Below are 66,603 nucleotides of genomic sequence, written 5' to 3' on the forward strand. Positions count from 1 at the left end.
TGGTATATGTAAACTCCCTCTACCCCATGCCAACACCAATCCAATGCTGTACAATTAATTCCATAGCTTAATAACATACATCACTCACACACACACTCACACAGACACACCTATTCACTTGGGCCTTCTCCCTCATGCCCTGCTGACATCCATGCAGGCCCACATTGACCTTGTGACCTCTGGAGCTCCATGCATCTTGTTCTACACTCCCTGCCTAGTAAAACCCTTTCTCCCATGGGCCTGAGAGTACAGCTCATTTGAGACCATTTTGGAAAAGATTTTCTGTCATTTTTAAATGCCCATAAAAAAATTTCACATTATACTGCTGTTTTGAATGTATAGCAAAACCAGGTAGTTTTGAGGTTGAATAGCTACTTGAGTTGCTTGGTTCTACTGAAATTACCAACAGGCATTGGTCCAGGGTGATCAGGCCTATAATTTGAGACCATTTGGGTAAAGATTAGAGCTTTCTTTCCTTTTTAAATCACTCCAGGCAATATGTAATACAAATCTGATTTGGTTGCAATGCTGGGAAGAACTACACCACAGTAGATCCACGTTGCCTTTCAACTTTTTTCAAATAGGAAAACCAGGTTTTTATCCGTTTGTTTTTTTATAAAGCTAGAAAAAAATATATATAAAAAAAAATAAAAAATATGAAGAAAATATGCATCACTAACTGTAAGTCGCTCTGGATAAGAGTGTCTGCTAAATGACTACCAAAAAAATAAAAAATATTTTTTTTCATGAATATGAAAATGAAAAAAAAGACGACTACCAGGTGAACGCATAACTTACCACGTGCCCGTAGCCAAACACGTCTTTAAATGACCAGTGGGGTCGAATCCGGGTGGGGGGGTGCGATAACTGCCTGAATGGAGGTGAAGCTTCACTTAATCTACTTTGAAGCAGAGACAAAACCGTAATGTTGGAGAAGCTGACTTAATCTACTTTGAAGCAGAAAAAAAAATATGAAAAATTATTTTTTCAAAAATATGAAAATGAAAAAAAAGAAGACATGGGGGCGTGCGGGACGCACTCGCTAAGCGGACCGGCACTTTGAACGCGGGTCGGCGACTCCCCGCTTGCCAGCAGCCCTCCGAAAACGTGGACGGATCCTGCCGAGTAAGAAATGATACTCGGGAGGAGACAGAGAGAGGGAGAGGGGACTCTCTCCAATCCCACTGACCTCACTGTTGGGTACATGCTGTCTGGACATTAAAACAGACCCAGTTGCTAGGTCAACCAAGCATAGACAGATAAGATAGAGAGACAATTCATACCCAGGTGAGTTACTGACTCTGGCCCAAATGAAACCCTGTTCCCTACGTAGTGCACTAGGCTACTTCTGATCAGATCTAAAGTAGTGCACTACATAGGGAATAGGGTGGAGATTTGTTCACTGTCATTAGAATGAAGATTTCCATACAGGAGTTACTGTCTCTGTCCCAAATCTCTCCCTGTTCCCTACGTAGTGCACTAGGCTTCTTCTGACCAGATCTAAAGTAGTCTTCTAGATTTTACATGTTTTCTCCCTGTCGTTAGAAAATGACAATATGGTAATGACTTTAGTGGTTTCCTCCCCCTTTGTTTTTATTGGTTGTGTGTTATGTGTGTTGTTGTGTTAGGTTTTCCCCCTGTGTTCCTAATGGAAAATCCATTAACAATGAATCACAAACAAATTATATTCCAGTTGTGTTTAGACAACTTCATGGCTGACATCCCCCAGTTCTGTTAAGACCCATTGAACTGGGTCACATTCTAAATGGTCACTTGTATTGATAGTCCATACTGGGCCTAACTGGGGTTAACCATACTGGAGGGTTTCATTCTGCACACATATTCCCTCATCTCCAGAACTTTACCTGATGTCCTCTCTCTCTCTCTCTCTCTCTCTGTCATTCTCTCTTTCTCTTTCTAACACACTACGCCGTGAAGGATTGAAATCCTGCAGCGCCTGCAAGGTCCCCCTGCTCAAGAAAGCACATATACATGCCCGTCTGAAGTTTGCCAATGAACATCTGAATGATTCAGAGGAGAACTGGGTGAAAGTGTTGTGGTCAGATGAGACCAAAATCGAGCTCTTTGGCATCAACTCAACTCGCTGTGTTTGGAGGAGGAGGAATGCTGCCTATGACCCTAAGAACACCATCCCCACCGTCAAACATGGTGGTGGAAACATTATGCTTTGGGGGTGTTTTTCTGCTAAGGGGACAGGACAACTTCACTGCATCAAAGGGACGATGGACGGGGTCATGTACCGTCAAATCTTGGGTGAGAACCTCCTTCCCTCAGCCAGGGCATTGAAAATGGGTCGTGGATGGGTATTCCAGCATGACAATGACCCAAAACACACGGCCAAGGCAACAAAGGAGTGGCTCAAGAAGAAGCACATTAAGGTCCTGGAGTGGCCTAGCCAGTCTCCAGATCTTAATCCCATAGAAAATCTGTGGAGGTAGCCGAAGGTTCGAGTTGCCAAACATCAGCCTCGAAACCTTAATGACTTGGAGAAGATCTGCAAAGAGGAGTGTGACAAAATCCCTCCTGAGATGTGTGAAAACCTGGTGGCCAACTACAAGAAACGTCTGACCTCTGTGATTGCCAACAAGGGTTTTGCCACCAAGTACTAAGTCATGTTTTGCAGAGGGGTCAAATATGTATTTCCCTCATTAAAATGCAAATCAATATATATTATTTTTGACATGCGTTTTTCTGGATTTTTCTGTTGTTATTCTGTCTCTCACTTTTCAAATAAACCTACCATTAAAATTATAGACTGATCATTTCTTTGTCAGTGGGCAAACGTACAAAATCAGCAGGGGATCAAATACTTTTTTCCCTCACTGTAGGTATTTTATTTTGCCTTTTCAATGCCTTTTCAAAGTGATTTGTGAAACATTTATTTTTAATAAAACTCCAGGACTTTTTCCTGTTTAAACCGGTCCTTTGCCTCCAGTGTCCTGGTCCTGAAAACACCCAGCAGACAGAGTATTCTACTACCAGGGAAGGGATAAAACTACAAAATACAGATACAAAATACCATCAAGATCAATGTATCAAAATAAACTACTAAATACTTGTATTTTGTAATGTATTTCATTCAATGTAATGTATTCATTTTAAATACAAAAATACATTTGCAAGTAACCAAACACCAACAACATTCTCAGAAACAGTGACAAAACCTTTTTTCTTGCTATGACAGTGATACTGTATTTTGCTATCTACCTTAGTTGAGCAAGTCACTCTGGATAAGCTAAATGACTCAAATGTAAATGTATATGTGAAAATGAACATAATAAATTAACTGTAAAGCACACTGGGTATTATTATTGGCCTTGTTTAGGGGTGGAGCTCTTTAGAATAATTCTCAGCATGCTTTGCAATTATTCATTTTTACACCGACATTTACATTTTAGTCATTTAGCAGACGCACTTATCCAGGGTGACTTTTAATTAGTGCCTTCATCTTAAGACAGCTAGGTGAGACAACAAAATATTACAATCATATCAAGTACATTTTCCCTCAACAAAGTATTTATCAACATTTTTACATATACATTTATATTTAGTTAATTTAACAGACGTTCTTATCACACCTTAGTGCTATCAGACTTCTGATACCAATGCAGGGTGAAAGGGGGGGCCACAAGATGTGAACCGCTATAAAAAAAATGCATAGAAAACGATTTAGTATTCTGAAAGTACAAAATACAAAATGCATTGGAGTGTAGTTAAGCCCAGTGTAATTCAAATGACAAAATATTCAGAAGTAATTAAAATATGTATTTCAAACATAAATACTAACCATCTCTGCCTACTACCCAACACTCTGTCACACTTCCTTATCAAAGAAACCACATCCCCTCTACATACAGAGTACACAGTCAAGTAGGAAGCCACTTCCTGTCCTCTGGTGTAGAGTTCCATGAAACAGAAAGTCATCTTTGACACTGAACAGAAAGTTATCTTTGACACTGCCATTGCTTAACCTACGGGAGAGAGCACCAAAATGGCAGAGAATCAGGAACTGTTCTGTTGCTCCATCTGTCTGGATCCACTGAAGGATCCGGTGACTACTGCCTGTGGACACAGCTACTGTATGGGCTGTATTAAAGAAAGCTGGGATCAGGATGATCTGAAAGGTGTCTATAGCTGTCCCCAGTGCAGAGAGACCTTCACTCCAAGGCCTAATCTGAGGAAAAATAACATGTTGGCTGAGATGGTGGAGAAACTGAAGAAGACAGGACTCCAGGCTGCTCCCCCTCCTGCTCTGTGCTATGCTGGACCTGGAGATGTGGCGTGTGATTTCTGCACTGGGACCAGAAAGCAGAAAGCCCTCATGTCCTGTCTGGCGTGTCTGGCCTCTTACTGTGAGACTCACCTCCAACCTCACTATGAATATCCTGCTTTCAAGAAGCACAAGCTGGTCAAAGCCACCGCACAACTACAGGAGAAGATCTGCTCTCATCATGACAAACTGCTGGAGGCTTTCTGTCGTACCGATCAGCAGTGTATCTGTATGCTGTGTACAATGGATGAACATAAAGGCCATGATACAGTGTCAGCTGCAGCAGAGAGGACTGAGAAACAGGTAAGACCAGAACTACTTGTTGGTGACTGTCTGATAAACAAAGAATTAAAGATACAGTAGGAACTAAGGCTGTTTGAATATGAGAGATATCAAATGAAATCGATCCTCAGCAGAACAAATATGAACACAGACCTTGAGTATATTGAGTTTGCTCCCAATGTATCACCATTTTCTGAAGTCAAACACTATTATCATTCCGAATGCCCTTTTAGGAGTTCAAAGTTCAGTCTCAACCCCTTGATACATGTACGTCTACCATAAAAACTATAATCATTAACATAGCAACATAGATAATGTCATATGATAAAGGGACTTCCTCAAGATTTTAGACCTTCCTCTCTATGGGCCCTATGTCACATTACTATACTATTGATCTACTGGACAAATAAAGCTTGATAGCTCATTGAAGAGTGATTCTCCACAGATGCAGCTGGGGATGAGTCAGCAGAAGGTCCAGCAGAGATTCCAGGAGAGAGAGAAGGACCTGAAGGAGCTCCAACAGGCTGTGGAGTCTCTCAAGGTGAGTATTGTTGACCAGAGGAGACACACCATTTCACTTCTCTCCTCCAGTCAGAGAGAGAGAGGGGCCCCTATCCAATCCCACTGTTGGGAACAGGCTGTCTGGACCCCTTTCAGAGAATAGACTGCTTAATGTAACTGACGGGTTATGAACCCGGGTCTACTGTGGGAGAAACCATCATCTTGACCAAAAGGACATTCCCTATTGTTCTGACTGATTTAAAGTCGCAAGCGGCTCTACCTCTTCACATAACCATGAGTAACCATGAGCGACTCATGTCTGCTATACATTAACAGGGAGCTCTCTCTCTCGATTCAATTAAATTGGCTTTATTGGCATTGGAAACATATGTTACATTACCAAAGCAAGTGAAATAAATAATAAACAAATCAGAAATTAACAGTAAACGTTACACTCACAAAAGTTTAAAAGGAATAGAGACATAAAAATAAATCAAAATCAAAATCAAATGTTTTAACTCAAGTGCAAACAGAGTGAGCCATTCGCCAGACTGAGTTCTGGAGGTGAAATGGAAATGAATGAGGGAGAGTTAAGTGAGGTAGAAGGTGTGGTGAAGAGCTCAGAACCAGAGCCTGGCATCAATGGACATGATAAAGAAGAATCTGGTGCAGTAGGAGATACATTGTAGGAGAAAGTGGATCCATACCTTTTGGTAGATCCATTTGTAGTTTCAGGGTGGGTGGGAAAGGAGTTGGGTGCAGTTGAATCAGTGAAGGTAACCTGTAGTGGACTTGTGATATTTGTTTGTGTTTCTTCTGACCAGAGGGAGTGGGCGCTCCGTGTCACGCAACTTGGGTCAAGATCTGTTTCTTGCTTTGCTCTTAGGAACAGGGCACCATTGAAAGGAGTGATTTCTGGGGTAGCGTTAAGTGTGGAGGTGGAGCAATTCAAGTTTAAGCTTCCTGGTGTTTGTGATGCCCGCCGTTTGGTGCAACACAGACCTGGTGGTGAGCGTGGTGAAACAGAGGAGTCACTGTCAGTCCTTTTGAGTTTTGAGTCTTTACCCGACAAAGTCATGTTAGGATATATCAGTTATCCTGTTAGAGCTTTTGTGGCGAATCCACTGCACTGATTCAGGTGCAACGTTTATGGTCATGTTGCAGCAGTTTGTAGGAGGGAGATTCCAAGATGTGGGAAGTGTGCAGGAGGGCATGGGATAGAGGTTTGTGTAGTTTCGGTGGATAAAGTTGTGTGTGTCAACTGTTGGGATGCCCATGTGGCTGGGGATCTGAAGTGTCCGGTGCGAGAGACGCAGGTTGAGGTGGCTAGAGTCAAAGTAGTGCAGAAGGTGTCGTATGCTGAGGCAGTGAAGAAAGTAGAGGAGGATGGGTCAAGGGTGAGAGATCCTGAGAGGATCCCTGTGAGTAGTAGATCTGTGCCAGCACAGAGGGATAGGCCAACGAGTGATATATGCTTTAGTAAAGATAGCTTCTTAGCGTTCATAGCAATGGTTATCAACTGTACCGCACAAATGGAACGTAAATCACAGAATATAGATGTTGTGGTGGCAGCTGCAGAGAAGTATTTGGGCATACAAGATTAGACTTCAGAAGATTTGTTGTTTTGTTGTTTTAATTTTTTAATTTTTCCATGCCAACCGCCGTTAAACTCCAAAGAAGAAGAAGAAATGCTAAATTATGGCTATGTACAGTGTTGTAACGATGTCTCTGTGTAACACCCTGGCTCTGGGACTCTATATGTTGAGCCAGGGTGTGTTCTTTCTATGTGGTGTATTTCTATGTTGGGAGTTCTAGTTTGTTTATTTCTATGTTGGCCTGAGTGACTCCCAATCAGAGGCAACGAGTGTCAGCTGGGGCTGGTTGTCTCTGATTGGGAGCCATATTTAAACTGTCTGTTTTTCCCTTTGTGTTTGTGGGATCTTGTTCCGTGTTGGTCTATGTTACCTAGGACGTTACGAGTCGTTTGTTGTTTTGTTTCATTGTCAGTATTTATCACTATAGATAAATAAACATGTTCGTTCATCACGCTGCGCCTTGGTCCTCCTCTCTAAACGACGATCGTGACACTCTGGCTCTCTCATTCAATCACTTTTACGGTAGTTGTTTGTGTGGGTCTCTGATTATGAATGGGGTGCTGATATACAGTTGTTGATGGATATTTATAGAGCTCTGATCAGGACGACAATTGATTATGAGTGTATAGTTTATCGAACAAGGCAAAACTTGGCTTCAGAAGCTGGACAGAATCCAATATATAGCTTTAAGGATATGTATTGGTGCATTTAAATCAACATCTGTATGTGCCTTACTGGTGGAGGCAGGAGAGATGCCTTTGGATATACAGCGTAAAAAATGGTCATTATCTTATTGGGTTGAAAGGCTGTGAGGTTGAGCATCCCACTGCTACTGTTCTAGATGACTGTTGGGAATATACTAGTAGACAAGGCAGTGGTTTTGGTTGGACAGTTGGAAAGCTTGCTGATGAGAGTGGTTTGAGGGAGTTGGAGGTTGGCCCTTCTGTGGTGATAGGGGATGTTCCTCCATGGTTACTCCCAGACCCTGTTGTTGATCTAACCTTGGTAGAGAAAAGGAAAGATTGGTCAGAAGTCAGTGATATAGTGAAACTGGTTGAAAATTACATTGGTAGAAGTTTTTATGCTTTTTTTAATGCTTTTCACAGACGGATCCAAGAACCCAGATAGTGGGCGCACAGGAGCAGGCGTTTACGTTCCTGAATTTGATGTGCAGATATGTAGAAGACTAACAGATGAACTGTCAGTATACTCAGTTGAACTGTTGGCGATAATAGTTGCCCTCCAGTGGGTGGAGGACGTACAACCTGGTAGAATTATAGTATGCTGAGATTCTCTGTCTGTATTGAATAGTTTATCATCTGGTAAATCTAATAGGAGTGACCTGCTATTGGAGGTATTAATGTTATTATGGAGAATTGAGAGAATGGGTTTAGTAGTGAGATTCTGCTGGGTCCCAGCACATTCGGGTGTGGAAGGGAATGAAATTGTAGACCAGTTAGCTAAAAGAGCTTTGAAACGAGATATAATTTATATTAATGTTCCACTGGGTAGAGGTGAGGCCAAATGTAAGATCAGAGCCATTTTAATAGATGTGTGGCAGAAGAGATGGTACTCTGAGCACAAGGGCCGGCATTTATATGAATAGTTTACAGTTTTACAGAAAGGTCGATGGACCATGATTCAAAAGTCAGATTAGGAAGGAAGATGTGGTGTTTACTAGATTGCGCTTAGGACATTGTACATTGATCTCGTCATTACATCTGGTTGGCAAGCATGTGAATGGTTTGTGTCTGGAGGGTACGGTCGATGAAACGGTGGAGCATGTGTTGTTATATTGTTGTAAGTATGTTGAAGAGAGGGAAAGATTGAAGTGTAGGGTCATTGAGGTTGGACGGGGTTGGGGGGGTTTGGAAGGGATTTTGGGGATGGGGGAGGGTCTATTAGAAGTTAGTAGGGCTCTTCTTTATTTTCTCAGAAGTACTGAGTTAGGTAGGAGGATTTAGAAATGTTGGAAACTGTGATTGACCACACACTCCAGCACAGTAGGTGGTGGCATGCACCTTTAACGTTGGTTTGTGGACCTCTATTATATCATAGAAGAAGAAGTTGGTTGTGTCAGAGATTTGTGGTTCGTGAGGAGGGCTACTATTCTTTTTTCTTTTGGTTCTTGCGTATTTTCTGAATTTATTTTCTCATGGTGGAGGGTTTGTTTATTGGTTTCCACTGTTTATCGTTTAGAGTTGAGGGGGGAGTAGGGGTAGTTTGTTAGGGCGGCGTGCAGGGGCGGTGTGTTCATTAGGGCGATATGGGCGACGCACTGCCAAACGGGAAAATGAATGGATTTTTTTTCTAATCAATTATATCACGGCAACAGTATTTATCAGTGTTCTAATCTAGACGTCTGATCTGCCACTAAATGTCCAATCAGGCTAAAGTCGTGCTTCAAATGTCCCCGCCCGTTTTGGGGCGATTTCAGTCAGGTTGAAAATCGCCCAGAAGTCTCTCATAGCCTCTAATGTAAAATCAAATTTTTTCAAATATCAGAGCTTTCAATACAATCTCTATGGGTTTCTGAGGGCTTGCACTTACGCGCTTTCGTCATACGTAACATAACCATGAACGTAACTAAGAAAAGAGCGGGTAGCAGCGTCAATCAATTCACTACTACTGTCAAAATGGCTAGCCTTCAGTGCAACTCGATTGTCTCTTTGAAAGAAGTTCCTTTTTGTCAGCGAACAAATCAAGATAAATTGGCAACGAAACAATTAGGACCTCCCAGACCAAATTTAATAATTCAACAGGTTTCTACTAAGCAGAGTCGTGAAAACTGTCTACGAGAATCGAGACGACCTCATAGAATGTTTTGAAGCCATTCGGACGGGTTCATTGGGTTCATTTGACCAGCCCACCGTGAGAGAGGCATCTGGCTACGTGAGGATGCTACATGATGAAGATCTTATTTTTTTCCTGCGGCTTTTTCACAAAATCATGCCCAACGGCGACATTCTGTACCAGAAGCTACAGAAGAAGGACATCGATGCTGTCTTTATCAAACGTGCCCTCGACAGCTTCACAAGCAGTGTGCAGGCCATAAGGTAAGATTAAACAATATCATTCGATCCTTCTCAAAGCAGAGCTTTATTTGAAAATGTATGCATGAAAGGGGACTGCATTTGTGTTTGAAATTACATTATTCTCATTATATATGGCCAGTGGTGTAATCTAGCTTATTTTATATACTATGTGTACTGTACAGTGGTGCTCATAAGTGTATGAACACATTCTAAAGTTGACTAAAAAGAGGAATACAAAAATAAAAAAATAATCTTTTGGAAATTGATCTTAATGACTTAATTAAAAAAGTTGGAAAATCCAACCTTTAAGGACACCAATTTTCTTTTCTTTTTTATTCCTCTTTTTAGTCAACTTTAGCATGGGATCATAAGCTTATGAGCACCACTGTATACTGTGCTGAACATCCAGGCTATGTGAGACACAAAGGCTAACTTAAACACTAAAGACTTTATGCATCCCTGCCCATTTTAAGTGGAACTGAAGTATTTGTACTATACATGGATACATTGCATATCCTGTGCATCACATAGACAACAATACTGTACAAAGCCAACAAACACATTGGTCTGTTTTCCTTCAGGGACTCCTCTCAACAGCAGCTGCAAGAAGCAACAGGAGCCAAAAGACCCAGAACAGCTTTGAGAGAAGAGGAGAAGCAGAGGCTGTCTGAAGAGGTCTGCAACACCATCCTGGATCACACCAAAGAAAGGTTCTCTTTCTCTGGCCACCTTGTGAGTGTTACCTTACTGCAAGCAGACATGTTTGAAAGGTACTGCCATTCATTTCCTGATGAGGCTCTGAATGCCACTGTGAATGCATACCCCATGCTGAGCAAGGCAAAGCTCAAGACAGAACTATCTCTGATCTATGAGAATCCTGAATTCAAGGGATGCTGTGGTGCACTGGCACTGTACCAGGTTCTCATGAGCTACAACCTCCAGGAGACGTTCTCTGAGACTGTGACTCTGTTGAACATCCTCATAACTACTCCCATGACAACAGCTGAAGCTGAGAGATGTTTCTCAACTTTGACACGAGTTAAGACATTCCTGCGAAATTCAATGGGCCAGGAACGTCTGAATGCACTGGCCATGCTTTCCATGGAGAGGGAACTAGTCCTCAGCATGCCTGATTTCAATGAGAAAGTCATTGAACGCTTTGCTGTATTGAAAAAGAGAAGAGAACAGTTTCAGTACAAGTAATGTAGCCTCTCTCTCTCTTTGTCCCTCCCTGTCTGTCTCTTTAACACACACACGCCCAAATCAGTTCACAGTTGATGTTGTTTAAAATAGATATTTTTCATTTAAAAAAAAGGTTTTTTTAAAATAATCTGTTCATTTTTACAAATCTATACAATTGGCCAGAATATGGTTGTTCATATTTACAAATCTATACAATTGGCCAGAATATGGTTGTTCATTTTTACAAAGCCATACAGATAGCTGTGTTTGGCTTTTCTAGAAATTACTTTCAAATTCTGTTTTCAGGCAAAATGTCTATCACTGTTCATTTTCACAAATCTATACAAGAGGGCAGAATATGGAAGTCTATAAAAATGTCTTATTACCAATAACTTGCATCAATGTTTTCAGTAGCCTCTATCAAAAGCTCCTGCTTGCTTGTTGTGAATTATGCTCAGGTGCACATATTTCCAATTCAACCATGTGGCAAAAAATGTGGTAAAAGCTCTTGTTGATCCTGCAATCTGAACAAATACCAAGATGCTGTATTTTCAGCTGATATTTCATTTGTTTATGGAAATGCATATTGTTTATGCAGTGTTGAGGAATGTGAAAGAACACCCTTGATTATTTTTACTGTGATAACTTATTTTGATTTTGTAAGCCAACACTTTTGAGATCAGTCAATAAATGCTTCTGGTATTGACTTATATGCTGCCCCTGTCTTCATGTTGTTGCTGGACATATCTTTTTTAAAATGTGTGTAGGTCACCTAAATCATCAGAAAAATTGCCCCCCCTGAGATTTTTTTCAGGAGCCGCCACTGGCGGCGTGATGGCCTCAACCGAATGGAGAAGAAACGCTGTCGCTTCGGGTGCGTTCCGGAGAGAGGTGTGGAGGAAGTTTTGCTCATGGTCGGCGAACAGGTTGGAGCGGAACATCTGCACTCTGCATCCAGAATGAACAAGGCGGTGGTTGTGTTAATGAAAAAGGTTTGTCTTGTTGTGAGTGGGGGTTTTGTGAGGGGTGTGTTGGTGCAGATGTCGCCTCTTTCGACAAGAGTTGTGGTGGCTAATCTGCCTCCGTTTATTGCTTACGAACAGACCGCAAGTAGTTGGTTAGTTTTGGTAAATTTGCAAGTGGTTTTCATGTGCTCTCGGCTGGGTGCCAAGCGGAATCCGTTAAACATGTCTGTTTTCATAGACAAGTGTTTGTTTCTTAACAAACTTCAAGGTTACACATGGGATGGGTGGAACACAGGGTTTGCTAGCACATATAGTTTTCGGTGTTTCTAGTGACTGAATTAATGTTCAGGCGTATTGATAATCATTATAGTAATGAAGTATAATTTCAAAACATGACCATAAAAACAGGTAATAATAAACATGAATCATCATTATATTACTTAACAGTAATGTGTTAAATGCTTTTTTCAGTCCTTCCTCTTGCGTTAGCAGTGTGGAAAGGGACAGTAAAAAGCTCAGGCAGGAGTTTTCCTGTGAGGGGGAGTGGTGGTGTATCCAGGGAGAGAACTAAACTAATCTTCTGAAATGTCATTCATGGTCTTATGCTGCCATCTATTGGAATTATTAAGCAACTGCAGTAGTACTGAATAAAGTGTTTTTCCTTACTAATCCGTACTAAAATAGTGATTACTCAGAATTGCAAAAAATGGCAGGGGTACCAGGAGGGAGGAGAGTACATTTTTTACATTTTAGTCATTTAGCAGATGCTCTTATCCAGAGCGACTTACAGTTAGTGAGTGCATACATTTTCATACTGTCCCCCCATGGGAAACGAACCCACAACCCTGGTGTTGCAAGCGCCATGCTCTACCAACTGAGCTACACGGTAGTAGTGCATGGCCAAGTGGTGGTGCGCAGGCCGTGGAGAAAGCGGTGGTGGGGAGGGTTGCAGCTGGGCTACATGAGCTGAGGCAGGTTTCTGTAGTAACAGAGACTCCGGTGGGCAAAGGCTTGGTGGGCTCATCCCAGGAAATATTGCCTGTCATTGGGGAAGAGGCTCTGATCAGGGGGGAAGTGCAGGGGGGCAGAGACTGGGGAGGAGGAGGACGGTACCGTGCCAATGGAGGAGGAGGAAGAGGGGGGAGGTGAGTCTGCGGGAGCGGAGGACAAGGCGTCTCGTTTTCAGACGGCTCATTGGATCCAGAGCTGACAGCCAGTCAGGCTGAGGGCCCAGTATATACGGTGAGAGAACTTTCTAGGTTCCTGATGGAGACTAAAGGGGAAAAATAAGGTTCTGCTGGAGTCTTATTTGATTGATCCTGGAAGGTTTGTAAGGTCAGTACAACACGTGATGAAGAATGAGGGGTTTAGTGTCCTCTCACCCAGGAAGCGGTATAGGCTGAGAAAATGGGTCATGGGTTCTTAAGGGCATGTCTTCAGAATCTGCTGAAATGGATGGTTTTTTCTGGCATGGCGGCTTTATGGGCTTCTCTACTGGTTTCTGATTGTGGTGATTTCCCTCCCACCTCTTATGGAGATTTCACGGTTAGACTTCCTTAACATGAACGGCGGCAAAGACTGGGGGAATATGTAAACCAAAAACATTTAAATGCCATGGCAGAAATCTTAGTGCAGGGGTAGCAAAAGAGGTGTGTAAGGGTAGGTTGTTAGTGTTTAGAGCAAATAATGACCTTGTCTTTGCTTTCACAAATGTGTCTGCACCTGGTCCTCTGTAGCTCAGCTGGTAGAGCATGGCGCTTGTAACGCCAGGGTAGTGGGTTCGATCCCCGGGACCACCCATACACAAAAAAATAATATTTATATATATATATGCACACATGACTGTAAGTCGCTTTGGATAAAAGCGTCTGCAAAATTGCACATTATATTATATTATAGTACAGGGCTCAGTACTCTGTTTCACCAGAGGGGTTGGAAAAACAGAGTGGGGAAACCAAGAAAATCCCTTGTTTTACGTTTGTCTGATGGGCGGGTAACTTCTGTTCTGGGGAGATGAGGGAGCCTGATGGGCGGGTAACTTCTGTTGTGGGGAGATGAGGGAGCCTGATGGGTGGGTAACTTCTGTTGTGGGGGAGATGAGGGAGCCTGATGGGTGGGTAATTTCTGTTGTGGGGGAGAGGAGGGAGCCTGATGGGTGGGTAACTTCTGTTGTGGGGGAGATGAGGGAGCCTGATGGGTCCGTAACTTCTGTTGTGGGGGAGATGAGGGAGCCTGATGCGTGGGTAACTTCTGTTGTGGGGAGATGAGGGAGCCTGATGGGTGGGTAACTTCTGTTGTGGGGGAGAGGAGGGAGCCTGATGGGTGGGTAACTTCTGTTGTGGGGGAGAGGAGGGAGCCTGATCGGTGGGTAACTTCTGTTGTGGGGAGATGAGGGAACCTGATGGGTGGGTAACTTCTGTTGTGGGGAGATGAGGGAGCCTGATGGGTGGGTAACTTCTGTTGTGGGGGAGAGGAGGGAGCCTGATGGGTGGGTAACTTCTGTTGTGGGGGAGATGAGGGAGCCTGATCGGTGGGTAACTTCTGTTGTGGGGAGATGAGGGAACCTGATGGGTGGGTAACTTCTGTTGTGGGGAGATGAGGGAGCCTGATGGATGGGTAACTTCTGTTGTGGGGGAGATGAGGGAGCCTGATGGGTGGGTAACTTCTTTTGTGGGGGAGATGAGGGAGCCTGATGGGTGGGTAACTTCTGTTGTGAGGAGATGAGGCTGTGGCTGTGGAGTTGTACTCTGATTTAAAGAGGGCAGAACTCTGTGGTCCTCTGTAGAGCATGGCCCTTGTAATGCCAGGGTAGTGGGTTCGATCCCCGGGACCACGCATATGTAAAAATGTATGCACATGACTGTAAGTCGCTTTGGATAAAAGCGTCTGCTAAATGGCATATTATTATTATTATTATTATTATTATTATTATTATCCTGGGTGTTCTCAGGTTCTGCTCACAGACCTTTCCAAACTCTCTCTGTCACAGAGAAATCAAATTGACATTTCCCTGGCCTTACACAAACTCTCAGCTGCTGTCTCTCAGACGGTCTGCCTGTGGATTTTTATAAAAAGTTCTGGGGAATTATTGGACAGAACGTGTGTTGCGTGAGTGCGTCGGGGTGGGGGAGCTGTCGCTAAGCTGTAGACGGGAGGCTTTGACTCTCCTGCCCAAAATAGGGATTTGAGCGACATAAAGAACTGGAGGCCTGTGGCATTGCTCTGTGTGGAATATAAGGTCTTTGCCAAGGTCCTCGTTAACAGACTCAAACGTACTGTGTACCAGGACGCTCAATCACAAACAATCTGTTCATAATCAGGAGAAAGCCTTTGATAGAGTGGACCATGAATATCTGTTCAATGTGTTGTTTTGGTTGTGGGGAGAATTTTGTGGCCTGTGTTCAAATGCTGTACGCTGGGGCTTCATGTATGGTCAAGGTGTGGGGAGGGCTCAGTAGGCCAGTCTGGGTAGGGAGGGGCATTCACCAGGGATGCCCTCTGTCAGGGCAGCTATACACTCTTGTTATTGAGCCCTTTCTGGGCCTGCTACGCAGGAGGCTACAGGGAGTGTGGGAGCCAGGCATAGGGTTGGGGACAGGCATAGCAGTGTCAGCATACGCTGATGACGTCTGTGTTGGTTAGGGATGAGCAGAACCTACAGGCCCTGGAGAATAGTTTGAGGGTGTACGAGGGGGCGTCTTCTGCTTAGGGAAACTGGGGCAAGAGTGAGGCTCTGTTATGTGGGGCATGGAGGGACAGGGCACCTCCGCAGCTTCCAGGGGGGTTGCAGTGGGGCTGTGAGTGGCTCAAGATGCTTGGGGTATATCTGGGCTCGGAGGGTTGGGATAGGAAGAACTGGGAAGGAGTTTCACAAGCGGTGGTGTCGAGGCTGACGAAGTGGAGGTGGCTCATCTCCCAAGTGGCATACAGAGGGGCGGTGCTGATCATCAACAACTTGGTGGCATCCTCTCTATGGCTTAAATTGGCCATTCTCAACGCCCCCGGTGGTTTGCTTGTGGACCTGCAGTGCAAGTTAGTGAATTTTTTCTGGTCAGGGTGGCAGCGTTCTGACTCAGCAGCACAAAGGCTACTGTACCGTACGGAGGTGGGCTGGAGGGAACCAGCATGTGCTCTGTTGAGGAGGGCTGGTGGTTTGGGGCTGGATCAGCAGATCTTCATCATGCGGCAGGAGAGACTCAATACAGCAGGGGTCTCTGATTTCTATGCTGCAGTACTGAGGGCTGGAGCAGCCTGAGGAGGGGCCACCACCGTTTCCACCACTGCAAGGGACAGCAGAGACTGGGGACTGGCAGGAGAGTCTGGAGGACTTACTGACTTTTGACACTCTGAGCTTAGTGGGAGTGAAGGGGCATCAGTGGCAGGGGGTTGTGGGGGCTGAGAGCATGGCAGGGTATAGGTGGAGGGTGCTCTATAAGCTCCCAGTGCTGGAAAGGTCAGGGGTCGTCCAGTGGAGGGTATTACATGGAGCCCTGGACACCAATAGCTGGTTGGCTCGGGTTGACCTGGGAGTTGGGGAGGGGAGTCCGTTTTCTGCAATGACAGACTGTTCACCATGTTTTTTCTGTGTTGCCAGGGTAATGCCATTACTGTGTGGAGATGTTTCAGGAGGTATGGGGGCTCAGGGGGGCTGTTTGTACGGCTGGAGAGGAGGGGTTGGATGGACGGTTGGAATGCGGTGCTGGTTGGTGTATTGTACTGTGGTGTTGGGTACTGGATAATGTGATTGTGCGGAGGTTGTGGTGGCACGCAATGTGCTTTTAGGAGTGGGGGTGGGGGTGTTTGTGTAATGAGGATGGCTCATTAAAGTAAGACAAGTCTCTCTCTCTCTCTCTCTTAACAGCGCTCTGCACAGGCAGCAGTGGTGGACAGTGACAAGATCTTTACTGAGCTGATCTGCTCCATTGAGAGAAGGCGCTCTGAGGTGAAGGAGCTGATCAGAGCCCAAGAGAAGGCTCAAGTGAGTCAAGCTGAAAGACTCCTGGAGCAACTGGAGCAGGAGATAGCTGAGCTGAGGAAGAGAAGCACTGAGCTGGAGCAGCTCTCACACACAGAGGATCACATCCATTTCCTCCAGGTAACTCAACTGCCTTGATACATGTGATATGAAATTAAAACTCAATGTGAAACTCTCAATCATTTGGTTCTGTTCTCTCTCTCTCTCCCTCTCTCTCTCTCTCCAGAGTTATCAGTCTCTCTCCGGTACCAGTGTATCTTCAGACTTACCCAGCATCGTTGTCCGTCCTCTTCAGTACTTCGGAGATGTGAGTAAGACTGTGTCTGAACTGAGAGAGAAACTAGAAGACGTCCTTAAAGGAGAATGGACAAAGATCTCCACTACAGGTGTGTTGAAAATAATAAGAACATCAACTTTAGACCATTGAAAGTTCCCTACTAGTCATATACATGTGGAATATGGTATGATTATAACATTCCCTCTCTCTGTGAATGTGTTTGTGTGTCTGTAGTGAATATAGTGGATGTTGTACTGCCTCCAGAGCCCAAGACCAGAGAACAGTTCTTACAATGTGAGTCTCTTTATTCTCAAGTAACTAACAGTCTCTTTTTACTGACACTCCTAACAATCCCTCTAGAAATATATAGCAATAGTAGATCTAATCAAAGACTGGGTATCTATCTGACTCCTCATATTTCTCTGATTTGATCTCTGCTGTGCTCTAATCAAAGACAGGGTAGATACAGTATCTGACTTCACTTATTGTTCTAACTCCCCTCATTGGTCTCTGCTCTGCTCTTCTCCCAGATTCCTGTCAGCTCACACTGGACCCAAACACAGCACACACACGCCTCTCTCTGTCTAAAGGGAACAGAAAGTTGACACGTACAGTCCAAGTCCAACCATATCCTGATCATCCAGACAGATTCACAAACTACTTGATGGTTCTGTGTAGAGAGGGTCTGTCTGGACGCTGTTACTGGGAGGTGGAGTGGAGTGGGGAGTGTGTTACAGCAGTCTCATATAAAGACATCAGCAGAACAGGGACAGATGGTGCATTTGGATTCAATAACAAGTCCTGGAGTTTAGAGTACTATAGTTGTGGTTATTGGTTCAGACACAATAATGTTATGACTAAAGTATCAGGCCCTCAGTCCTCCAGAGTAGGAGTGGACCTGGATCACAAGGCAGGTACTCTGTCCTTCTACAGTGTCTCTGACACAATGACCCTCCTCCACAGAGTCCAGACCACATTCACTCAGCCCCTCTATCCTGGGTTTAATCTCTATTATGGTACTGCTGAGCTGGTTAAACTGTAGTAGGGTCCACATAGATACTAGTCATGCTGGTGTAGTCTATAGCTGAGCTGGTTAAACTGTAGTAGGGTCCACATAAATACTAGTCATGCTGGTGTAGTCTAGCTGAGCTGGTTAAACGGTAGTAGGGTCCACATAGATACTAGTCATGCTGATGGTCATGGTCCCCAGATGTGATGATTCATTCTGCTCTGTTTTTTTGTACAATGATTTGATTGATTTGATCTTCAGAAGATGTTATGAATTACAATTCAATGCATTCATATTATTTGTAAGTGTAACGTTTTAATCTTATACATTTACATTAATCATGATGTATGCTGTTAATGTATGTTGGTTGTCATTCAGAACCATTGAAATGTTTTCTCAATTGGTTCTCTGTCTCAATGTCATTTTCCTCAGTATCATGGAACAGGTATTGTTACTTACTTGCTAATTGAACTATATGGGCCGGTTTCCCGGACACAGATGAAGCCTAGTCCTAGACTAAAAAGCATGTTCAATGGAGATGTCCGGGAAACCGGCCCTAAATTTGGCATCTTTTATTCTCCCATACTGCTCAGTCAAGCAACATTAAACCTGTCCAGCAGGTGGTGCTATTAACCAAACAATAAAAACAGCAGATATCTTGACTTGTCACTCAGTATATCAGTAATGTTCAGAATTGTACTTTAATATCATTGGAGATTGATGGTCTTTTTAATCCACTATCTAGAGTCAGGAACAGATGAAGTTAGGTCTGCTACTGTTCAGTTATTAAATATGATTCATGGTGATGGGAAATAAAAAATCCATCTAGTAGTAGTTTTCCTTTGCTATTTATTCCAAGGTGTGTCTTTATCTTGTAAATGGATTGTGTTGAAGCTGGCATGTGGTGTGGATGATATAGTAGAGTGAATAGAGGAGAGAAGAGAGGAGGAGAGGAGAACATAATATAGAAGACAGATAAGATAGAGAGAGAATTCATACCCAGGGGAGTTACTGACTCTGGCCCAAATGACACCCTGTTCCCTACGTAGTGCACTAGGCTTCTTCTGACCAGATCTAAAGTAGTCTTCTAGATTTTACATGTTTTCTCCCTGTCGTTAGAAAATGACAATATGGTAATGACTTTAGTGTTTTCCTCCCCCTTTGTTTTTATTGGTTGTGTGTTATGTGTGTTGTTGTGTTAGGTTTTCCCCCTGTGTTCCTAATGGAAAATCCATTAACAATGAATCACAAACACATTATATTCCAGTTGTGTTTAGACAACTTCATGGCTGACATCCCCCAGTTCTGTTAAGACCCATTGAACTGGGTCACATTCTAAATGGTCACTTGTATTGATAGTCCATACTGGGCCTAACTGGGGTTAACGATACTGGAGGGTTTCTTTCTGCACACATATTCCCTCATCTCCAGAACTTTACCTGATGTCCTCTCTCTCTGTCTCTCTGTCTCTCTGTCTCTCTGTCTCTCTGTCTCTCTGTCTCTCTGTCTCTCTGTCTCTCTGTCTCTCTGTCTCTCTGTCTCTCTGTCTCTCTGTCTCTCTGTCTCTCTGTCTCTCTGTCTCTCTGTCTCTCTGTCTCTCTGTCTCTCTGTCTCTCTCTCTCTCTCTCTGTGTCTCTGTCTCTCTCTCTCTCCCATCAAACCGTATAGAAAGCAGCCAACCTCAATATGGTTCCATTCCTGTAGTTATCAGGACACATGAGGTGTGGAACTATTATCTCCTTTCTAAGTGTGAACTTGTCCACTTCCCTTCATGGATTTAAAAGGAAATGACTGGTATATGTAAACTCCCTCTACCCCATGCCAAAACCAATCCAATGCTGTACAATTAATTCCATAGCTTAACAACATACATCACTCACACACACACTCACACAGACACACCTATTCACTTGGGCCTTCTCCCTCATGCCCTGCTGACATCCATGCAGGCCCACATTGACCTTGTGTCCTCTGGAGCTCCATGCATCTTGTTCTACACTCCCTGCCTAGTAAAACCCTTTCTCCCATGGGCCTGAGAGTACAGCTCATTTGAGACCATTTTGGAAAAGATTTTCTGTCATTTTTAAATGCCCACAAAAAATTTCACATTATACTGCTGTTTTGAATGTATAGCAAAACCAGGTAGTTTTGAGGTTGAATAGCTACTTGAGTTGCTTGGTTCTACTGAAATTACCAACAGGCATTGGTCCAGGGTGATCAGGCCTATAATTTGAGACCATTTGGGTAAAGATTAGAGCTTTCTTTCCTTTTTAAATCACTCCAGGCAATATGTAATACAAATCTGATTTGGTTGCAATGCTGGGAAGAACTACACCACAGTAGATCCACGTTGCCTTTCAACTTTTTTCAAATAGGTTAAATCCTTCCAAAATGTCATATGAGGTGCAGCAGGCTAGGAGAAAGGGGGGAGAGAGTGGCCAGCCTCCACAGGGGATATATAAATACATTGCCTGCTGCCCTAACTTCAACTTGATGCCTATGTGGGTTTATATTGCCATATCAAACTGTCTTCTTTGTCAACCCATCAGGCTACTATAAGGATTACCTGTGTTGAGTTTAAGCTTCCTGGAGCAACCGGAAGTGGGAAGATTGACCCTAAACATGGTTTAGATGTATCCACCAGCAGATAGTGAAAACGCTACATTCAACCCTCTTTAAAAAGTATAGTTTTTCACGGATTGACCTGAAACTCAGGATTCTGTAATAGCTTGTCCCAATGAGGATATGTGTTTAATTACAGCTTCCTGTGACAACCGGAAGTGCCTTACATTGTGGTCATAGGTGCTGTTTCGAAGGGTTAAAAAGGTCACATCCTTCCAAAATGTCACATGTGTGATTAGGCAACCCTCATGAACCCGTACATATTAGAAAACCAGGTTTTTATCCGTTTGTTTTTTTTATAAAGCTAGAAAAAAATATATAAAATAAAATAAAAAATATGAAGAAAATATGCATCACTAACTGTAAGTCGCTCTGGATAAGAGTGTCTGCTAAATGACTACCAAAAAAATATATATATATTTTTTCATAAATATGAAAATGAAAAAAAAGACGACTACCAGGTGAACGCATAACTTACCACGTGCCCGTAGCCAAACACGTCTTTAAATGACCCGTGGGGTCGAATCCGGGTGGGGGGGGTGTGATAACTGCCTGAATGGAGGTGAAGCTTCACTTAATCTACTTTGAAGCAGAAAAAAAAAATATGAAAAATTATTTTTTCAAAAATATGAAAATGAAAAAAAAGAAGACATGGGGGCGTGCGGGACGCAATCGCTAAGCGGACCGGCACATTGAACGCGGGTCGGCGACTCCCCGCTTGCCAGGAGCCCTCCGAAAACGTGGACGGATCCTGCCGAGTAAGAAATGATACTCGGGAGGTGTTTACCCAGCTGCCGAGTATACCATGTACACCTACCATAAACACTATAATCATTAACATAGCAACATAGAAAATGTCATATGGTAAAGGGACTTCCTCAAGATTTTAGACTTTCCTCTCTATGTGCCCTATGTCACATTACTATACTATTGATCTACTGGACAAATAAAAGCTTGATAGCTCATTGAAGAGTGATTCTCCACAGATGCAGCTGGGATGAGTCAGCAGAAAGTCCAGCAGAGATTCCAGGAGAGAGAGAAGGAGCTGAAGAAGCTCCACAGGCTGTGGAGTGTCTCAAGGTGAGTATTGTTGACCAAAGGAGACACACCATTTCACTTCTCTACTCCAGTTAGAGAGAGAGAGACAGAGAGAGAGACAGAGAGAGGGAGAGGGACTCTCTCCAATCCCACTGACCTCACTGTTGGGTACATGCTGTCTGGACTATTTTCAGAGAATAGACTGCTTAATGTAACCGACGGGATATGAACCAGGTCTACCGCGGGAGAAAGCAACAGCTTAAACCGTTACACCAAGAGGACATTCCCTACATTGGAGCTGAATGTCAACTGTAAAGATGAAGGAAGAGGAGGAGAAGATTGGGGAATCTGTTCTCATGGTAAGAGCAGGTTCTATCACATTAATCATGATGTTGTTTCTGATGTGTAATGGTTGGCATTCAGAACCATTGAATGTTTTCTCATTGGTTCTCTGTCTCTATGTAATTTCCTCAGTATCATGAACAGCTTGTAGGCTCGACCCAATGATGTGTTCTCTGTCACCTGGAGCTGCATGGAAAATGGTTCCAGGAACAAAAGGACAATTCCCAAGGACTAGTCAGCCCACTACAAGCTGGAATAACTTACTTCTACTTAAACTATATGGGCCGGTTTCCCGACACAGATTAAGCCTAGTCCTAGACTAAAAAGCATGTTCAATGGAGATATCCGGGAAACCGGCCCTAAATTTGCAAATTTTATTCTCCCATACTGCTCAGTCAAGCACATTAAACCTGTCCAGCAGGTGGTGATATTAACCAAACAATAAAAACCCAGCACATATCTTGACTTACCACTCAGTATATCAGTAATGTTCAGAATTGTACTTTAATATCATTGGAGATTGATGGTCTTTTTAATCCACTATCCAGAGTCAGGAACAGATTAAGTTAGGTCTGCTACTGTTCAGATATTAAATATGATTCATGGTGATGGGAAATAAAAATACATCTAGTAGTAGTTTTCTTTGCTATTTATTCAAGGTGTGTCTTTAACTTGTAAATGGATTGTGTTGAAGGCTGGCATGTGGTGTGGATGATAGAATAGAGTGAATAGAGGAGAGAAGAGAGGAGGAGAGGAGAACATCATATAGAAGACAGATAAGATAGAGAGACAATTCATACCCAGGGAGTTACTGACTCTGGCCAAATGACACCCTGTTCCCTACGTAGTGCACTAGGCTACTTCTGACCAGATCTAAAGTAGTGCACTACATAGGGAATAGGGTGTAGATTGGAGATTTGCTCACTGTCATTAGAATGAAGATTTCCATACAGGAGTTACTGTCTCTGTCCCAAATCTCTCCCTGTTCCCTACGTAAGTGCACTAGGCTCTTTTGACCAGATCTAAAGTAGTCTTCTAGATTTTACATGTTTTCTCCCTGTCGTTAGAAAATGACAATATGGAAATGACTTTAGTGGTTTCCTCCCCTTTGTGTTTATTGGTTGTGTGTTATGTGTGTTGTTGTGTTAGGTTTTCCCCTGTGTTCCTAATGGAAAATCCATTAACAATGAACTCAGAAACAAATTATATTCAGTGTGTTAGACAACTTCATGGCTGACATCCCCCAGTTCTGTTAAGACCCATTGAACTGGGTCACATTCTAAATGGTCACTTGTATTGATAGTCCATACTGGGCTAACTGGGGTTAACCATACTGGAGGGTTTCTTTCTGCACACATATTCCCTCATCTCCAGAAGTTTACCTGATGTCCTCTCTCTCTCTCTCTCTTCTCTCTCTCTCTCTCTCTCTCTCTCTCCTCTCTCTCTCTCTCTCTCTCTCTCTCTCTGTGTCTCTGTCTCTGTCTCTGTCTCTCTCCTCGTCTCTGTTTCTGTCTTGCTGTCTCTGTCTCTGTCTCTGTTCTCTCTCGTCTCTCTCCTCTCTCTCTCTCTCTCTCTCTCTCTCTCTCTCTCTCTCTCTCTCTCTCTCTCTGTCTCTCTCTCTCTCTCTCTCCTCTCTCTCTCTCTCTCTCTCTCTCTCTCTCTCTCTCTCTCTCTCTCTCTCTGTCTCTCTCTGTCTCTCTCTCTCGCTCTCCTCTCTCTCTCTCCCATCAAACCGTATAGAAAGCAGACAACCTCAATATGGTTCCATTCCTCTAGTTATCAGGACACATGGGGTGTGGAACTATTATCTCCTTTCTAAGTGTGAACTTGTCCACTTCCCTTCATGGATTTAAAGGAAATGGGATCGGTACGTCAAAAATCTCTTCCCAACTATTTTTGCAATCTAAATGGGACGGCTGTCAATCCTTTGGTCCTTAAGTGAAACTGATATACTTTTTTATTTATCACAGTTTTCCTTAACCAATTATGTTCTTTAATGCAAGGCCGACAGACAAGTCTTTACTTTCTCCTCTTCCACTTTCCTCTTCCACTTTTGCGGTAAGGCTGCAATTATTTGTTGTATTTTGGGTAGAGCAGACATTTCCATATGTTTTTGTTAGCTGCATGTGCGACATAACTCCACCAGTCCTACCGATGATATCATTTACGAAGATTATACCTTTTTAAACATTCTGTCAAAAAATACAGGTTTTTTGTCAATTAGTATATTTGAATTTAACCACAATATTTGTTGCATTATTTGTTCTGTCGTTTTTGGAGGATTAAATTGAAATTGCAACCAACTTTCTATGGCTTGTTTTAGAAATAGTGATATTTGGGAGATGATTTCCTTTTCAAATAACTGCAAATGAGTTGTTGTAATCTGAATAAAGGGAAAAGGGCCTTTCTTGAACATTGGGTGAGACAATCTTACTATTTGCTTGAGAACCAATTAGGATTTAAGTATAACTTTTGTATGACTGAATCCAGCCATCCGTTTTGTCTCCAAAGCCCCATACACTACCACCACTGTGACCTGTACGCTCTTGTTGGCTGGTCCTCACTACATGTTCGTCGTCAAACCCACTGGCTCCAGGCCATCTATAAATCACTGCTAGGCAAATCCCCGCCTTATCTTAGCTCATTGGTCACCCATAGCAGCACCCACCCGTAGTCTGCGCTCCAGCAGGTATATCTCACTGGTCATTCCCAAAGCCAACACCTCCTTTGGCCGCCATTCCTTTCAGTTCTCTGCTGCCAATGACTGGAACGAATTGCAAAAATCTCTGAAGCTGGAGACTCTTATCTCCCTCAATAACTTTAAGCATCAGTTGTCAGAGCACCTTACCGATCACTGCACCTGTACACAGCCCATCTGAAATTAGCCCACCCAACTACCTCATCCCTATATTGTTATTTATTTTGCACCCCAGTATCTCTATTTGCACATAATCTCTTGCACATCTTGCATTCCAGTGTTAATACTATTGTAATCATTTTGCACCATAGCCTATTTATTGCCTTACCTCCATAACTTGCTACATTTGCACACACTGTATATATATTTTCTGTTGTATTTTTGACTTTATGTTTTTTACCCCATGTGTAACTCTGTGTTGTTTTTATTGCGCTGCTTTGCTTTATCTTGGCCAGGTCGCAGTTGTAAATGAGGACCTGTTCTCAACTGGCTTACCTGGTTAAATAAAGGTGAAAAAATAAAAATAAAAATAAAAACACGTCACTATGGCTTCCATCCCTATATACCTCAGTGCATCCATCCAGGACTAACGTCTCCAAACAGATCTAAAAGGCCTCCCACACCACTCAGACTTTCAAAGAAATTAAAGTTATCTCTGATACTCTGCTGTGCAGTTTGTTGTATGGACATTGCAGAGGCCCTTTTAAAATACTCTGCTGTCTGGATCTACCAAAGGATCCAGTTACTATTCCCTGTGGACACAGCTGTATGCAACGTCATCTTCTTAGCTTGACTTCCATCCCCCAAAAACCTGTAGATACAGAGTACACAGTCAAGAGGAAGCCACTCCCTGTCCTCTGGTGTAGAGTTCCATGAAACAGATTTTGACACCATGTTGCTCAACCTTCAGGTGAAAGCACTAAAATGGCTGATAATCTAGAACTGTTCTGTTGCTCCGTCTGTCTGGATCCACTGAAGGATCCGGTGACTACTGCCTGTGGACACAGCTACTGTATGGGCTGTATTAAAGAAAGCTGGGATCAGGATGATCTGAAAAGGGGTCTACACCTGTCCCCACACTTTAAAAAATACTGGGTTGTTTGGTTGACCCAAATGTTGGGTTGCTGGCGTTGGGTCACTTAGTTGGGTTGTTTTCTTTAAAAACTGCTGGGTTATGGATGCTGGGTGTTGGGTTATTGTTGCTTGGTTATTGAGATATGACCCATCAGGTCAGATCAGAAGACTGTAGGCATAGTTTAGTAGGGGTGTGGCTTTCAGATAGTTATTTTTAGCCACCCATGAGAGTAAATATAATTCCTGTTCATCTGGTCTGTTGCGTAGTTAGCACATGTTAAGGTTGAACATTGACATTTAAGGTTGAACATTGACATTTAAGGTTGAACATTGACACACACCAAGCATGACATTAAAACAGACCCAGTTGCTAGGTCAACCAAGCATGACATTAAAACAGACCCAGTTGATAGGTCAACCAAGCATGACATTAAAACAGACCCAGTTGCTAGGTCAACCAAGCATGACATTAAAACAGACCCAGTTGCTAGGTCAACCAAGCATGACATGAAAAAAGACCCAGTTGCTAGGTCAACCAAGCATGACATTAAAACAGACCCAGTTGCCATGTCAACCAAGCATGACATTAAAACAGACCCAGTTGCTAGGTCAACCAAGCATGACATTAAAACAGACCCAGTTGCTAGGTCAACCAAGCATGACATTAAAACAGACCCAGTTGCTAGGTCAACCAAGCATGACATTAAAACAGACCCAGTTGCTAGGTCAACCAAGCATGACATTAAAACAGACCCAGTTGCTAGGTAAACCAAGCATGACATTAAAACAGACCCAGTTGCTAGGTCAACCAAGCATGACATTAAAACAGACCTAGTTGCTAGGTCAACCAAGCATGACATTAAAACAGACCCAGTTGCTAGGTCAACCAAGCATGACATTAAAACAGACCCAGTTGCTAGGTCAACCAAGCATGACATTAAAACAGACCCAGTTGCTAGGTCAACCAAGCATGACATTAAAACAGACCCAGTTGCTAGGTCAACCAAGCATGACATTAAAACAGACCCAGTTGCTAGGTCAACCAAGCATGACATTAAAACAGACCCAGTTGCTAGGTCAACCAAGCATGACATTAAAACAGACCCAGTTGCTAGGTCAACCAAGCATGACATTAAAACAGACCCAGTTGCTAGGTCAACCGAGCATGACATTAAAACAGACCCAGTTACTAGGTCAACCAAGCATGACATTAAAACAGACCCAGTTGCTAGGTCAACCAAGCATGACATTAAAACAGACCCAGTTGCTAGGTCAACCAAGCATGACATTAAAACAGACCCAGTTGCTAGGTCAACCAAGCGTGACATTAAAACAGACCCAGTTGCTAGGTCAACCAAGCATGACAATAAAACAGACCCAGTTGCTAGGTCAACCGAGCATGACATTAAAACAGACCCAGTTGCTAAGGCAACCAAGCATGACATTAAAACAGACCCAGTTGCTAGGTCAACCAAGCATGACATTAAAACAGACCCAGTTGCTAGGTCAACCAAGCATGACATTAAAACAGACCCAGTTGCTAGGTCAACCGAGCATGACATTAAAACAGACCCAGTTACTAGGTCAACCAAGCATGACATTAAAACAGACCCAGTTGCTAGGTCAACCAAGCATGACATTAAAACAGACCCAGTTGCTAGGTCAACCAAGCATGACATTAAAACAGACCCAGTTGCTAGGTCAACCAAGCATGAGAGTAAAAAATACCCAACTGATGGTTAAATTAACCCGTGTTCTGTTAATACTAACAACCCAACATATTGGGTTATTCACGCAACCAAACTGTCTGGGTCAAAATAACCCAACATGTTCTTTCCACTACTTAACCTGCGCTGGGGTACTAAATAAACCAGATTGAGTGCAGTGCAGACATACCTTCACCCCAAGACCTATTCTGAACAGGAGTGCTGTGCTCGCCTAAGTGGTGGAGAAACTGAAGAAGACAGGACTCCAGGCTGCTCCCCCTCCTTCTCTGTGCTATGCTGGACCTGGAGATGTGGCGTGTGATTTCTGCACTGGGACCAGAAAGCAGAAAGCCCTCATGTCCTGTCTGGTGTGTCTGGCCTCTTACTGTGAGACTCACCTCCAATCTCACTATGAATCTCCTGCTTTGAAGAAGCACCAGCTGGTCAAAGCCACAGCTATAGGACCAGCTTTAACATTGCAGATATATTGGGGCTTCTATCTGTGGAATTGTCTGCATCATTTCCAATCCCCCATATATATGTTTTGTAAATATTATTTTAAATATATTTTCCTTCTTTATTATTTTCCCCTAACCCTACCACCCCTCCTAAACTAATGGACAACAATACTTAGGCTTCCACTTCCAGCTTATAAATGTACATACTACATACATTTCCCAGACACTACATTTTACATTAGTTATCTTTTGTTTGTTTTTAGTCCCCGCCTTCAGCTACCCGAAGCCCCTCCCATCTATCTCTGAAGACCATCCAGTTTGGATTTCTAGCTGCCATACAGTGCATTCGGAAAGTATTCAGACCCTTTTACTTTTTCAACATTTTATTACGTTACAGCCTTATTCTAAAATTAATAAAACATTTTCCTCATCACTCTACCCACAATACCACATAATGACAGTGTGTCTCTATACCTCAGTCTCTGAAGACACCCAGCAATGGTTAGGATTATTAGAGAAGCTTTTCCTGCTGAAAGGCAGTTTCATTTCATCTGGTTGCAGAAAACAATTCATTGTATATGTTCATAACCCCGTCCACCTATATGATGTGGGGGGTTTCTGTCTGACTAAGAAGAGATACAAAGAACTCTGATTATAAAACGTCTTCTCTTTTTAGTCCTAGATATGGCTAGGGTTAGGGTTACTGCTGAATGTAGTAACTCTAACCCTGACCCTAGGCCTAACAGTAATACCCACACTGTAATGTAAAGTATTACCTCATTCTCAATGATCAGTCAATACATACAGTATTCATTTAAACTACAGTATATTGTATCAATATCAAGCCCCCCCATTACAACCACTTATGAATTATTATAGACACTTATAATCAGTGTTATAACACATAAGTGTATTATAAGGCATTATGAAGCTTATTAAAATAATTATAATATGTACTTCATAGGAACTGTTACCCTTTATATATTCTAACAACTTATATTTGTTAGATTTATTCCAAATGAAGGGCCCTAACCTAGAAACTAAAACATTTGTCTCCCTCTCCACATTGAATGCAGTTCTCTCTCTGTCCCTCCCTCCCTCCCTCCCTCCCTCCCTCCCTCCCTCCCTCCCTCCCTCCCTCCCTCCCTCCCTCCCTCCCTCTAACCTCACCTATCTGGCAGATCCAGAAAGTCCACGCCCTCCCAAAAACGAACTTATGTGGAAACGAAACTGATCTGAGTCTCTGTGTCGTCTGTCTGTGTGAGAGTAAACAACCATCCAAATGGCTCAGCAGGGAGTTCTGCTGGACCAGGACCAGTTCTGTTGTTCTGTCTGTCTGGATCTACTGAAGGAGCCGGTCACTATCCCCTGTGGACACAGTTACTGTAGAAGCTGTATTGAGGGCTGCTGGGATCAGGATGTTCTGAAAGGGGTCTATAGCTGTCCTCAGTGCATAGAGACCTTCACTCCAAGGCCTAATCTGAGGAAAAATAACATGTTGGCTGAGATGGTGGAGAAACTGAAGAAGACAGGACTCCAGGCTGCTCCCCCTCCTGCTCTGTGCTATGCTGGACCTGGAGATGTGGCGTGTGATTTCTGCACTGGGACCAGAAAGCAGAAAGCCCTCATGTCCTGTCTGGCGTGTCTGGCCTCTTACTGTGAGACTCACCTCCAACCTCACTATGAATCTCCTGCTTTCAAGAAGCACAAGCTGGTCAAAGCCACCGCACAACTACAGGAGAAGATCTGCTCTCATCATGACAAACTGCTGGAGGTTTTCTGTCGTACCGATCAGCAGTGTATCTGTTATCAGTGTGTGATGGATGAACATAAAGGCCATGAAACAGTGTCAGCTGCAGCAGAGAGGACTGAGAAACAGGTAAGACCAAAACTACTTGTTGGTGACTGTCTGATAAACAAATAATTAAAGATACAGTAGGATCTGAGGCTATTTGAATATGAGAGAATTCAAATGAAATATATCCACGGCAGAAGAAATATGAACACAAACTTTGGTGTATATTGAGTTTGCTCCAAATGTATCACCATTTTCTAAAGTCAAACACTATTATCATTCCGAATGCCCTTTTAGGAGTTCAAAGTTCAGTCTCAACCCCTTGATACATGTACACCTACCATAAACACTATAATCATTCACATAGCAACATAGAAAATATCATATGGTAAAGGGACTTCCTCAAGATTTTAGACCTTCCTCTCTATGGGCCCTATGTCCCATTACTATACTATTGATCTAATGGACAAATAAAGCTTGATAGCTCATTGAAGAGTGATTCTCCACAGAGGCAGCTGGGGATGAGTCAGCAGAAGGTCCAGCAGAGATTCCAGGAGAGAGAGAAGAAGCTGAAGAAGCTCCAAAGAGCTGTGAAGTCTCTCAAGGTGAGTATTGTTGACCAGAGGATTTTACCTGTCTCCTCCAGTCAGAGAGAGAGATAGGACCCCTCTCCAATCCCACTGACCCCACTATGTCTGGACCCCTTTCAGAGAATAGACTGCTTAATGTAACTGATGGGATATGAACCTGGGTCTTGATCATTACACCAAGAGGACATTCCCTATTGGGCCGTGGGCCGACACTGATTTTGAAGTTGCAGGCAGGGCTACCTCATCACATAACTTTAAGTAACCATGACTGACTCATGTCCCCTATACATACAGCGGCTTGCAAAAGTATTCTCCCACTTGGCATTTTTCCTATTTTCTTGCCTTACAACCTGGAATTAAAATGGATTTTTTGGGGGGTTTATATCATTTGATTTACACAACATGCCTACCACTTTGAAGATGCAAAATATTTTTTATTGTGAAACAAACAAGAAATAAGACAAAATAACACAACACTTGAGCGTGCATAACTATTCACCCCCCCCCCCCCCCCCCCCCAAAGTCAATACTTACAGGTTTCCCTCCAGAATGTCCCTGTATTTAGAGCCATCAATCATTCCTTCAATTCTGACCAGTTTCCCAGTCCCTGCCGATGAAAAACATCCCCACAGCATGATGCTGCCACCACCATGCTTCACTGTGGGGATGGTGTTCTCGGGGTGATGAGAGGTGTTTGGTTTGCGCCAGACAGATCGTTTTCCTTGATGGCCAAAAAGCTCAATTTTAGTCTCATCTGACCAGCGTACCTTCTTCCAAATGTTTGGGGAGTCTCCAACATGCCTTTTGGCAAACACCAAACGTGTTTGCTTATATTTCTTTAAGCAAAGGCTTTTTTTCTGGCCACTCTTCCATGAAGCCCAGCTCTGTGGAGTGTATGGCTTAAAGTGGTCCTATGGACAGATACTCCAATCTCCGCTGTGGAGCGTTGCAGCTCCTTCAGGGTTATCTTTGGTCTCTTTGTTGCCTCTCTGATTAATGCCCTCCTTGCCTGGTCCATGAGTTTTGGTGGGCGGCCTCTCTTGGCAGGTTTGTTGTGGTGCCATATTCTTTCAATTTTTTAATAATGGATTTAATGGTGCTCCGTGGGATGTTGAAAGTTTCTGATATTTTTTTTATAACCCAACCCTGATCTGTACTTCTCCACAACATTGTCCCTGACCTGTTTGGAGAGCTCCTTGGTCTTCATGGTGCCGCTTGCTTGATGGTGCCCCTTGCTTAGTGGTGTTGCAGACTCTTGGGCCTTTCAGAACAGGTGTACAGTGGGGAAAAAAGTATTTAGTCAGCCACCAATTGTGCAAGTTCTCCCACTTAAAAAGATGAGAGAGGCCTGTAATTTTCATCATAGGTACACGTCAACTATGACAGACAAAATGAGAGAAAAATTCCAGAAAATCACATTGTAGGATTTTTAATGAATTTATTTGCAAATTATGGTGGAAAATAAGTATTTGGTCAATAACAAACGTTTCTCAATACTTTGTTATATACCCTTTGTTGGCAATGACACAGGTCAAACGTTTTCTGTAAGTCTTCACAAGGTTTTCACACACTGTTGCTGGTATTTTGGCCCATTCCTCCATGCAGATCTCCTCTAGAGCAGTGATGTTTTGGGGCTGTCGCTGGGCAACACGGACTTTCAACTCCCTCCAAAGATCTTCTATGGGGTTGAGATCTGGAGACTGGCTAGGACACTCCAGGACCTTGAAATGCTTCTTACGAAGCCACTCCTTCGTTGCCCGGGCGGTGTGTTTGGGATCATTGTCATGCTGAAAGACCCAGCCACGTTTCATCTTCAATGCCCTTGCTGATAGGAGGTTTTCACTCAAAATCTCACGATACATGGCCCCATTCATTCTTTCCTTTACACGGATCAGTCGTCCTGGTCCCTTTGCAGAAAAACAGCCACAAAGCATGATGTTTCCACCCCCATGCTTCACAGTAGGTATGGTGTTCTTTGGATGCAACTCAGCATTCTTTGTCCTCCAAACACGACGAGTTGAGTTTTTACCAAAAAGTTCTATTTTGGTTTCATCTGACCATATGACATTCTCCCAATCCTCTTCTGGATCATCCAAATGCACTCTAGCAAACTTCAGACGGGCCTGGACATGTACTGGCTTAAGCAGGGGGACACGTCTTGCACTGCAGGATTTGAGTCCATGGCGGCGTAGTGTGTTACTGATGGTAGGCTTTGTTACTTTGGTCCCAGCTCTCTGCAGGTCATTCACTAGGTCCCCCTGTGTGGTTCTGGGATTTTTGCTCACCGTTCTTGTGATCATTTTGACCCCACGGGGTGAGATCTTGCGTGGAGACCCAGATCGAGGGAGAATATCAGTGGTCTTGTATGTCTTCCATTTCCTAATAATTGCTTCCACAGTTGATTTCTTCAAACCAAGCTGCTTACCTATTGCAGATTCAGTCTTCCCAGCCTGGTGCAGGTCTACAATTTTGTTTCTGGTGTCCTTTGACAGCTCTTTGGTCTTGGCCATAGTGGAGTTTGGAGTGTGACTGTTTGAGGTTGTGGACAGGTGTCTTTTATACTGATAACAAGTTCAAACAGGTGCCATTAATACAGGTAACGAGTGGAGGACAGAGGAGCCTCTTAAAGAAGAAGTTACAGGTCTGTTAGAGCCAGAAATCTTGCTTGTTTGTAGGTGACCAAATACTTATTTTCCACCATAATTTGCAAATAAAGTCATTAAAAATCCTACAATGTGATTTTCTGGAATTTTTTTCTCTCAATTTGTCTGTCATAGTTGACGTGTACCTATGATGAAAATTACAGGCCTCTCTCATGTTTTTAAGTGGGAGAACTTGCACAATTGGTGGCTGACTAAATACTTTTTTCCCCCACTGTATATATACTGAGATCATGTGACAGATCATGTGACACTTAGATTGCACACAGGTGGACTTTATTTAACTAATTATGTGACTTCTGAAGGTAATTGGTTGCACCAGATCTTAGTTAGGGGCTTCATAGCAAAGGGGGTGAATACATATGCACACACCACTTTTCCGTTATTAATGTTTTTAAAAAAATTTGAAACAAGTTATTTTTGTCATTTCACTTCACCAATTTGGACTATTTTGTGTATGTCCATTTCATAAAATCCAAATAAAAATCAATTTAAGTTACAGGTTGTAATGCAACAAAATAGGAACAACGCCAAGGGGGATGAATACTTTTGCAAGGCACTCTCTCGCTCTCTTTCTCAATTCAATTAAATTCAAAGGGCTTTATTGGCATGGGAAACATATGTTTACATTGCCAAAGCAAGTGAAATAGATAATAAACAAAAGTGAAATAAACAATCATTTCACTCACAAAAGTTTCAAAGGAATAGACATTTCCAATGTTATAATTCAAGTGCAAACAGAGTGAGCCATTCGCCAGACCGAGTTCTGGAGGTGAAATGGAAATGAATGAGGGAGAGTTAAGTGAGGTAGAAGGTGTGGTGATGAGCTCAGAACCAGAGCCTGGTATCAATGGACATGATAAAGAAGAATCTGGTGCAGTAGGAGTTACATTGTAGGAGAAAGTGGATCCATACCTTTTGGCAGATCCATTTGTGGTTTCAGGGTTGGTGGGAAAGGAGTTGGTTGCAGTTGAATCAGTGAAGGTAACCTGTAGTGGACTTGTGATATTTGTTTGTGTTTCTTCTGACCAGAGGGAGTGGGCGCTCCGTGTCAAGCAACTTGGGTCAAAATCTGTTTCTTGCTTTGCTCTTAGGAACAGGGCACCATTGAAAGGAGTGATTTCTGGGGTAGCGTTAAGTGTGGAGGTGGAGCAATTAAAGTTGAAGATTCCTGGTGTTTGTGATTCCCGCCGTTTGGTGGGACGCAGACCCGGTGGTGAGCGTGGTGAAACAGAGGAGTCAGTCCTTTTGAGTTATGAGTCTTTACCAGAGAAAGTCATGTTATGATATATCAGTTATCTTGATTCGAGCTTTTGTGCCAAATCCATAAATTCAGGTGCAACGTTTATGGTCATTTCGCAGCAGTTTGTGGGAGGGAAATTCCAAGATGTTTTATGTGTGTGGAAGAGAATGGGATAAAGGATTGTTCTGGTGAATAAAGTTTGTGCTGAATCCACTGTGCTGTTTCAGGTGCAACATTTATGGTCATGTTGCAGCAGTTTGTAGGAGGGAGATTCCAAGATGTGGGAATTGTGCAGGAGGGGATAGAGGATTGTGTAGTTTCGGTGGATAAAGTTGTGTGTGTCAACTGTTGGGATGCCCATGTTGCTGGGGATCGGAAGTGTCCGGTGCGAGAGAGGCAGGTTGAGGTGGCTAGAGTCAGAGTAGTGCAGAAGGTGTCGTATGCTGAGGCAGTGAAGGAAGTAGAGGAGGATGGGTCAAGGGTGAGAGATCCTGAGAGGATCCCTGTGAGTAGTAGATCTGTGCCAGCACAGAGGGATAGGCCAACGAGGGATATATGCTTTAGGAAAGTTAGCTTCTTAGAGTTCATAGCAATGGTTATCAACTGTACCGCAGAAATGGAACGTAAATCACTGAAAATAGATGTTGTGGTGGCAGCTGCAGAGAAGTATTTGGGCATACAAGATTTGACTTCAGAAGAGTTACAGGGTGTGTTGAGTGGTGGTGTCCCGTCCTCCCAGGCCGTTGGCATGGTGCAGGAGCAGATAGGGTCAAAGTAGTGGAATGGGGTAGTGGGTATTTAATGAGTGTAGGGTTAGTTGGAAGGGTGTTTTTTTAAATTATTATAATTTCCCCTTTTCCCATTTTGTGTCACAAAGTATCATGGATTCATATTATAGTCCAGTTGGGGGCGGTAATGCAACATATTGGATGCCAACCGCCGTTAAACTCCAAAGAAGAAGAACCGTTACATTATGTCTATGTACAGTATTGTAACGATGTTCATGTCTCTCTCATTCATTAACTTTCATGGTAGTTGGTTGTGTGGGTCTCTGGTTATGAATAGGGTGCTGACAGACAATTGTTGATGGATATTTATAGAGCTCTGATCAGGACGACAACTGATTACGGGTGTATAGTTTATCGAACAAGGCAAAACTTGGCTTCAGAAGCTGGACAGAATCCAGTATATAGCTTTAAGGATATGTATTGGTGCATTTAAATCAACATCTGTATGTGCCTTACTGGTGGAGGCAGGAGAGATGCCTTTGGATATACAGCGTAAAAAATTGTCATTATCTTATTGGGTTGAAAGGCTGTGAGGTTGAGCATCCCACTGCTACTGTTCTAGATGACTGTTGGGAATATGCTAGTAGACACGGCAGTGGTTTTGGTTGGACAGTTGGAAAACTTGCTGATGAGAGTGGTTTGAGGGAGTTGGAGGTTGGCCCTTCTGTGGTGATAGGGGATGTTCCTCCATGGTTACTCCTAGACCCTGTTGTTGATCTAACCTTGGTAGAGAAAAGGAAAGATTGGTCAGAAGTCAGTGATATAGAGAAACTGGTTGACAATTACATTGGTAGAAGATTTTATGCTTTTTTACCGCTTTTCACAGATGGATCCAAGGACCCAGATAGTGGGCTCACAGGAGCAGGCGTTTACGTTCCTGAATTTGATGTGCAGATATGTAGAAGACTAACAGATGAACTGTCAGTATACTCAGTTGAACTGTTGGCGATAATAGTTGCCCTCCAGTGGGTGGAGGACGTACAACCTGTTAGAATTATAGTATGGTCAGATTCTCTGTCTGTATTGAATAGTTTATCATCTGGTAAATCTAATAGGAGTGACCTGCTATTGGAGGTATTAATGTTATTATGGAGAATTTAGAGAATGGGTTTAGTAGTGAGATTCTGCTGGGTCCCAGCACATTCGGGTATGGAAGGGAATGAAATTGTAGACCAGTTAGCTAAAAGAGCTTTGAAACGAGATATAATTGATATTAATGTTCCACTGGGTAGAGGTGAGGCCAAATGTAAGATCAGAGCCATTTTGATAGATGTGTGGCAGAAGAGATGGTACTCTGAGCACAAGGGCCGGCATTTATATGAATAGTTTACAGTTTTACAGAAAGATCGATGGACCAAGATTCAAAAGTCAGATTAGGAAGGAAGATGTGGTGTTTACTAGATTGTGCTTAGGACATTGTACATTGATCTCGTCATTACATCTGGTTGGCAAGCATGGGAATGATTTGTGTCTGGAGGGTACGGTCGATGAAACGGTGGAGCATGTGTTGTTATATTGTTGTAAGTATGTTGAAGAGAGGGAAAGTTTGAAGTGTAGGGTCATTGAGGTTGGACGGGGTTGGGGGGGTTTGGAAGGGATTTTGGGGATGGGGGAGGGTCTATTAGAAGTTAGTAGGGCTCTTCTTTATTTTCTCAGAAGTACTGAGTTAGGTAGGAGGATTTAGAAATGTTGGAAACCGTGATTGACCACACACTCCAGCACAGTAGGTGGCGGCATGCACCTTTAACGTTGGTTTGTGGACCGCCATTATATCATAGAAGAAGAAGTTGGTTGTGTGAGAGATTTGTGGTTCGTGAGGAGGGCTACTATTCTTTTTTCTTTTGGTTCTTGCGTATTTAATGAATTTATTTTCTGATGGTGTAGGGTTTGTTTATTGGTTTCCACTGTTTATCGTTTAGAGTTGAGGGGGGAGTAGGGGTAGTTTGTTAGGGCGGCGTGATGGCCTCAACCGAGTGGAGAAGAAACGCTGTCGCTTCGGGTGCGTTCCGGAGAAAGGTGTGGAGGAAGTTTTGCTCATGGTCGGCGAACAGGTTGGAGCGGAACATCTGCACTCTGCATCCAGAATGAACAAGGCGGTGGTTGGGTTAATGAAAAAGGTTTGTCTTGTTGTGAGGGGTGTGTTGGTGCAGATGTCGCCTCTTTCGATAAGAGTTGTGGTGGCTAATCTGCCTCCGTTTATTGCTGACGAACAGACCGCAAGTAGTTGGTTAGTTTTGGTAAATTTGCAAGTGGTTTCCGTGTGCTCTCGGCTGGGTGCCAAGCGGAATCCGTTAAACATGTCTCTTTTCGTAGACAAGTGTTTGTTTCTTAACAAACTTCAAGGTTACACAGGGTAGGGGTGGAACACAGGGTTTGCTAGCACAGATAGTTTTGGGTGTTTCTAGTGTGGGGATCATCAGTTATAGGCTACAAGCAGCAATATGATTGATAGGTAGGACAGGTATTGAACCCAAATAATCCCTACTCAGATGCGCTAACCTCAACCCTAGTAAACATGCATTATAAAAACCTTCGATATAAAATTATCTCATTGGGAGTAAATAGCCTCTGAATAGAAAAGAAAAAACACTGCATCTTCCAGCCCACCAATAAATGACATAATGCAACCTTGGCGGTCAGCATATTTACCTCAACATGCCCCTCGCTTGCGTGAGAAGGCAGAGTGCTCGATGCTGGTTGATGAATTTGACAATTAATGTACTAGGAAAATACGTTTTTGTCGACCAGAGGTGACTGAATTAATGTTTAGGCTTATTGATAATCATTATAGTAATGAAGTATAATTTCAAAACATGAGCATAAAACAGGTAATAATAAACATGAATCATCATTATATTACTTCACAGTAATGTGTTAAATGCTTTTTCAGTCCTTCCTCTTGCGTTAGCAGTGTGGAAAGGGACAGTAAAAAGCTCAGGCAGGAGTTTTCCTGTGAAACGAACCCACAACCCTGGCGTTGCAAGCGCCATGCTCTACCAACTGAGCTACACGGTAGTAGTGCATGGCCAAGTGGTGGTGCGCAGGCCGTGGAGAAAGCGGTGGTGGGGAGGGTTGCAGCTGGGCTACATGAGCTGAGGCAGGTTTCTGTAGCAACAGAGACTCCGGTGGGCGAAGGCTTGGTGGGCTCATCCCAGGAAATATTGCCTGTCATTGGGGAAGAGGCTCTGATCAGGGGGGAAGTGCAGGGGGGCAGAGACTGGGGAGGAGGAGGACGGTACCGTGCCAATGGAGGAGGAGGAAGAGGGGGGAGGTGAGTCTGCGGGAGCGGAGGACAAGGCGTCTCGTTTTCAGACGGCTCATTGGATCCAGAGCTGACAGCCAGTCAGGCTGAGGGCCCAGTATATACGCTGAGAGAACTTTCTAGGTTCCTGATGGAGACTAAAGGGGAAAAAGAAGGTTCTGCTGGAGTCTTATTTGATTGATCCTGGAAGGTTTGTAAGGTCAGTAAAACACGTGATGAAGAATGAGGGGTTTAGTGTCCTCTCACCCAGGAAGCGGTATAGGCTGAGAAAATGGGTCATGGGTTCTTAAGGGCATGTCTTCAGAATCTGCTTAAATGGATGGTTTTTTCTGGCATGGCGGCTTTATGGGCTTCTCTACTGGTTTCTGATTGTGGTGATTTCCCTCCCACCTCTTATGGAGATTTCACGGTTAGACTTCCTTAACATGAACGGCGGCAGAGACTGGGGGAATATGTCAAACAAAAACATTTAAACTTGATTTTTTTGCAAGAGACACACAGTGATGTGATTAATGAAGTGTATTGGGGGTCTGGTGGAAGGGGGCGCAGGTGCTGAGCCATGGCACAAATCTTAGTGCAGGGGTAGCAAAAGAGGTGTGTAAGGGTAGGTTGTTAGTGTTTAGAGCCAAAATCAATGACCATGTCTTTGCTTTCCAAAATGTGTCTGCACCTGGTACAGGGCTCAGTTCTCTGTTTCACCAGGGCCCAGGCAGGTGTCCTATTGGACATTCCATGGAAAGCTCTTCCAAGATGTCACTTTTTGCTCAAACTTCCAAGGCTTTTGGGAGAGGTGGGGACAGCAGAAGGGGGAGTAACTTCTGTTGTGGGGGAGAGGAGGGAGCCTGATGGGTGGGTAACTTCTGTTGTGGGGAGGTGAGGGAGCCTGATGGGTGGGTAACTTCTGTTGTGGGGGAGAGGAGGGAGCCTGATGGGTGGGTAACTTCTGTTGTGGGGGAGATGAGGGAGCCTGATGGGTGGGTAACTTCTGTTGTGGGGGAGATGAGGGAGCCTGATGGGTGGGTAACTTCTGTTTTGGGGGAGAGGAGGGAGCCTGATGGGTGGGTAACTTCTGTTGTGGGGAGATGAGGGAGCCTGATGGGTGGGTAACTTCTGTTGTGGGGAGATGAGGGAGCCTGATGGGTGGGTAACTTCTGTTGTGGGGAGATGAGGGAGCCTGATGGGCGGGTAACTTCTGTTGTGGGGAGATGAGGGAGCCTGATGGGTGGGTAACTTCTGTTGTGGGGAGATGAGGGAGCCTGATGGGTGGGTAACTTCTGTTGTGGGGGAGATGAGGGAGCCTGATGGGTGGGTAACTTCTGTTGTGGGGGAGAGGAGGGAGCCTGATGGGTGGGTAACTTCTGTTGTGGGGGAGAGGAGGGAGCCTGATGGGTGGGTAACTTCTGTTGTGGGGGAGAGGAGGGAGCCTGATGGGTGGGTAACTTCTGTTGTGGGGGAGATGAGGGAGCCTGATGGGTGGGTAACTTCTGTTTTGGGGGAGAGGAGGGAGCCTGATGGGTGGGTAACTTCTGTTGTGGGGAGATGAGGGAGCCTGATGGGTGGGTAACTTCTGTTGTGGGGGAGATGAGGGAGCCTGATGGGTGGGTAACTTCTGTTGTGGGGGAGATGAGGGAGCCTGATGGGTGGGTAACTTCTGTTGTGGGGAGATGAGGGAGCCTGATGGGTGGGTAACTTCTGTTGTGGGGAGATGAGGGAGCCTGATGGGTGGGTAACTTCTGTTGTGGGGGAGATAAGGGAGCCTGATGGGTGGGTAACTTCTGTTGTGAGGAGATGAGGCTGTGGAGTTGTACTCTGATTTATAGAGGGCAGAACTCTGTGGTCCTCTGTAGCTCAATTGGTAGAGCATGGCACTTGTAGTGCCAGGGTAGTGGGTTCAATCCCCGGGACCACCCATATGTAAAAATGTATGCACATGACTGTAAGTCGCTTTGGATAAAAGCATCTGCTAAATGGCTTATTATTATTATTATCCTGGGTTTTCTCAGGTTCTGCTCACAGACCTTTCCAAACTCTCTCTGTCACAGATAAATCAAATAGACATTTCCCTGGCATTTCACAAACTCTCAGCTGCTGTCTCTCAGACGGTCTGCCTGTGGATTTTTATAAAAAGTTCTGGGGAATTATTTTACAGGACGTGTGTTGTGTGAGTGCGTCGGGGTGGGGGAGCTGTCGCTAAGCTGTAGACGGATAGCTTTTAGTCTCCAACCCAAAAAAGTAGATTTGAGCGATTTAAAGAACTGGAGGCCTGTGGGATTGCTCTGTTTGGACTATAAGGTCTTTACCAAGGTCCTCGCTAACAGACTGAAGTCCCACCTGGACTCTATTGTACACAAGGACCAAACGTACTGTGTACCAGGACGCTCAAACACAGACAATCTGTTCATAATCAGGAGAAAGCCTTTGATAGGGTGGACCATGAATATCTGTTCAATGTGTTGTTTTGGTTGTGGGGAGAATTTTGTGGCCTGTGTTCAAATGCTGTACGCTGGGGCTTCATGTATGGTCAAGGTGTGGGGAGGGCTCAGTAGGCCAGTCTGGGTAGGGAGGGGCATTCACCAGGGATGCCCTCTGTCAGGGCAGCTATACACTCTTGTTATTGAGCCCTTTCTGGGCCTGCTACGCAGGAGGCTACAGGGAGTGTGGGAGCCAGGCATAGGGTTGGGGACAGGCATTACAGTGTCAGCATACGCTGATGACGTCTGTGTTGGTTAGGGATGAGCAGAACCTACAGGCCCTGGAGAATAGTTTGAGGGTGTACGAGGGGGCGTCTTCTGCTTAGGGAAACTGGGGCAAGAGTGAGGCTCTGTTATGTGGGGCATGGAGGGACAGGGCACCTCCGCAGCTTCCAGGGGGGTTGCATTGGGGCTGTGAGTGGCTTAAGATGCTTGGGGTGTATATGGGCTCGGAGGGTTGGGATAGGAAGAACTGGGAAGGAGTGTCACAAGCGGTGGTGTCGAGGCTGACGAAGTGAAGGTGGCTCATCTCCCAAGTGGCATACAGAGGGGCGGTGCTGATCATCAACAACTTGGTGGCATCCTCTCTATGGCTTAAATTGGCCATTCTCAACGCCCCCGGTGGTCTGCTTGTGGACCTGCAGCGCAAGTTAGTGAATTTTTTCTGGTCAGGGTGGCAGCGTTCTGACTCAGCAGCACAGAGGCTACTGTACCGTACAGAGGTGGGCTGGAGGGAACCAGCATGTGCTCTGTTGAGGAGGGCTGGTGGTTTGGGGCTGGATCAGCAGATCTTCATCATGCGGCAGGAGAGACTCAATACAGCAGGGGTCTCTGATTTCTATGCTGCAGTACTGAGGGCTGGAGCAGCCTGAGGAGGGGCCACCACCGTTTCCACCACTGCAAGTGACAGCAGAGACTGGGGACTGGCAGGAGAGTCTGGAGGACTTACTGACTTTTAACACTCTGAGCTTAGTGGGAGTGAAGGGGCATCAGGCATCAGTGGCAGGGGGTTGTGGGGGCTGAGAGCATGGCAGGGTATAGGTGGAGGGTGCTCTATAAGCTCCCAGTGCTGGAAAGGTCAGGGGTCCTCCAGTGGAGGGTATTACATGGAGCCCTGGACACCAATAGCTGGTTGGCTCGGGTTGACCTGGGAGTTGGGGAGGGGTGTCCGTTTTCTGCAATGACAGACTGTTCATCATGTTTTTTCTGTGTTGCCAGGGTAATGACATTACTGTTGACGCCTTAGGGTTGAGTTTGAGTTGTACAAAATGATCAACAGTGTGGAGATGTTTCAGGAGGTATGGGGGCTCAGGGGGGCTGTCTGTACGGCTGGAGAGGAGGTGTTGGATGGACGGTTGGAATGTGGTGCTGGATGGTGTATTGTACTGTGGTGTTGGGTACTGGATAATGTGATTGTGTAGAGGTTGTGGTGGCACGCAATGTGCTTTTAGGGGTGGGGGTGTTAGTGTAATGAGGATGGCTCATTAAAGTAAGACAAGTCTCTCTCTCTCTCTCTCTTAACAGAGCTCTGCACAGGCAGCAGTGGAGGACAGTGATAAGGTCTTTACTGAGCTGATCCGCTCCATTGAGAGAAGGCGCTCTGAGGTGAAGGAGCTGATCAGAGCCCAAGAGAAGGCTCAAGTGAGTCAAGCTGAAGGACTCCTGGAGCAACTGGAGCAGGAGATAGCTGAGCTGAGGAAGAGAAGCACTGAGCTGGAGCAGCTCTCACACACAGAGGATCACATCCATTTCCTCCAGGTAAATAAACTGCCTTGATACATGTGATATGAAACTAAAACTCAATATGAAACTCTCAATCATTTGGTTCTGTTCTCTCTCTCTCTCTCTCTCTCTCTCTCTCCCTCTCTCTCCCTCTCTCTCTCTGTCTCCAGAGTTATCAGTCTCTCTCCGGTACCAGTGTATCTTCAGACTTACCCAGCATCGTTGTCCGTCCTCTTCAGTACTTTGGAGATGTGAGTAAGACTGTGTCTGAACTGAGAGAGAAACTAGAAGACGTCCTTAAAGGAGAATGGACCAAGATCTCCACTACAGGTGTGTTGAAAATAATAAGAACATCAACTTTAGACCATTGAAAGTTCCCTACTAGTCATATACATGTGGAATATGGTGTGATGATAACATTCCCTCTCTCTGTGAATGTGTTTGTGTGTCCGTAGTGAATATAGTGGATGTTGTACTGCCTCCAGAGCCCAAGACCAGAGAACAGTTCTTACAATGTGAGTCTCTTTATTCTGAAGTAACTAACAGTCTCTTTTTACTGACACTCCTAACAATCCCTCTAGAAATATATAGCCATAGTAGATCTAATCAAAGACTGGGTATCTATCTGACTCCTCATATTTCTCTGATTTGATCTCTGCTGTGCTCTAATCAAAGACAGGGTAGATACAGTATCTGACTTAACGTATTGTTCTAACTCCCCTCATTGGTCTCTGCTCTGCTCTTCTCCCAGATTCCTGTCAGCTCACACTGGACCCAAACACAGCATACACACTCCTCTCTCTGTCTGAAGGGAACAGAAAGGTGACACGTACAGGCCAAGTCCAACCATATCCTGATCATCCAGACAGATTCACCAACTACCAGGTTCTGTGTGGAGAGGGTCTGTCTGGACGCTGTTACTGGGAGGTGGAGTGGAGTGGGTGGGGTTTTGTTACAGCAGTCTCATATAAAGACATCAGCAGAACAGGGACAGATGGTGCATTTGGATACAATGACAAGTCCTGGAGTTTAGAGTGTTATAGTGATGGTTATTGGTTCATACACAATAATGTTGAGACTAAAGTATCAGGCCCTCAGTCCTCCAGAGTAGGAGTGTACCTGGATCACAAGGCAGGTACTCTGTCCTTCTACAGTGTCTCTGACACAATGACCCTCCTCCACAGAGTCCAGACCACATTCACTCAGCCCCTCTATCCTGGGTTTCGTTTAAATTATATTTCCACTGGTACTGCTGAGCTGGTTAAACTGTAGTAGGGTCCACATAGATACTAGTCATGTACTTATTTTCCACCATAATTTGCAAATAAATTCATTAAAAATCCTACAATGTGATTTTCTAGATTTTTTTTTCTCAATTTGTATGTCATAGTTGACGTGTACCTATGATGAAAATTACAGGCCTCTCATCTTTTTAAGTGGGAGAACTTGCACAATTGGTGGCTGACTAAATACTTTTTATCCCCACTGTATATATATACGACTGTAAGTCGCTTTGGATAAAAGCGTCCGCTAAATGGCATATTATATTATTATATATATTTTTCATACTGGCCCCCATGGGAATCGAAACCACAACCCTGGCATTGCAAACACAATGCTCTACCAACTGAGCTACATCCATGCCGCCCATTCCCTCCCCTATCCTGGACCAATTGTGCGCCGCCCGGTCGCTGACGGCTACGACAGAGCCTGGATTGGAACCAAGATCTCTAGTGGCACAGCTATCACTGTGATGCAGTGCCTTATACCACTGCGCCACTCGGGAGACTATAGAAAGCAGACAACCTCAATTTGGTTCCATTCCTGTAGTTATCAGGACACATGGGGTGTGGAACTATTATCTCCTTTCTAAGTGTGAACTTGTCCACTTCCCTTCATGGATTTAAAAGGAAATGACTGGTATATGTAAACTCCCTCTACCCCATGCCAACACCAATCCAATGCTGTACAATTAATTCCATAGCTTAACATGGGAAATGCTCACTGCCTCCCATAAGAGTCATTGAAGCGTTGGATGAGATAGGACCCTGCCTTCACCAGGGGATATTTGTTGGACCCGTCACAACAGGTGAGGAGGGCCTCATCCTCCAGCTGCCCAAAGAAAGCCAGGGACTGCCTTGTGCTCCAGTCTCCAGCGGGGGGCAGCAAAGCCCTATAGACCTGAAAGGGAAAGTGAGGAGTAAAAACCTAAGGTGAATTTACATTGATGTTTCCATAGAGACCTGAGTCTTATTCACTAGGCACCAAACTGAAGATAATTAGCTGAAACAGGGAGGGACTAACTGAACGAGAAACGTTTTTGATGTTTGTACTTTTAGGACTTTTCTATTGGTTCCATTACAACAGGCAAACTCAATCAAGCACTGCTTATTAAGTATTCAACATGATTTTAAATAGTAATTGAATGCAGGTCTGTTTCCACATGCAATAAGCCTGTAACATCTTGTATGATCTTATGAGGGAAAGGTGTGTCAAATGGAAGGACAAGTCTCACCACTGAGAGGAAAACATCACTGGTCCACCTCTGCATCAGGTCAGCTATGTTGATCAGTACTGTCCCAGGGATGCTGGGAGCAGAGATGAACTCCCCTGACCTGGTACCCACCTATGGAGTTGTCATTTTAATATCAGTTTAACCCCATTACTGCTATAACACACACAAGCCATGTTAATAGAATGAAATGGATCCAGTTTCCATTTATTCTACAATAGATTTACTGCCTGTGGAACACTTCTCAAAAGTGGTCTTAAATCAAGGTGACTGCAGGTCTCAATCCCAAACGAATGGGGGAAGAATTAATGAAATGGCCACCCGGACTATTTACATTGACCCCCCCCCCCCCCACCCCCTTTTTGATTTTACACTGCTGCTACTTGCTGTTTATCTATGCATAGTCACTTTACAAATGACCTCAACTAACCTGTACCCCCACACATTGACTGGTAGAGCTACTCCACCTCAAGAATGACCCCCTGTACATAGCCTCATTATTATGTCATTTTATTGTGTTACTTTTTGATTTGATTTTTAAATTTAGTTTATTTTCTGAACTCTATTTCTTGAACAGCATTGTTGGTTAAGGCTTTGTAAGTAAGCATTTCACGGTAAGGTTTACACCTGTTGTATTCGGCGCATGTGACAAATGTAATTACATTTGATTTGATTTGATTTGAAAATGGCACCATCTAGAAAGATGGCATTTAGAGGTATGGAGAAACAAGATTCACACAACAGAGCTGACCACAACTGGACTGGACTGGCTGGGATATTTTCTTTACACATTGTCCTTTCAAGGATGGTTCCAGAACTTGGCTTGACTCAGCTCTGTAGTGTTAGCCTGCCCAGTTTGGCTCTGCTTGGCTTGACTCAGCTCTGTAGTGTTAGCCAGCCCAGTTTGGCCCTGCTTGACTCAGCTCTGTAGTGTTAGCCAGCCCAGTTTGGCCCTGCTTGACTCAGCTCTGTAGTGTTAGCCAGCCCAGTTTGGCCCTGCTTGGCTTGACTCAGCTCTGTAGCGTTAGCCAGCCCAGTTTGGCCCTACTTGACTCAGCTCTGTAGTGTTAGCCAGCCCAGTTTGGCCCTGCTTGACTCAGCTCTGTAGTGTTAGCCAGCCCAGTTTGGCCCTGCTTGACTCAGCTCTGTAGTGTTAGCCAGCCCAGTTTGGCCCTGCTTGACTCAGCTCTTTAGCGTTAGCCAGCCCAGTTTGGCCTTGCTTGACTCAGCTCTGTAGCGTTAGCCAGCCCAGTTTGGCCCTGCTTGACTCAGCTCTGTAGTGTTAGCCAGCCCAGTTTGGCCCTGCTTGACTCAGCTCTGTAGCGTTAGCCAGCCCAGTTTGGCACTGCTTGGCTTGACTCAGCTCTGTAGTGTTAGCCAGCCCAGTTTGGCCCTGCTTGACTCAGCTCTGTAGCGTTAGCCAGCCCAGTTTGGCCCTGCTTGGCTTGACTCAGCTCTGTAGTGTTAGCCAGCCTAGTTTGGCCCTGCTTGACTCAGCTCTGTAGTGTTAGCCAGCCCAGTTTGGCCCTGCTTGACTCAGGTCTGTAGTGTTAGCCAGCCCAGTTTGGCCCTGCTTGACTCAGCTCTGTAGTGTTAGCCAGCCCAGTTTGGCCCTGCTTGACTCAGCTCTGTAGTGTTAGCCAGCCCAGTTTGGCCCTGCTTGACTCAGCTCTGTAGTGTTAGCCAGCCCAGTTTGGCCCTGCTTGACTCAGCTCTGTAGTGTTAGCCAGCCTAGTTTGGCCCTGCTTGACTCAGCTCTGTAGTGTTAGCCAGCCCAGTTTGGCCCTGCTTGACTCAGGTCTGTAGTGTTAGCCAGCCCAGTTTGGCCCTGCTTGACTCAGCTCTGTAGTGTTAGCCAGCCCAGTTTGGCCCTGCTTGACTCAGCTCTGTAGTGTTAGCCAGCCCAGTTTGGCCCTGCTTGACTCAGCTCTGTAGTGTTAGCCAGCCCAGTTTGGCCCTGCTTGACTCAGCTCTGTAGTGTTAGCCAGCCCAGTTTGGCCCTGCTTGACTCAGCTCTGTAGTGTTAGCCAGCCCAGTTTGGCCCTGCTTGACTCAGCTCTGTAGTGTTAGCCAGCCCAGTTTGGCCCTGCTTGACTCAGCTCTGTAGTGTTAGCCAGCCCAATTTGGCCCTGCTTGACTCAACTCTGTAGTGTTAGCCAGCCCAGTTTGGCCCTGCTTGACTCAGCTCTGTAGTGTTAGCCAGCCCAGTTTGGCCCTGCTTGACTCAGCTCTGTAGTGTTAGCCAGCCCAGTTTGGCCCTGCTTGACTCAACTCTGTAGTGTTAGCCAGCCCAGTTTGGCCCTGCTTGGCTTGACTCAGCTCTGTAGCGTTAGCCAGCCCAGTTTGGCCCTGCTTGACTCAGCTCTGTAGTATTAGCCAGCCCAGTATGGCCCTGCTTGACTCAGCTCTGTAGTGTTAGCCAGCCCAGTTTGGCCCTGCTTGGCTTGACTCAGCTCTGTAGCGTTAGCCAGCCCAGTTTGGCCCTGCTTGACTCAGCTCTGTAGTGTTAGCCAGCCCAGTTTAGCCCTGCTTGGCTTGACTCAGCTCTGTAGCGTTAGCCAGCCCAGTTTGGCCCTGCTTGACTCAGCTCTGTAGTGTTAGCCAGCCCAGTTTGGCCCTGCGTGGCTTGACTCAGCTCTGTAGCGTTAGCCAGCCCAGTTTGGCCCTGCTTGACTCAGCTCTGTAGTGTTAGCCAGCCCAGTTTGGCCCTGCTTGACTCAGCTCTGTAGTGTTAGCCAGCCCAGTTTGGCCCTGCTTGACTCAGCTCTGTAGCGTTAGCCAGCCCAGTTTGGCCCTGCTTGACTCAGCTCTGTAGTTTTAGCCAGCCCAGTTTGGCCCTGCTTGACTCAGCTCTGTAGTGTTAGCCAGCCCAGTTTGGCCCTGCTTGACTCAGCTCTGTAGTGTTAGCCAGCCCAGTTTGGCCCTGCTTGACTCAGCTCTGTGGTGTTAGCCAGCCCAGTTTGGCCCTGCTTGACTCAGCTCTGTAGTGTTAGCCAGCCCAGTTTGGCCCTGCTTGACTCAGCTCTGTAGTGTTAGCCAGCCCAGTTTGGCCCTGCTTGACTCAGCTCTGTACCGTTAGCCAGCCCAGTTTGGCCCTGCTTGACTCAGCTCTGTAGTGTTAGCCAGCCCAGTTTGGCCCTGCTTGACTCAGCTCTGTAGCGTTAGCCAGCCCAGTTTGGCCCTGCTTGACTCAGCTCTGTAGTGTTAGCCAGCCCAGTTTGGCCCTGCTTGACTCAGCTCTGTAGCGTTAGCCAGCCCAGTTTGGCCCTGCTTGACTCAGCTCTGTAGTGTTAGCCAGCCCAGTTTGGCCCTGCTTGACTCAGCTCTGTAGTGTTAGCCAGCCCAGTTTGGCCCTGCTTGACTCAGCTCTGTAGTGTTAGCCAGCCCAGTTTGGCCCTGCTTGGCTTGACTCGGCTCTATAGTGACAAACCGTCATCAGTGTGTTGGAGGGGATCAGTCTGATCAAGGAGAGGCGCAGAATCACTGATCTGGACCACTTAGTGAGTCAATATTTGAGATGCAAGTGGATTTGTAGATTAGTGAGTCAGTGCAGTTCACCGCAATGGATTTGATCTAAAACATGCACAATGTCATGAAGACCACTGCTACTCCATAGAATGAAACCATCCCCTATGAGGACTAATGACCAACTCTGAAACTCACCACACTATGCTGTACTGACAGCATCATCATCACACTAGCATTAATGTTCACACTCTGGGGCTCATTTGTCCACATTTAAACTGGTCTAGGTCTCCTTACAGGTAAGACACATTTAAACTGGTCTAGGTCTCCTTACAGGTTGGACACATTTAAACTGGTCTTGGTCTCCTTACAGGTGAGACACATTTAAACTGGTCTTGGTCTCCTTACAGGTGAGACACATTTAAACTGGTCTAGGTCTCCTTACAGGTTGGACACATGGGTCTAGAGGTCTCTAGTGGTTGAGTCTTGGTCTAGGTCTCACTGGTTCTGTTCCAATCAGTCTTGTCTCCATCTCTGGTATATTCAGTACCAATACACCAACGTCATACACTCCAGATCTGGGTTCCAGTGCTTAAATTGAGCCGGATCTGGCACCTCTCAGATTTGACCTAATTTGTTCCAGCACCTATTTGCCCGGCTCCGGTACCTCACGCGGCATTATTTATATAATTTGTTCACTGTTTGCACTGTAAACATTTAAAAAAGCGATCAGAGTTAAATCAAGTTGCCTCCTGGTTATTTCTCCCACCTCCTAGAAAAACCATCATGTAAAAGTGTGGAGATCCTTCTGTGCAATCATCCTAATCCTTCCCCACTGATTTCAGACCTGCTCTCTTATTTCTACATATGTCCATCCACCGACGAAGTGCACGGGGGGGGGGGGCAGTGCCCGGAGCAGGTGCAATTTGGACGGAGGCTCAGTTCAAGACCAAGCAAACTTATGACCCCTGGCTTGTCAAGCAAAATTCAAAGCTGGCCTGTACAACATGGAAAAAAGGTAGGGAGCTTGGGCCCGGAAAAGACTGGAGGGTTGAAACTAGCAAAGGAGTGGGTGGAATGTACAGTAACATGTTCTGCCTCAGAGGTAAAAAAGCAACAAAGAGCCCTCAGAATAAAGGGTTTTGAACATGCCCAAACAATGGCCCAAAAAATGAGAAATTACCCGGCTCTTCACAAGCACTTTGTAGTGTATGATGTAATATATTCACACTCCATAAAGATTTGTTCATATTTCATAGTAATGTATTCACACTCCATAAAGATTTGTTATATTTCATAGAAATATATTTACACTCAATAGAAACATGTTTTTGGTTTATTGTTAAAAAATAATCAATAAGATAAATTGTTACTTGTCATAATCCTATTCTTTTTGTTTTCGAGACTTTTAGTTAGTCTCGAAGGGGGGAAATATGTAGTGTATGATGAATTATGACTTTGCTAAGGTTTTCAAGTGGAACCTGAGAGGATGTTTATTCAGTTTCAGAGGGAGCCGTTTTAGAGGGACACCCCATAGAACAGAGGGAGTCTGTGTGTTGTAGACAGGGGATTGGTCAGTATGGGGAACCCCCCATATTTTGGGAAAGATTATAAGTACTGGGTTTGAACAAAGAAGATCAGAACAGACTTATTCTTTTGCGACGGCGTGACCATCACAGCTATAGTGGCCTTGCCATGGGGATATCCTCGCATGTGTTTGTTAACAATCTAGGTCTTATGTGTCATGCACTTCAACAACTATCTGAATTGTCACTCGAGCTCCAAAAGAGAGACTACACAATTATTACTAGGGAAGTGATGGTGTTATTGGTGTTATTACTGCACAGAGGGCAGTCACCAGGGAAGTGATGGTGTTATTACTGCACACAGGGCAGTCACCAGGGAAGTGAGGGTGTTATTACTGCACTCAGGGCAGTCACCAGGGAAGTGAGGGTGTTATTACTGCACACAGGGCAGTCACCAGGGAAGTGATGGTGTTATTACTGCACACAGGGCAGTCACCAGGGAAGTGATGGTGTTATTACTGCACTCAGGGCAGTCACCAGGGAAGTGATGGTGTTATTACTGCACACAGGGCAGTCACCAGGGAAGCGAGGGTGTTATTACTGCACACAGGGCAGTCACCAGGGAAGTGATGGTGTTATTACTGCACACAGGGCAGTCACCAGGGAAGTGAGGGTGTTATTACTGCACACAGGGCAGTCACCAGGGAAGTGAGGGTGTTATTACTGCACACAGGGCAGTCACCAGGGAAGTGAGGGTGTTATTACTGCACACAGGGCAGTCACCAGTGGACAATACAGGATACAGCCAGTTCATAGAGGAGCTGAAGGTGCTTTATGCTCAATACTGGCCAGAGGATGCAGGAGCACTGTATGGAGAAACAGTGATAGAATCTCTCTGCCAGAGGTTTGGCATTGGCAGTCCACGTACGGTCATACGGGCCTACAGGCAGTACAGGGACACTGATGGTAATGATAAAGGAGACTTTCCAGATGGACTTAAAGAGATGTTGATGGAGGTCAGCACCATCCCCATCTCCAGATGGACTTAAAGAGATGTTGATGGTGGTCAGCACCATCCCCATCTCCAGATGGACTTAAAGAGATGTTGATGGAGGTCAGCACCATCCCCATCTCCAGTGCAGAAGGCCAGCAGGGATTTTCTCAAATGAATCTGATTTGCACCTCAACCCGCGCCTCTCTGCATACCTCCACCATATCAGGGCTACTCTTTCTGAACCTTGTTGGCACACCCCTGACCAAATTCAACCTAGTCCCCTATGTGAGGTCATGGATTGCTAAAGGACCCAGATGTGTCCCAGACACCAGGAGCAAAACAAGAGATAGGGAGGAGAAGACGCACCAGGAAATGGCCGTGTTGTGGAAGGTTCTGGAAAACTTTACAAACTTGTTCTGTCCTGTGAAGTTAATCTGAATATGCGCTTCATATTATCAGATAGGCAGGAGGCCTATATACTATAATATGTGTTCTGCTGTAGCATACATCGATTTATTTTATTTGAAGTATATTCTGATATCAAATCAAATGTTTGTCCTACAGTGATGTCTTGAAAAGTATATGAAATGTGAGTCTTGTAAGCCCCACCTCTGAGTATATGAAATGTGAGTATTGTAAGCCCCACCTCTGAGTATGTGAAATGTGAGTATTGTAAGCCCCACCTCTGAGTATATGAAATGTGAGTATTGTAAGCCCCACCTCTGAGTATATGAAATATGAGTCTTGTAAGCCCCACCTCTGAGTATATGAAATATGAGTATTGTAAGCCCCACCTCTGAGTATATGAAATGTGAGTATTGTAAGCCCCACCTCTGAGTATATGAAATGTGAGTCTTGTAAGCCCCACCTCTGAGTATATGAAATATGAGTATTGTAAGCCCCACCTCTGAGTATATGAAATGTGAGTCTTGTAAGCCCCACCTCTGAGTATGTGTTCATATGCATATGGAGGGTGTTCTGCAGTGACACCTAAAAATGTTGCTGTACATTGATGTCTTGAAAATTAGGCTGTAAGAAATTCAGACTTGTAAGCCCCACAGCTACACTAGAGTATGTGGGCATAGTATATGTTGGAGACAAACGCGTGGCCGACGCGTGACGGTGGCTGTGTGAGAAGCACGCCTGTATCTCTCACATAACTAGAATGACTGTGATGAGTGTGGTGGAAGGAGTCAGGCGCAGGAGGGTAATCACCGAATACAGACTTTATTCCTACGTTGACACACAAATGCGCTCCAATAGCGATCAACGAAACAGGCACAGGGCAAACTAACATCCCTGGCAAATACACTGTAATGGATATCCAATAATACATAGGCACAGGGGGGAAATCTACCCTGGCAACACAATGTTATGAGTAGCTCCACCGAGCTACACTACTCTCACAATTAAACAATCCCCCACAAGGACAAGGGGGTAGAGGGAACACTTATACACTGACTAATTAGGGGATAGGAACCAGGTGTGTGTGATTGACAAGACAAGACAATTGTGATGATGATTGGGGCGGCAGTGGTTAGTAAGCCGGTGACGACGAACGCCGAAGCCTGCCCGAACAAGGAGGAGAGGCAGCATCGGCCGAAGTCGTGACAATGACATTCACTCTCTACGATCTCTCTCCCTCTCTGCTCTGATAAACTGAGTTGAAATGTATTTGGCTAAGGTGTATGTAAACTTCCGACTTCAAATGTAACTAGAATGAGATTCACTTTCTATGATCTCCCTCTCTGCTCTGATAGACAGGAGCCTGAACTCTCATCTCTCAAGCGTTGCACTTCATCATTTATTTAGACTCTATGCTGGAGGCCACCAAAATATTTGATCAACTTCCAAATATTGTTTTACAAAAGAGAGAGAGAGAGAGTTAGGCTTTTGGCATGAGTGCATCGGCCATCACCAGTGAGGGAGCTGTGCATCATTGGGTGAGTCAGTGAAACTGGAAAGCATTTTTAGGACTATAATTTCCTCCTCATATTGTAGCCTACAATATGTGTCTCCACACACCTAGGCCTCGGCTATTGATGGATTCAAGACAAGGTCGTTTTTATTGATCTGTGATTCTCAGTTTGTCAGTGTAGCCTGCCATTTCCATCATTTGTGTGGTATTAACAAATACTCGACCAAAGTCTCGTCATGTAAAATGACATAGAATTGCATGAAATGCGTTTCTAAAAGGCCAACATTTTCTCGGCCATTATGCTACTAAAAATGTCCCCCATGTGTCCAACTTCTGGAAGTGCCTCTACTCTACTGCTCTATGCCACTACCCAAATGTGATGATATGAATGCAATGCTTTATTATAAAGGATATATATATTTTTATGCATTCCAGTACCTCAGAACCCCCAGGTCACCACCCTCTCCTGCTCACTGTTTGTAAAATAAGGTGCAGGACGGCAGATTAATTCCCTTCAGTGATATTACTTGCTGACACGTTTTGGAGAAAGCTTCTTCGTCGAAGCACTATTGTAAACAGGGTTAGAATGTTACAAATACACATTGACATTGAAAGGGAAGCATGATTATAGATTCACATTTTAAATCCTCAGAATTCATACAGTATAGAACACCATATAGAAGACATAGACATATCATTACATACAGTATAGAACACCATATAGAAGACATAGACATATCATTACATACAGTATAGAACACCATATAGAAGACATAGACATATCATTACATACAGTATAGAACACCATCTAGAAGACATAGACATATCATTACATACAGTATAGAACGCCATATAGAAGACATAGACATATCATTACATACAGCATAGAACACCATCTAGAAGACATAGACATATCATTACATACAGTATAGAACACCATCTAGAAGACATAGACATATCATTACATACAGTATAGAACACCATATAGAAGACATAGACATATCATTACATACAGTATAGAACACCATATAGAAGACATAGACATATCATTACATACAGTATAGAACACCATCTAGAAGACATAGACATATCATTACATACAGTATAGAACACCATATAGAAGACATAGACATATCATTACATACAGTATAGAACACCATATAGAAGACATAGACATATCATTACATACAGCATAGAACACCATCTAGAAGACATAGACATATCATTACATACAGTATAGAACACCATATAGAAGACATAGACATATCATTACATATAGTATAGAACACCATATAGAAGACATAGACATATCATTACATACAGTATAGAACACCATCTAGAAGACATAGACATATCAGTACATATAGTATAGAACACCATATAGAAGACATAGACATATCATTACATAGAGTATAGAACACCATCTAGAAGACATAGACATATCATTACATAGAGTATATCATAGATGACATGTATAAATCCTTCCTTTATATTTCCTGTAACACTTTCCATTCCAGTAGCCTTATTACTGGCTAGGGTTACTGCTGCTAGTACAGTGGAAGAGAATGAGGCATCACAGTACTTTTACACCACTGGACTAACAGGAATAATTACACACCAATAAACACACTGTAATGTAAAGTGTTACATCATTCTCAATGACCAGTCAATACATACGGTATTCATTTCAGCTACAGTACATTGTATCCATTTCAAGTCCCCCCTCCCCCATTGCAGCTAATTATCTATAACACATTGTACAGTTTTACAGCCACGTATTAGTTATTATGGATGCTTATAGTTAGTGTCATAGCACATAAGTTTAAGGCATTACACAATTCATTAAAAGCATTATACATATGTACTTCATAGAAACTGTTACCCTTTATATATTCTAACCACTCTATTTAATTTATTCCATATTAAGGGCCCTAACCTAGGAACACAAATCTTTGTCTCTATTAACATTGTGTACAGTTCTCTCTCTCTCTCTCTCTCTCTCTCTCTCTTTCTCTCTTTCTCTCTCTCTCTCTCTCTCTCTCTCTCTCTCTCTCTCTCTCTCTCTCTCTCTCTCTCTCTCTCTCTCTCTCTCTCTCTCTCTCTCTCTCTCTCTCTCTCTCTCTCTCCCTCTCTCTCCCTCTAACCCCACCCCTCTGGCAGAACCAGGAAGTCCCTCCCCTCCACAAACTCTCTTCTGTGGAAACGAAACTTATCTGATTCTCTGTGTCGTCTGTCTGTGTGAGAGTGAACAACCGTCCAAATGGCTCAGCAGGGTGTTCTGCTGGACCAGGACCAGTTCTGTTGTTCTGTCTGTCTGGATCTACTGAAGGAGCCGGTCACCATCCACTGTGGACACAGTTATTGTAGGAGCTGTATTGAGGGCTGCTGGGATCAGGATGTTCTGAAAGGGGTCTATAGTTGTCCTCAGTGCAGAGAGACCTTCACTCCAAGGCCTAATCTGAGGAAAAATAACATGTTGGCTGAGTTGGTGGAGAAACTGAAGAAGACAGGACTCCAGGCTGCTCCCCCTCCTGCTCTGTGCTATGCTGGACCTGGAGATGTGGCGTGTGATTTCTGCACTGGGACCAGAAAGCAGAAAGCCCTCATGTCCTGTCTGGTGTGTCTGGCCTCTTACTGTGAGACTCACCTCCAACCTCACTATGAATTTCCTGCTTTGAAGAAGCACAAGCTGGTCAAAGCCACCGCACAACTACAGGAGAAGATCTGTTCTCATCATGACAAACTGCTGGAGGTTTACTGTCGTACCGATCAGCAGTGTATCTGTATGTTGTGTACAATGGATGAACATAAAGGCCATGATACAGTGTCAGCTGCAGCAGAGAGGACTGAGAAACAGGTAAGACCAGAACAACTTGTTGGTGACTGTCTGATAAACAAATAATTAAAGATACAGTAGGAACTAAGGCTGTTTGAATATGAGATCATTCAAATGAAATCGATCCACGGCAGAACAAATATGAACACAAACCTTGATTATATAGATATGTTAACCCAGATTCTCCAAATGTATCACCATTTTCTAAAGTCAAACACCATTATCATTCGTTATCAAACACCCAATCAGCTCCCCTGTTTTGTGCACTGTTAAAACTATAATCATTCACATAACAACATAATAATATAATTTCACACAGACACTTCCTCAACATTTTAATCCCTATCTTACATTACTATACTATTGATCTAATGGACAAATAAAGCTTGATAGCTCATTGAAGAGTGATTCTCCACAGAGGCAGCTGGGGATGAGTCAGCAGAAAGTCCAGCAGAGATTCCAGGAGAGAGAGAAGGAGCTGAAGGAGCAACAACAGGCTGTGGAGTCTCTCAAGGTGAGTATTGTTGACCAGAGGAGACACACCATTTCACTTCTCTCCTCCAGTCAGAGAGAGAGAGGGGCCCCTATCCAATCCCACTGACCCCACTGTTGGGAACAGGCTGTCTGGACCCCTTTCAGAGAATAGACTGCTTAATGTAACCGGCGGGATATGAACCCGGGTCTACTGAGGGAGAAACCAACATCTTGACCGTTACACCAAGAGGACATTCCCTTCGGGTCGAGGGCCGACACTGATTTTGAAGTCGCAGGCGGGGCTTTCTCATCACATAACCATGAGTAACCATGACTGGGTAGAGGGTACTGAGTTAGTCCCTAGAGGGTACTGAGTTAGACCCTAGAGGGTACTGAGTTAGTCCCTAGAGGGTACTGAGTTAGTCCCTAGAGGGTAGAGGGTACTGAGTTAGACCCTAGAGGGTACTGAGTTAGTCCCTAGAGGGTAGAGGGTACTGAGTTAGTCCCTAGAGGGTACTGAGTTAGACCCTAGAGGGTAGAGGGTACTGAGTTAGTCCCTAGAGGGTAGAGGGTACTGAGTTAGTCCCTAGAGGGTACTGAGTTAGTCCCTAGAGGGTAGAGGGTACTGAGTTAGACCCTAGAGGGTACTGAGTTAGACCCTAGAGGGTACTGAGTTAGACCCTAGAGGGTAGAGGGTACTGAGTTAGTCCCTAGAGGGTAGAGGGTACTGAGTTAGTCCCTAGAGGGTACTGAGTTAGACCCTAGAGGGTACTGAGTTAGACCCTAGAGGGTACTGAGTTAGTCCCTAGAGGGTAGAGGGTACTGAGTTAGTCCCTAGAGGGTACTGAGTTAGTCCCTAGAGGGTAGAGGGTACTGAGTTAGACCCTAGAGGGTACTGAGTTAGACCCTAGAGGGTACTGAGTTAGACCCTAGAGGGTAGAGGGTACTGAGTTAGTCCCTAGAGGGTACTGAGTTAGACCCTAGAGGGTACTGAGTTAGACCCTAGAGGGTACTGAGTTAGTCCCTAGAGGGTAGAGGGAACTGAGTTAGTCCCTAGAGGGTAGAGGGTACTGAGTTAGTCCCTAGAGGGTACTGAGTTAGACCCTAGAGGGTACTGAGTTAGTCCCTAGAGGGTAGAGGGTACTGAGTTAGTCCCTAGAGGGTAGAGGGTACTGAGTTAGTCCCTAGAGGGTACTGAGTTAGACCCTAGAGGGTACTGAGTTAGTCCCTAGAGGGTAGAGGTAACTGAGTTAGACCCTAGAGGGTAGAGGGTACTGAGTTAGACCCTAGAGGGTACTGAGTTAGTCCCTAGAGGGTACTGAGTTAGTCCCTAGAGGGTAGAGGGTACTGAGTTAGTCCCTAGAGGGTAGAGGGTACTGAGTTAGTCCCTAGAGGGTACTGAGTTAGACCCTAGAGGGTACTGAGTTAGACCCTAGAGGGTACTGAGTTAGTCCCTAGAGGGTAGAGGGTACTGAGTTAGTCCCTAGAGGGTACTGAGTTAGTCCCTAGAGGGTAGAGGGTACTGAGTTAGACCCTAGAGGGTACTGAGTTAGACCCTAGAGGGTACTGAGTTAGTCCCTAGAGGGTAGAGGGTACTGAGTTAGTCCCTAGAGGGTACTGAGTTAGTCCCTAGAGGGTAGAGGGTACTGAGTTAGACCCTAGAGGGTACTGAGTTAGACCCTAGAGGGTACTGAGTTAGTCCCTAGAGGGTAGAGGGTACTGAGTTAGTCCCTAGAGGGTAGAGGGTACTGAGTTAGTCCCTAGAGGGTACTGAGTTAGTCCCTAGAGGGTAGAGGGCACTGAGTTAGTCCCTAGAGGGTAGACTGACTCATGTCCCCTATACATTAACATGAAGCCCTCTCTCTCTCTCAATTCAAATCAATTCAAAGGGATTTATTGGCATGGGAAACATATGTTTACATTGCCACAGCAAGTGAAATAGATAATAAACAAAAGTGAAATAAACCACCAGAAATTAACAGTAAACATTACACTCACAAAAGTTTCAAAGGAATAGAGACATTTCAAATGTTATAATTCAAGTGCAAACAGAGTGAGCCATTCGCCAGACTGAGTTCTGGAGGTGAAATGGAAATGAATGAGGGAGAGTTAAGTGAGGTAGAAGGTGTGGTGAAGAGCTCAGAACCAGAGCCTGGCATCAATGGACATGATAAAGAAGAATCTGGTGCAGTAGGAGTTACATTATAGGAGAACGTGGATCCATACCTTTTGGCAGATCCATTTGTGGTTTCAGGGTGGGTGCGAAAGGAGTTGGGTGCAGTTGAATCAGTGAAGGTAACCTGTAGTGGACTTGTGATATTTGTTTGTGTTTCTTCTGACCAGAGGGAGTGGGCGCTCCGTGTCACGCAACTTGGGTCAAGATCTGTTTCTTGCTTTGCTCTTAGGAACAGGGCACCATTGAAAGGAGTGATTTCTGGGGTAGCGTTAAGTGTGGAGGTGGAGAAATTGAAGATGAAGATTCCTGGTGTTTGTGATTCCCGCCGTTTGGTGGGACGCAGACCCGGTGGTGAGCGTGGTGAAACAGAGGAGTCAGTCCTTTTGAGTTATGAGTCTTTACCAGAGAAAGTCATGTTATGATATATCAGTTATCTTGATTCAAGCTTTTGTGCCAAATCCATAAATTCAGGTGCAACGTTTATGGTCATTTCGCAGCAGTTTGTGGGAGGGAAATTCCAAGATGTTTTATGTGTGCGGAAGAGAATGGGATAAAGGATTGTTCTGGTGAATAAAGTGTTTGTCAACTGTTGGGATGCCCATGTTGCTGGGGATCTGAAGTGTCCGGTGCGAGAGAGGCAGGTTGAGGTGGCTAGAGTCAGAGTAGTGCAGAAGGTGTCGTATGCTGAGACAGTGAAGAAAGTAGAGGAGGATGGGTCAAGGGTGAGAGATCCTGAGAGGATCCCTGTGAGTAGTAGATCTGTGCCAGCACAGAGGGATAGGCCAACGAGTGATATATGCTTTAGGAAAGTTAGCTTCTTAGAGTTCATAGCAATGGTTATCAACTGTACCGCAGAAATGGAACGTAAATCACAGAGAATAGATGTTGTGGTGGCAGCTGCAGAGAAGTATTTGGGGATACAAGATTAGACTTCAGAAGAGTTACATGGTGTGTTGAGTGGTGGTGTCCCGTCCTCCCAGGCCGTTGGCATGGTGCAGGAGCAGATAGGGTCAAAGTAGTGGAATGGGGTAGTGGGTATTTAATGAGTGTAGGGTTAGTTGGAAGGTTTTTAATTAAATGTTCCTTTCCCCTTTTCCCATTTTGTATCACAAAGTATAATAGATTTATATTATAGTCCAGTTGGGGGCGGTAATGCAACATATTGGATGCCAACCGCCGTTAAACTCCAAAGAAGAAGAAACGTTACATTATGGCAATGTACAGTGTCTCTGCCTCTCTCATTCCATCACTTTTGCAGTAGTTGGTTGTATGGGTCTCTGTCTGTCAGCACCCCATTCATAACCAATCGTTAATGGATATTTATAGAGCTCTGATCAGGACTACAATTGATTACGGGTGTATAGTTTCTCGAACAAGGTAAAACTTGGCTTCAGAAGCTGGACAGAATCCAGTATAAAGCTTTAAGGATATGTATTGGTGCATTTAAATCAACATCTGTATGTGCCTTACTGGTGGAGGCAGGTGAGATGCCTTTGTATGTACGGCGTAAAAAATGGTCATTATCTTATTGGGTTGAAAGGCTGTGAGGTTGAGCATCCCACTGCTACTGTTCTAGATGACTGTTGGGAATATACTAGTAGACAAGGCAGTGGTTTTGGTTGGACAGTTGGAAAGCTTGCTGATGAGAGTGGTTTGAGGGAGTTGGAGGTTGGCCCTTCTGTGGTGATAGGGGATGTTCCTCCATGGTTACTCCCAGACCCTGTTGTTGATCTAACCTTGGTAGAGAAAAGGAAAGATTGGTCAGAAGTCAGTGATATAGTGAAACTGGTTGACAATTACATTGGTAAAAGTTTTCATGCTTTTTTAATGCTTTTCACAGACGGATGCAAGGACCCAGATAGTGGGCTCACAGGAGCAGGCGTTTACGTTCCTGAATTTGATGTGCAGATATGTAGAAGACTAACAGATGAACTGTCAGTATACTCAGTTGAACTGTTGGTGATAATAGTTGCCCTCCAGTGGGTGGAGGACGTACAACCTGTTAGAATTATAGTATGGTCGGATTCTCTGTCTGTATTGAATAGTTTATCATCTGGTAAATCTAATAGGAGTGACCTGCTATTGGAGGTATTAATGTTATTATGGAGAATTGAGAGAATGGGTTTAGTGGTGAGATTCTGCTGGGTTGGACGGGGTTGGGGGGGTTCGGAAGGGATTTTGGGGATGGGGGAGGGTCTATTAGAATTTAGTAGGGCTCTTCTTTATTTTCTCAGAAGTACTGAGGTAGGTAGGAGGATTTAGAAATGTTGGAAACCGTGATTGACCACACACTCCAGCACAGTAGGTGGCGGCATGCACCTTTAACGTTGGTTTGTGGACCGCCATTATATCATAGAAGAAGAAGTTGTTGCTGTGAGAGATTTGTGGTTCGTGAGGAGGGCTACTATTATTTTTTCTTTTGGTTCTTGCGTATTTTCTGGATTTATTTTCTCATGGTGGAGGGTTTGTTTATTGGTTTCCACTGTTTATCGTTTAGAGTTGAGGGGGGAGTAGGGGTAGTTTGTTAGGGCGGCGTGATGGCCTCAACCGAGTGGAGAAGAAACGCTGTCGCTTCGGGTCCGTTCCGGAGAAAGGTGTGGAGGAAGTTTTGCTCATGGTCGGCGAACAGGTTGGAGCAGAACATCTGCACTCTGCATCCAGAATGAACAAGGCGGTGGTTGGGTTAATGAAAAAGGTTTGTCTTGTTGTGAGGGGTGTGTTGGTGCAGATGTCGCCTCTTTCGATAAGAGTTGTGGTGGCTAATCTGCCTCCGTTTATTGCTTCCGAACAGACCCCAAGTAGTTGGTTAGTTTTGGTAAATTTGCAAGTGGTTTCCGTGTGCTCTCGGCTGGGTGCCAAGCGGAATCCGTTAAACATGTCTCTTTTCGTAGACAAGTGTTTGTTTCTTAACAAACTTCAAGGTTACACAGGGGAGGGGTGGAACACAGGGTTTGCTAGCACAGATAGTTTTGGGTGTTTCTAGTGTGGGGATCATCAGTTATAGGCTACAAGCAGCAATATGATTGATAGGTAGGACAGGTATTGAACCCAAATAATCCCTACTCAGATGCGCTAACCTCAACCCTAGTAAACATGCATTATAAAAACCTTCTATATAAAATGATCTCATATTGGGAGTAAATAGCCTCTGAATAGAAAAGAAAAAACACTGCATCTTCCAGCCCACCAATAAATGACATAATGCAACCTTGGCGGTTAGCATATTTACCTCAACATGCCCCTCGCTTGCCTGAGAAGGCAGAGTGCTCGATGCTGGTTGATGAATTTGACAATTAATGTACTAGGAAAATACGTTTTTGTCGACCAGAGGTGACTGAATTAATGTTTAGGCTTATTGATAATCATTATAGTAATGAAGTATAATTTCAAAACATGACCATAAAAACAGGTAATAATAAACATGAATCATCATTATATTACTTCACAGTAATGTGTTAAATGTTTTTTCAGTCCTTCCTCTTGCGTTAGCAGTGTGGAAAGGGACAGTAAAAAGCTGAGGCAGGAGTTTTCCTGTGAAACGAACCCACAACCCTGGTGTTGCAAGCGCCATGCTCTACCAACTGAGCTACACGGTAGTAGTGCATGGCCAAGTGGTGGTGGTACCAGGAGGGAGGAGAGTAGAGCAGGGTCAAGTGGTGGTGGTACCAGGAGGGAGGAGAGTAGAGCAGGGTCAAGTGGTGGTGGTACCAGGAGGGAGGAGAGTAGAGCAGGGTCAAGTGGTGGTGGTACCAGGAGGGAGGAGAGTAGAGCAGGGTCAAGTGGTGGTGGTACCAGGAGGGAGGAGAGTAGAGCAGGGTCAAGTGGTGGTGGTACCAGGAGGGAGGAGAGTAGAGCAGGGTCAAGTGGTGGTGGTACCAGGAGGGAGGAGAGTAGTGCAGGGTCAAGTGGTGGTGGTACCAGGAGGGAGGAGAGTAGAGCAGGGTCAAGTGGTGGTGGTACCAGGAAGGAGGAGAGTAGAGCAGGGTCAAGTGGTGGTGGTACCAGGAAGGAGGAGAGTAGAGCAGGGTCAAGTGGTGGTGGTACCAGGAGGGAGGAGAGTAGAGCAGGGTCAAGTGGTGGTGGTACCAGGAGGGAGGAGAGTAGAGCAGGGTCAAGTGGTGGTGGTACCAGGAGGGAAGAGAGTAGAGCAGGGTCAAGTGGTGGTGGTACCAGGAGGGAGGAGAGTAGAGCAGGGTCAAGTGGTGGTGGTACCAGGAAGGAGGAGAGTAGAGCAGGGTCAAGTGGTGGTGGTACCAGGAGGGAGGAGAGTAGAGCAGGGTCAAGTGGTGGTGGTACCAGGAAGGAGGAGAGTAGAGCAGGGTCAAGTGGTGGTGGTACCAGGAAGGAGGAGAGTAGAGCATGGCCAAGTGGTGGTGCGCAGGCCGTGGAGAAAGCGGTGGTGGGGAGGGTTGCAGCTGGGCTACATGAGCTGAGGCAGGTTTCTGTAGTAACAGAGACTCCGGTGGGCGAAGGCTTGGTGGGCTCATCCCAGGAAATATTGCCTGTCATTGGGGAAGAGGCTCTGATCAGGGGGGAAGTGCAGGGGGGCAGAGACTGGGGAGGAGGAGGACGGTACCGTGCCAATGGAGGAGGAGGAAGAGGGGGGAGGTGAGTCTGCGGGAGCGGAGGACAAGGCGGTCTCGTTTTCAGACGGCTCATTGGATCCAGAGCTGACAGCCAGTCAGGCTGAGGGCCCAGTATATACGGTGAGAGAACTTTCTAGGTTCCTGATGGAGACTAAAGGGGAAAAAGAAGGTTCTGCTGGAGTCTTATTTGATTGATCCTGGAAGGTTTGTAAGGTCAGTACAACACGTGAAGAAGAATGAGGGGTTTAGTGTCCTCTCACCCAGGAAGCGGTATAGGCTGAGAAAATGGGTCATGGGTTCTTAAGGGCATGTCTTCAGAATCTGCTTAAATGGATGGTTTTTTCTGGCATGGCGGCTTTATGGGCTTCTCTACTGGTTTCTGATTGTGGTGATTTCCCTCCCACCTCTTATGGAGATTTCACGGTTAGACTTCCTTAACGTGAACGGCGGCAAAGACTGGGGGAATATGTCAAACAAAAACATTTAAATGCCATGGCAGAAATCTTAGTGCAGGGGTAGCAAAAGAGGTGTGTAAGGGTAGGTTGTTAGTGTTTAGAGCCCAAATAATGACCTTGTCTTTGCTTTCATAAATGTGTCTGCACCTGGTCCTCTGTAGCTCAGCTGGTAGAGCACGGCGCTTGTAACGCCAGGGTAGTGGGTTCGATCCCCGGGACCACCCATACACAAAAAAAAATATATATATATATATGCACGCATGACTGTAAGTCGCTTTGGATAAAAGCGTCTGCAAAATGGCACATTATATTATATTATAATACAGGGCTCAGTTCTCTGTTACACCAGAGGGGTTGGAAAAACAGAGAGGGGAAACCAAGAAAATCCCTTGTTTTACGTTTGTCTGATGGGCGGGTAACTTCTGTTGTGGGGAGATGAGGGAGCCTGATGGGAGGGTAACTTCTGTTGTGGGGAGATGAGGGAGCCTGATGGGAGGGTAACTTCTGTTGTGAGGAGATGAGGGAGCCTGATGGGTGGGTAACTTCTGTTGTGGGGGAGATGAGGGAGCCTGATGGGAGGGTAACTTCTGTTGTGGGGAGATGAGGGAGCCTGATGGGAGGGTAACTTCTGTTGTGAGGAGATGAGGGAGCCTGATGGGTGGGTAACTTCTGTTGTGGGGAGATGAGGGAGCCTGATGGGTGGGTAACTTCTGTTGTGGGGAGATGAGGGAGCCTGATGGGTGGGTAACTTCTGTTGTGGGGAGATGAGGGAGCCTGATGGGTGGGTAACTTCTGTTGTGGGGAGATGAGGGAGCCTGATGGGTGGGTAACTTCTGTTGTGGGGAGATGAGGGAGCCTGATGAGCGGGTAACTTCTGTTGTGGGGGAGATGAGGGAATCTGATGGGTGGGTAACTTCTGTTGTGGGGGAGATGAGGGAGAATGATGGGTGGGTAACTTCTGTTGTGGGGGAGATGAGGGAGCCTGATGGGTGGGTAACTTCTGTTGTGGGGGAGATGAGGGAGCCTGATGGGTGGGTAACTTCTGTTGTGGGGAGATGAGGGAGCCTGATGGGTGGGTAACTTCTGTTGTGGGGAGATGAAGGAGCCTGATGGGTGGGTAACTTCTGTTGTGGGGAGATGAGGGAGACTGATGGGCGGGTAACTTCTGTTGTGGGGAGATGAGGGAGCCTGATGGGTGGGTAACTTCTGTTGTGGGGGAGATGAGGGAGCCTGATGGGTGAGTAACTTTCTGGGGAATTATTGGACAGGACGTGTGTTGTGTGAGTGCGTCGGGGTGGGGGGAGCTGTCGCTAAGCTGTAGACGGGAGGCTTTGACTCTCCTGCCCAAAATAGGGATTTGAGCGACATAAAGAACTGGAGGCCTGTGGCATTGCTCTGTTTGGACTATAAGGTCTTTACCAAGGTCCTCGTTAACAGACTGAAGTCCCACCTGGACTCTATTGTACACAAGGACCAAACGTACTGTGTACCAGGACGCTCAAACACAGACAATCTGTTCATAATCAGGAGAAAGCCTTTGATAGGGTGGACCATGAATATCTATTCAATGTGTTGTTTTGGTTGTGGGGAGAATTTTGTGGCCTGTGTTCAAATGCTGTACGCTAGGGCTTCATGTATGGTCAAGGTGTGGGGAGGGCTCAGTAGGCCAGTCTGGGTAGGGAGGGGCATTCACCAGGGATGCCCTCTGTCAGGGCAGCTATACACTCTTGTTATTGAGCCCTTTCTGGGCCTGCTACGCAGGAGGCTACAGGGAGTGTGGGAGCCAGGCATAGGGTTGGGGACAGGCATAGCAGTGTCAGCATACGCTGATGACGTCTGTGTTGGTTAGGGATGAGCAGAACCTACAGGCCCTGGAGAATAGTTTGAGGGTGTACGAGGGGGCGTCTTCTGCTTAGGTAAACTGGGGCAAGAGTGAGGCTCTGTTATGTGGGGCATGGAGGGACAGGGCACCTCCGCAGCTTCCAGGGGGGTTGCAGTGGGGCTGTGAGTGGCTCAAGATGCTTGGGGTGTATCTGGGCTCGGAGGGTTGGGATAGGAAGAACTGGGAAGGAGTGTCACAAGCGGTGGTGTCGAGGCTGACGAAGTGGAGGTGGCTCATCTCCCAAGTGGCATACAGAGGGACGGTGCTGATCATCAACAACTTGGTGGCATCCTCTCTATGGCTTAAATTGGCCATTCTCATGCCCCCGGTGGTCTGCTTGTGGACCTGCAGCGCAGTACGGAGGTGGGCTGGAGCGAACCAGCATGTGCTCTGTTGAGGAGGGCTGGTGGTTTGGGGCTGGATCAGCAGATCTTCATCATGCGGCAGGAGAGACTCAATACAGCAGAAGTCTCTGATTTCTATGCTGCAGTACTGAGGGCTGGAGCAGCCTGAGGAGGGGCCACCACCGTTTCCACCACTGCAAGTGACAGCAGAGACTGGGGACTGGCAGGAGAGTCCGGAGGACTTACTGACTTTTAACACTCTGAGCTTAGTGGGAGTGAAGGGGCATCAGTGGCAGGGGGTTGTGGGGGCTGAGAGCATGGCAGGGTATAGGTGGAGGGTGCTCTATAAGCTCCCAGTGCTGGAAAGGTCAGGGGTCGTCCAGTGGAGGGTATTACATGGAGCCCTGGACACCAATAGCTGGTTGGCTCGAGTTGACCTGGGAGTTGGGGAGGGGTGTCCGTTTTCTGCAATGACAGACTGTTCATCATGTTTTTTCTGTGTTGCCAGGGTAATGCCATTACTGTTGACGCCTTAGGGTTGAGTTTGAGTTGTACAAAATGATCAACAGTGTGGAGATGTTTCAGGAGGTATGGGGGCTCAGGGGGGCTGTCTGTATGGCTGGAGAGGAGGGGTTGGATGGACGGTTGGAATGTGGTGCTGGTTGGTGTATTGTACTGTGGTGTTGGGTACTGGATAATGTGATTGTGTGGAGGTTGTGGTGGCACGCAATGTGCTTTTAGGGGTGGGGGTGTTCGTGTAATGAGGATGGCTCATTAAAGTAAGACAAGTCAGTCTCTCTCTCTCTCTCTTAACAGCGCTCTGCACAGGCAGCAGTGGAGGACAGTGATAAGAT

The 66,603-nt window shown here is 45.1% G+C and overlaps 3 protein-coding genes across 3 annotated transcripts; all 3 read left to right on the forward strand.

Moving 5' to 3' along the window:
• The first annotated feature begins 3,964 nt into the window (after positions 1–3,964).
• LOC311120975 (tripartite motif-containing protein 16-like) lies at positions 3,965–18,227 on the forward strand. Its single transcript, XM_084195524.1, has 6 exons — positions 3,965–4,594; positions 5,019–5,114; positions 16,713–16,946; positions 17,122–17,212; positions 17,338–17,397; positions 17,634–18,227. The coding sequence occupies exons 1-6, from the start codon at positions 4,013–4,015 to the stop codon at positions 18,143–18,145; spliced, it is 1,575 nt and encodes a 524-aa protein (XP_084051650.1). The 5' UTR covers positions 3,965–4,012; the 3' UTR covers positions 18,146–18,227.
• Positions 18,228–29,327: 11,100 nt separating this feature from the next.
• Positions 29,328–43,915, forward strand: LOC311120976 (tripartite motif-containing protein 16-like). The gene is made up of 6 exons (XM_084195525.1): positions 29,328–29,929; positions 30,355–30,450; positions 42,384–42,617; positions 42,752–42,911; positions 43,037–43,096; positions 43,333–43,915. The coding sequence occupies exons 1-6, from the start codon at positions 29,333–29,335 to the stop codon at positions 43,851–43,853; spliced, it is 1,668 nt and encodes a 555-aa protein (XP_084051651.1). The 5' UTR covers positions 29,328–29,332; the 3' UTR covers positions 43,854–43,915.
• An 11,331-nt stretch (positions 43,916–55,246) lies between these two features.
• Positions 55,247–56,346, forward strand: LOC311120978 (E3 ubiquitin/ISG15 ligase TRIM25-like; the record flags this gene model as incomplete). Its single annotated transcript, XM_084195526.1, has 2 exons — positions 55,247–55,853; positions 56,251–56,346. Coding segments are annotated over exons 1-2 (693 nt in total), but the record flags the coding sequence as incomplete, so codon positions are not given.
• Positions 56,347–66,603: the final 10,257 nt, after the last annotated feature.

Source organism: Coregonus lavaretus, assembly GCF_964263955.1.
Source record: "Coregonus lavaretus genome assembly, contig: HAP1_SCAFFOLD_1213, whole genome shotgun sequence".
NCBI lineage: Eukaryota > Metazoa > Chordata > Actinopteri > Salmoniformes > Salmonidae > Coregonus > Coregonus lavaretus.

Bases quoted from the DNA above. Each gene is read 5' to 3' on its own strand.
- LOC311120975 (XM_084195524.1), top strand. From the start codon at position 4,013: ATGGCAGAGAATCAGGAACTGTTCTGTTGCTCCATCTGTCTGGATCCA. The intron at 4,595-5,018 runs GTAAGACCAGAA...GATTCTCCACAG, and splicing joins CAGAGAGGACTGAGAAACAG to ATGCAGCTGGGGATGAGTCA. The intron at 17,213-17,337 runs GTGTGTTGAAAA...GTGTGTCTGTAG, and splicing joins GACAAAGATCTCCACTACAG to TGAATATAGTGGATGTTGTA.
- LOC311120976 (XM_084195525.1), top strand. From the start codon at position 29,333: ATGGCTCAGCAGGGAGTTCTGCTGGACCAGGACCAGTTCTGTTGTTCT. The intron at 30,451-42,383 runs GTGAGTATTGTT...CTCTCTTAACAG, and splicing joins GAGCTGTGAAGTCTCTCAAG to AGCTCTGCACAGGCAGCAGT. The intron at 42,912-43,036 runs GTGTGTTGAAAA...GTGTGTCCGTAG, and splicing joins GACCAAGATCTCCACTACAG to TGAATATAGTGGATGTTGTA.